This window comes from Carya illinoinensis, chromosome 13 (assembly GCF_018687715.1).
Source record: "Carya illinoinensis cultivar Pawnee chromosome 13, C.illinoinensisPawnee_v1, whole genome shotgun sequence".
NCBI lineage: Eukaryota > Viridiplantae > Streptophyta > Magnoliopsida > Fagales > Juglandaceae > Carya > Carya illinoinensis.
The window spans coordinates 20532783-20604871 of NC_056764.1; the positions used below are offsets into that span (position 1 = coordinate 20532783).

Genomic DNA, 72089 nt, shown 5'->3' on the forward strand with positions numbered 1-72089 from the left:
AGTGTGTTCAGTCCCCTTTGTTCTCCATTATGATGAATGGGACTTTCAAGGGTTTCTTCCAACCGGCTCAGGGTCTAAAACAAGGTGATCCGCTATCTCCATATTTATTTATTATTATGGCGGAGGTGTTGTCAAGATTACTTCGCAAGAATTTTGAAGAGTGTCGAATTGGATGTTTTTCTCATCCTGTGGGTGGGCCTCTTCTCACACATTTACTATATGCGGATGATCTTTTAGTTTTTGTGAATGGTGGCAAGCCCATAAATTCAGCAAAGTTGTTAGACCAAATACTAGTGTTTATAGCAAAACCAGAAACCAAGTTTCCTTTAAAATCTCTAATCACTTCTCTAATCTCTAATCACATCTTTCCCCTGCTTCACTCTTCCCAGTTCTGCAATGATCTGTTTTGATTTTTCCATCCCAACCAACCAATCGAAAACTTTCACCTTCCATCCACTTTCAGTCTTGCAATCTGATAATAATAAGGTTGGTGAGTCTCTAGCTTCATGGTGATCAATAAGAGGGCTATCCGAAGACCACTTGTCATGCCAAAAAGATAAATTTCCTTCTCTGACCTTCCACTGAGAAAATTTTTGCACTACCGGTGAATTATGAAATAACATTTTCCAGAATTTTGAAACTTTTGAAGGGTCCACAATAGAAATATGTTTCTGGCCTACATATTTAGCAAGAAAAAACTTCGACCAAATTGAATTACCATGTAATAAGTTCCAAACCAATTTCGTATGATGTGAAACCTCAACCTCATGCAAATTACATAGTCCAACGCCCCCTTCAGTAACTAGCCTACAGAGTTCCTCCCAAGCCCACCATTTTTTTTTCGGCTTCCCATCTCTTACTCCCCAAAAGAAAGTACTCAAATTCGCTTCAATTTATCCATCACCACCTTAGGAGTGTGTAAAATTGAGAGGCAGGGAATAAGAATGCTTTGCAAAACATGCTTTAAAAGTAAAAGGCGAGCACCACTGGACAAAAGTCTAGCCTTCTATCCCTCTATTCAATCTCGAACTCTGTTTATTATTCCTTCAAAATGTGCCACAAGGAGTCTTCTCGAGACTATTGGAATACTCAAATAATTGAACAGAAATTCCCCTTCACTAAAACCAGTTAAGTGTAGAATCATTCGACGCTTAGCTGTGGACACATGTTTTGGCCATATCAATCTTCATCACAACATTTCCGCCCCAAGATGGTTTGTTTAAACCATGGAATACTCTGACCTTGAATAAATGCTCCTTGTTCCAGCGGAATAAGTTTGGATAATATCGAAGATAACCGAGTAACCAGAATTTTGGAACATATCTTATAAAATGCCGAACATAAACTTATCGGTTTGAACTCATCAAAACTATTGGGATTGGGAATTTTCAGAATTAAGACCAAGAATGAGGCCGAATAAAATCTTGGAAGCATAGCACCACTGAAAAATTCTACCACCGCCTGAACAACCTGCTTGTAAATAATATGCTAACATGATCGATAAAACCCCGAACAAAACCCATTGGGCCCTGGACTACTATCGACCAGAATTGAGAAAATAGTCTCCTTAACTTCCTATTGAGATGGCACTCTACATAATTCAGCATTATCAACCTCAGTAACCAACTTATCAACCAGGCCTTCCAAATTTGGCATATCACCAATCGGCCGAGCCTCCAGAAAATTTTGAAAATAAGCCAAAGCACCATTATGTACTTGTTTAGGAGTATTAAGAGTAGTACCATCACCAAGTTTCATCTCTTCCACTTGCCTATGATTACGTCGACTGACTGCTCGGAAGAAACCAGAATTAGCTTCACCTTTATGTAACCAGTGTTGTTTGGCCTGTTGAGATAATCTCTGTTCGTCTCTACCCAACCATACCTTAAGCTCTAGCTGTGAAGCAATGAGATCCATCTCCTCCCCTTGAGTATAAGAGCGCTGTAAATCATCTTCAATTTCCTAAATACACAATTCTAGATGTGCAATGTTCAGATCTATCCTCCCAAACACATGTTTATTCTAGACCCTAAGAGCAGCAGCTTTTAAGGATTTAAGCTTAAAAGCCAATCTGGACATAGCTGAGCCCGGCACTTCTCCTGCCCAAGCCTTGGAAACACATTCAAGAAAAGATTCATGTCAAGTCCACATTTGCTGAAATTTAAAAGATGGAAAACCGTAAGGCACCACCTTCCTGGCCAACGTAATATGCATGGGCGCATGATTAGACGAAGTTCTAGCCAAGTATTTTAGATGAGCTTCAGGATACTCATCACAAACCGAAGTATTAAAGAAGCAGCGATCTAGAAAAGCCCAACTTTGAGTAAAATTAATATGTCCATTGCACCACGACATCGATGACTCACTAAACTGCATCTCCAGTAAACCACATATATCAATAGAATTGTTAAAGTCATCAATTGCCACTGAGTTTCTAGGCCTTCCACCACGTCTTTCACTATCGTTTCTAATGATATTGAAATCACCAACAACAATCCATGGCACATTATGCGTATTAGTCATTTCTAGATCATTCCATAAACGTCGACGGCCTTGATAATAACATTTAGCATAAACCAGTGTCACGTAAATAGGTTTCAAGTTATCCAACATTCTCACAGTAATAAACTGATCCCCCATGGCCTGCACTACCAAATTAGTATCTTCTATCCACATGAGCCACAACTTTCCTCCCACAACCTCATTTGAAGCACAACCGTCAAAGTTAAACCGATCTCTCCATACTTGAATTCGACTATGAGAAATCATAGGCTCAACAAGCATTAAAACTTTATGCTTCAATTTCACAAGTAATTTCTTCAGTCTACTTCTCGACGTACCCAAGCCTCTTGGATTCCAAAATAAGTAGGAACTCATCATAGATCAAGTCTAGAGGGTTTGCTTTTAACCCATGAAGAGCCCCTAATTTTAACAACCTTTCTTTCTCTCATATCTGTCTCTACTTGTGCATTAGAATCTAAGAGACAATCCTTTCCTCTGGCCAAATGCTGTAAGGGTCTATCCATTTCCGACTCTGAACAAACCTGAATTTCCCCTTCTTCTCTCTCAGTGATATTTGGCACAACTACATTATCATCATTTGTCTCCATATGAATCCCATCGTGACCACCCACAACAATCAAACCATGTTCCTCCACGTTATCATCCACAATCAAACCATCATGACCATCCACACCAAGAAAGGCCTCAGAAATCGATGCAGGTTCCTGCAACTCACTAGTATTCTCCATCACATTTGGTACGTCATGCAATTCGGATCCACCCTCTTTCAACGGTTTTTCATTTTGTATGCCCAGATCCTCTTGGGGAGAAGCCGGCATTGGCACACTGACCCCATCCATAATTTCCACTTCCTCTCATAAAATACTCAATTTATCAACCAGATTGTTTGCGATTTCTGGGGTATCTACTAGTTTGTGTGTTTCTCCCACTTGAAAAGCCACTGGTCCACTTGCTTCTTCTTCTTGAAACACCACAATTCTTTGCTCCATAACCGTCTCCTTCGCCGCTAATTTTTTTTTCTTTTTCTAATCTCTATATACCCATTTCTAATCCACCTTTCAACCGTCAATTTTAGGGTTTTGATCACGCACCTTTTTCTGAGCATTCGTCTTACATGTCTTGTCATTATGTCCTTGCATATTACACTTCATGCAGTATGCGGGTAACGTCTCATAGATCACTTCGTACAAGAAACTATGAGGCTGTCGAGGGATACCAATCCAGAATGCCTTCAAAGGGTCCTTAGAAACGTCAATCCCAATACATACTCGTGCCCCCTCTGTAGGTGTAGCACATTTGGTAGGGTTATCTCATTTCAGATATCGCCCGAGTAGAGCTGGAATACTGCGCCAGAATGAGTCGTGATAAAAGTTCGGGGGAGGGCCTGGGAAAGAAATCCAGACAAGTACATTAACAAGTTCTTTATCCTCCTGAAATTCTATAGTCCACTTGAAAACAAGGTAAGCCACACCGTCAATATCTGTCACCTTCCTCGTCAAAGCTTTAACAAAATCCTCCTCAGACGACATCCTTATGAAAGCATTGCGAGGTCTTAACATCGATGAAACAATAGGTTGGTTAATGAGACCCCATCTAGAATGAATAAATGCTCTGATTGAATCTAAGGAAGGCCTTTGGCATAGAAATTTAAGAACAATAGAGAACCAAAATGGAAATGCCGATTTATCAATTTCATCCTTAGTGAATAAAATGCACACCTCCCCATCCGCTGTTTTAGGAGCCTGAAAAGGAACCAAGATCTCAGGAATAGGTTGAGGGGAATCCTGAACCAATTCTGCAAACGATCGTAACCGAGGAGGAACCATCACCAAGGGGCCCTCAACAACAATCATTAAGAAAGAAAGAAAACCCTAGCAGAGGAAAGAAAAATGCTTGTAGGAAGGAGTATTTTTTTCAACATTTTTAACTTGGAACCACTTATTGAGAAGATTCGGAGGAAACTAGCTGGCTAGAAATTGCATTTACCATCTCAAGGTGGTAGGCTTATGCTCTTGGAACATTTTTTTATCATGTATGGCTACACACCTTTTGGTGGTTTTAAATGTGCCTATGAAGGTTTTCAAAAAACTCAACTCTTTGATTTCTACATTTTTTGGGGGAGAATTGAATGGGAAATCGAGGATGGAATGGTGTGCTTGGGATCGAATATGCAAACCTTACAAGGAAGGGGGACTTGGCATGAGAAACTTCCATGAACTGCAGAGGTCCCTTTAGATGAAATTTGAATGGGGATTGTTAACACTTGATAATATATGGACCAAGTTTGGATACGGAGGATTTCATCAATTATGGTGAAACAATGGCCTATTTTTGCTAGAGATGAGGTATCCTTCGGGCTCTTGATGTTACATATATAGATCGTTCAAGGCCTATTTCGAAATTGGTCTATTGGAGGAAATTGGCTGAAGGGTGGTTTAAATTAAATTTCATAGGTGCATTCTCTAGTTATTTTGGTCATGGTACAAATAATGAGGCTGAATTAAGGGTGTTAATAGCCAATATGACTTTGTGTAAAGAGTTGGGTTTTAATCAGATAATTATTGAAAGCAACTCCAAGTTGACTGTTACTTGGTTTACTAGTTGACAGTGCACGGCATGGTATTTATGGGATTATTGGGATGACTTACTGATTTTGGTAAGAAACGTGCATTTCAACATTAATCATCAGTTTCACGAGGGGAATAATGTGGCAAATTTCCTCACTCGAAGGGGCGAGGAAGGCTATAATAGCACTTTTTCTGACTTTATTTCTCTGCCACGTAAGTTGAAGGGAATGCTCAAGTTGGATAAGGCGGGATTGCCGCATGTTAGATTGTAATGTTCGTTTATTTGAATTTTTTTTTTCTGGTTGTGTTATTGCTTTGATTTTTAGGTGTAAAAGATATTACTCGGCCATAAGTGAGACCATTTTTTAATAAAGTGCCAGAGGTGCGGCCCTCCTTTTGGCCGAAAAAAAAGGGTATATTTGAAAAGTTATAGCAGAAAGAGGGTGGGGAGTCGCCCTCCCTCGAGAGGGTGGGATGAACCAGCCATCACACAGGATAGGAGACCTGCATGGAGATAATCCCCTACCTCCCTTCATAGCCAAATAGGATAGAAGACCTACATGGAGAGTATCCCCCACCTACCTTCAAAGCCACCCAACAACCATTCATTCTTTTTTGTTTTTATTTTTATGAGGAAATAAAAATAAATTTTAGTGGTTTTCTTTGTTATAATTCCAAAATTGAAAAACTTGGATCGTAAGCACTCACTGTTCAAAATAAGTTGGTGAGGTGGCTAATTTCATGCCAAAACAACTGAATTGTCGACATTGTGCACCCTAAACAACCAAATTTTTGCAATTTACAACTTCAAACATTAAGCTCAATGAAGAATACGACAAATGACACAATCTTAAAGGTCTTATTTTTGTTTTTATCATTTTGATTTTTTTATTACTAAGGTTTACTTTTATTTGTTTTATTTGATTTATATTGGCTACATATGTTTGTTTATTACGAACTTTCAACAGTTGTATATATTTTTTTCATAAAAAGTGTTCAGTATATTGTTTTGAAGTCACATCTTTTGATAGGCATTTATTTGGATACATCCCTTCATAAAAATCTATATACAAAGAGAGAGAAGTTTAATAGTTAGTCTATATTTGTTTCAAACATAAAATCATTGGTCATGGTCCTTGATTGGTATGTTTTAGCTTTTTTTTTTTTTTTTACTGAAACTTTTCTACAGTTTTATTTATTTATTTATATATATATATATATATATATTTATGACAGCAATGGTGTGGATTAGAACTTTCTTTTGAGAATGTTGTGATGGAATCAAACAAGCTAGAAGACTTTTGCTTTTATTTTTCTACATAATTTTTCTTTCATTCGATGGAACGGGATATTGTGCTTTTTAATTGTTTGTAGTGATAACTTAGAGTACTTAGAGCGTCAAGTTTCAGACTTGATCAATTCTTCTCGGAACTTTCTTTTGTTTTTTGTTTTTTACTTTTTGCTTTGTGAATTTGATTAGGATGGAAGAAAATTCTAAACTTTTTGCCCTTTCTTTCTTTTCTTGGATGCAAGATTCTGTGGAAGAACCCATGAATTTAAAAGCTCAAACTCAAATGCAAAGCAGATCGATTTGCAAACAAAACCTAGATACAACCCTTTTCTCCAATTTGTGGAAGAACCAATGCACGAAGAAAAGCCCTAACCTAAATGCAAAGCAGATCGATTTTGCACATCTCTATTCAAATCCTTTAAAAGATTTCGAATAAACCCTAATGCAGCCCATTTCGCCCATGTGTGGAAGAACCCACGAAGAAAAGCTCTAACACAGATGCAAAAGGAATAGATGCTCCAACATAAAATGAAATTTCTAATTTACAAGAGCTACGTCTGTGTATTTCTTTTTGTGTTTTCCCTTTTCGTGTTATTGTTCCTCAAATCAGCTAAAATAGTGTGATACGCTATATTTATGTGTATTTTAATTAAATAATTATTTCATTTTATACGATTTTAGTTATATTATTTTATTATTTCTAACTCTGAAATTTAAATTCAATGTGCTTTATTGTCATTAATCATTGTTTATCCTTTAAATTTCTCTTTATTTTAAATTATTTTATTGTTGGATTTTATTATTTTAGTTTACTTAGTCACTGCGTTTAAACTATTGATGTAAATTGCCATTTTGAAATTCTTTTCGTTGGATTAGTTTTAAGACCTGAGATGAAAAGACTGGATCTCTTTTCTTTCTCTTCCTTTTTCTTTTTCCTTTTCTTCTCTTCTTCTCCTTTTTCCCCTGCCTCCCACATGACCCCCCTCTCGCTTTGCTCTTATCCTCTGTGCATTCCCCCTCCCCAAGCCCAGCGCCGCCATGCACCTTGGTTGTCGCTGCCCCTCTTATGCTAACGACTGCCACCCCACTAGAACCCGCCTCTATCTCTCAGCCAGTATCTCTCTTCGCAGCACACTAGAATCCACGAGTTCTCCTCCATGTGCTACCGTGGCAAACTTGCTTTTTGTGTGGAGAACTAATTTTGGGTGCATACGTATCACGACCACAAGCCGAGATGGGACATTATCTCGATGGAGCTCCTCTGGAAACTCGAGAGCGTAATATGTTACAAGCTCAAATTATAGACTTATCTAATTTAATTTTTTAAATATTGAAAAACTATTAAAAAGACTAATTTATTCAAATAAACCATACATTAAAATAAATTCACAAGAAAAATGAAATTATTTCTTTAAAATTATATTGAATTATAAAAACATAATTTAATATATCTAAAAATAACAAAAAAGAAGAAGAAGACATTATTACTAAGGTTTACTTTGGTTTATTTTATTTGATTTCTATTGGCTTCATATGTTTGTTTATTTACATCTCTGAAAAGTTGTATATATTTTTTTCCATAAAATTGTTCGTTATATTGTATTGAAGTCACATCTTTTGATAGGCATTTTTTTGGAAAAAATCCCTTAATTAAAATTTGTGTATTATAAAGAGAGAAAAGATGTGACTAGCTTTGTGTGGTTTTTATTCCCGATACGAAAAGCAGGTATTCTGCAGGCCTACAAAAAGTACGTTAAGATACAGGCAATGAAAATCCCATAGACGGTGCTAAATGTTAAGGAAATTTTCTGTAATCACAGCCATGTCTTCTTGTAACTTGCAATCAGAAAGTAGAATGGATTGGAGTCCCCGGGTTGCCTTCGATGATTAAGTTAGAATATTTCTTGGAGAATCAACCAAAAAATATTAAACTAGAGCAAGTAGCTATTTTACCTATATTTTAGCATTATATTCTCCCCTTAAGGTTCAGCCTCTCCTTCTCCTCTGAGCCTGGAGTGTTCGTTTCCTGTACTGGGTGCCTTGTCATTGCATTTAATTCTAGTTCTCTCGCGAGTTTGTTGAGTCGTGATAGGTGGTGAGGTGTGGTCTCTCTCTAGGTGTTCGAGCAGGGACAAGATCTTAGGCCGGGCTGTGATCCTGTATGGGTTATTTAATGCGGTGTGGCTTCTCATGAATTTTTCAGGTAGGGGCCTATTTGTCAATGTGTTGTCTCACTTTTGCACGCCAATCTAGATCTCAGGTGCGTCTGTTTTTTTGCTATCAGCCCATTCCCATAGGGCTGTCCTGGCCTTCCTCTTTTTCGGGACAAGCCCCGACGCCCTACCTAATGACTTCTCAAGTCATAATTATGGGTTTCTGTTCTTTAATTTAAAGGTCACCACATGAGTGCACTCAGCCAGTTTGGGGCAAGAGCCCATTCGTCTTGAAGAAAGAACATTTAAGTGGTATATATTGAATAGATAAGTTGATGTGACAAGGGTAGACGAAAGTGGTTTGTCGTAAGGGGGAGATGCAACACAAGATAGGAGGGGGGATAAGTAACCGTGTGCAGATCAAGAACCAGTGAATATGGAAGGAAAAAGCTAGTGTGAAAGAAGAAACCAGTGAGAAGGAGCAAGTCATCTTGGTGGCGGATGGGGTTGCAGGTGGGGTTGAGAAGCAGGGAGAGAAAGAACACATGATGGAGCAAACCATGATTTTGATTACTGATGGAGTTGCAGATGGGGTAGCAAAGGAGGGGGAGAAAGAGCATGTGATAGAACAACAGATGGCCTTGGTTATGGATGGGGCTGTGGAATGTAGAGAGCTATCGCAAAGTTTAGAGGTGGTTGATGCCAATGAGTCCCTTTGGCTTGTGGTAGGGGACTTCAATATTATCTAGGAAGATAGTGAAAGAGTGGGTGGCCATCCAACGCTGCTAGCTTCTATGGCAAATTTTAATAATTGTATTGACCACTGTGATTTATTGGAGCTCCAGGTTATGGGATGCCGACTGTCCTGGTGGTGTAATGGCCATGAGGGGTAGACTCGAAGCTAGGCAAGGCTTGATAGGGCATTGATTAATACCCATTTCGTAAATAGGTTTCATTCAGCTTTCTTTGAATATCTTCAACGGAAGACATCAGATCATTGTCCTATGCTCATTCACTCCCAAAAACCAGTGGTAAGCTACGGCCATCATCCTTTTCGCTTTCAAAATATGTGGGTATCTCATGAAGATTTTTTGCGATGTGTGGAAGTTGTATGGAAGGAACCTACTACATCTGTAAGTCTTGTAAGGTTGGCAAAAACAATTGAAAAAAAATAAAGCTTGCGCTACGAGCTTGGATTAAACAAGTATTTGGGCATGTGGGGCAAACCATTAAAGAATTAGAAGAGAGATTGGAGGTCTTAGAGAGTCAGTTATAAGGGGGCTATGATAATGAGGTAGAATGTGATTTCTTGGTGACTAAACTTGAATTGGATTCATGGGAATGACGTGAAGAATCCAGACTCTCTCAGTTGGCAAAAAAGAGGTGGCTTTTAGAGGGCGACTAGAATGGAAAATACTTCCATGCAGTTGTTAACCAACGGAGAAAAAATAAAGTCATACAGAACCTGCGGCTAGAGAATGCAGTCATTTTGAACTTGCTAGAACAGGTCCATCAAGAAGCTTTAAATTATTTTCAAAACTCTCTTTCAAATGATTCTATTGCTGAACAGGTGGATCTCACATACCCATTTCTGATCTACCTTTCCACCGTCAATTTTAGGGTTCTGATCACACACCTTTTTTTGAGCATTCCTCTTACATGTCTTGTCATTATGTCCTTGCATATTACACTTCATGCAGTACGCGGGTAACGTCTCATAGATCACTTCCTGCAAGAAACTGTGAGGCTATCGAGGGATACCAATCTAGAATGCCATCAAAGGCTCCTTAGAAACGTCCATCCCAATACATACTCGTGCCCCCTCTGTAGGTGTAGCACATTTGGTAGGGTTATCCCGTTTCAGATATCGCTCGAGTGGAGCCGTAATACTGCGCAAGAATGAGTCGTGATAAAAGTTAGGGGGAGGGCCTGGGAAAGAAATCCAGACAGGCACATTAACAGGTTCTTTATCCTCCTGAAATTCTATAGTCTACTTGAAAACACAGTAAGCCACACCATCAATATCTGTCGCCTTCCTCGTCAAAGCTTTAACAAAATCCTCCTCAGACGACATCCTTATGAAAGCATTGCGAGGTCCTAACATCGATGAAACAATAGGTTGGTTAATGAGACCCCATCTAGAACGAATAAATGCTCTGATTGAATCTAAGGAAGGCCTTTGGCGTAGAAATTTAAGAACAATAGAGAACCAAAATGGAAACGCCGATTCATCAATTTCATCCTTAGTGAATAAAATGCACACCTCCCCATCCGTGGTTTTAGGAGCCTGAAAAGGAACCAAGACCTCAGGAATAGGTTAAGGGGAATCCAGAAATAATTCTGCAAACGATCGTAACCGAGGAGGAACCATCACCAAGGGGCCCTCAGCAACAATCATTAAGAAAGAAAGAAAACCCTAGCAGAGGAAAGAAAAATGCTTGTAGGAAGGAGTATTTTTTTCAACACTTTTAACTTGGAACCACTTATTGAGAAGATTTGGAGGAAAGTAGCTGGCTGGAAATTGCATTTACCATCTCAAGGGAGTAGGCTTACGCTCTTGGAACATGTTTTTATCATGTATGGCTACACACCTTTCGGTGGTTTTAAATGTGCCTTTGAAGGTTTTCAAAAAACTCAACTCTTTGATTTCTACATTTTTTTGGGGAGAATTGAATGGGAAACCGAGGATGGAATGGTGTGCTTGGGATTGAATATGCAAACCTTACAAGGAAGGGGGACTTGGCATGAGAAACTTCCATGAAGTGTAGAGGTCCCTTTAGATGAAATTTGCATGGAGATTGTTAATAGTTGATAATCTACGGACCAAGTTTGGATACGGAAGATTTCATCGATTATGGTGAAACAATGGCCTATTTTTGCTAGAGATGAGGTATCCTTCAGGCTCTTGATGTTACATATATAGACCGTTCAAGGCCCATTTGGAAATTGGTCTATAGGAGGAAACCAGCTGAAGGGTGGATTAAATTAAATTTCATAGGTGCCTTCTCTTGTTATTTTGGTCACGGTACAAATAATGAGGTTGAATTAAGGGTGTTAATTCAGCATTAATCATCAGCATTAATACCATGCCTTCTCTTGTTATTGAAAGCAACTCCAAGTTGACTGTTACTTGGTTTAGTTGTCGACAGTGCACGGCATGGTATTTATGGGATTATTGGGATGACTTATTGATTTTGGTAAGAAACGTGCATTTCACCATTAATCATCAGTTTCACGAGGGGAATAATGTGGCAAATTTCCTCACTCGAAGGGGCGAGGAAGGTTATAACAGCACTTTTTCTGACTTTATTTCTCTGCCACGTAAGTTGAAGGGAATGCTCAAGTTGGATAAGGCAGGATTGCCGCATGTTAGATTGTAATGTTCGTTTATTTGATTTTTTGTTTGGTTGTGTTATTGCTTTGATTTTTAGGTGTAAAAGATATTCCCCAACCATAAGTGAGGCCATTTTTTAATAAAGTGCCAGAGGTGCCGCCCTCCTTTTGGCCCAAAAAAAAGGGTATATTTGAAAAGTTCTAGCAGAAATAGGGTGGGGAGTCGCCCTCCCTCGAGAGGGTGGGATGAACCAGTCATCACACAGGATAGGAGACCTGCATGGAGATAATCCCCTACCTCCCTTCAAAGCCAAATAGGATACAAGACCTGCATGGAGAGTATCCCCCACCTCCCTTCAAAGCCACCCAACAACCATTCCTTTATTTTTTTTTCTTTTATGAGGAAATAAAAATAAATTTTAGTGGTTTTCTTTGTTATAATTCCAAAATTGAAAAACTTTGATCGTAAGCACTCACTGTTCAAAATAAGTTGGTGAGGTGGCTAATTTCATGCCAAAACAACTGAATTGTCGACATTGTGCACCCTAAACAACCAAATTTTTGCAATTTACAACTTCAAACATTAAGCTCAATGAAGAATACGACAAATGACACAATCTTAAAGGTCTTATATTCAATGAGTGTGCAATCTTATAGGTCTTTCATCATCTTCTCATTTTTGGATAAATGATGAAAGATTGTGGATTGCTGTCTTGCAAGTTTCTTTTTGTGTTTGCAGTAATTGCGTACTCTATGATCATTTTACCTTAAATGCAGAATAATATGACCACTATGGTTTATTGGGACGGTGACTGTCATGGTGTAATGGCCATGAGGGGCAGACTCAAAGCTAGGCAAGGCTTGATAGAGTACTGATTAATACCCATTTCGAAAATTGGTTTCATTCAGATTTCCTTGAATATCTTCAACGGAAGACATCGGATTATTGTCATATGCTCATTCACTCCCAAAAACCAGTGGTAAGCTACGACTCTCATCCTTTTCACTTTCAAAATATATGGGTATCTAGTTCAAATTTTTTACGATGTGTGGAAGAAGTATGGAAGGAACCAACTACATTTGTGACTCCTGTAAGGTGGGTGCAAAAATTGAAAAAAACAAAGCTTGCGCTATGAGCTTGGATTAAACAGGTATTAATTGGGCATGTGGGGCAAAGCATTAAAGAATTAGAAGAGAGATTGGAGGTCTTAAAGACTCGATTACAAGGGGGCTATGGTAATGAGGTAGAATGAGATTTTTTGGTGACTAAACTTGAACTAGATACAATGGAACGAAGTGAAGAATCCAGACTCTCTCAATTGGCAAAAAAGAGTTGACTTTTAGAGGGCAACCTGAATGGAAAATACATCCTTGCAGTTGTTAACCAACGGAGAAAAAATAATGTCATACAGAACATGCGGCTAGAGAATAGAGTCATTTTGAACTCGTCGGAATAGGTCCATTAGGAATCTTTAAATTATTTTCAGAACTATCTTTCAAATGATTCTATTGTTGAAAAGGTGGATCTCCCACCTTTTATACAGTGGTCTATATCTGAGGAAAATAATTTGGCTCTTGCTATAGCCCCGTCTAAGACTAAGATTTTGGCTGCATTGAAATCAATTCTGAAAGAGAGCTCACCTGGACCGGATGGTTTTGTCTCGAGTTTCTATTTAAGTTGCTGGGATTTGACCAAAGAGGATGTTGTTGAGGCAGCCAAGGAGTTATTTTTAGGTTCTACTATACCTAGATTTTACACGGTTTCTTATCTGGTGTTGATTTCGAAGGTAGAGGATCCTAAGATTTTTGACAAGTTTCATCCTATCAACCTTTGTTTAGTTGCGTATAAGATTTTTTTCTAAGGTTCTTGTGCAAAGGATAACACCTTATTTATCTCAGTTGATTTCTCAGGAAGAAGGAGTGTTTATTCCGGGTTGCAGCATCTTTGAAAACGTCACTTTGGCTTAGGAATTGGTTCACTCTCTAAATAAGAAAGCAAAGGGTGGCAACATTATGGTGAAGATTGATATGGCCAAAGCCTATGATCACATAAATTGGCAATTTTTATCGGATGTGTTAACATCTTTTGGCTTTTCTAATCAGGTTTGTAATCTTGTAAGGGAGTGTGTTCAGTCCCCTTGGTCCTCCATTATGATGAATGGGATTTTCAAGGGTTTCTTCCAACTGACTCGGGGTCTAAGATAAGGCGATCCCCTATCTCCATATTTATTTATTATTATGGAGGAGGTGTTGTCAAGATTACTTTGCAAGAATTTTGAAGAGGGTTGAGTTGGATGTTTTTCTCATCATGTGGGTGCACCTCTTGTCACACATTTACTGTATGTGAATGAGCTTTTAGTTTTTGTGAATGGTGGCAAGCGCACGGTTCATAGGCTTATAAAAACCTTAAAGGTATATGAAAAGTGGTCTAGGCTACTAATCAATAAGGAGAAATCAGCTTTCGTTTTCTCAAAGACCTTTACTAGTACGCGGTGTCGTAATCTCATGAAATCAACTGGTTTGGTGGAAGGAAAGTTCCCGGTCACCTACTTTGGGGTCCCTCTGGTTGAAGGACGTCTTACATCAAGAGACTTGGAACCACTTGTTGAGAAGATTTGAAAAAAAGTAGCTCGCTAGAAATTGCATTTACTATCTCAAGGTGGTAGGCGTATGCTCATGAAACATGTTTTATCATGTATGGCTACACACCATTTGGTGTTTCAAATGTGCCTATGAAGGTTTTCAAAAGACTCAACTCTTTGATTTCTACATTATTTTGGGGAGAATTGAATGGAAAACCGAGGATGAAATTGTTTGCTTGGGATCCAATATGCAAACCTTACAAGGAAGGGGGACTTGGCATGATAAACTTCCATGAAGTGCAGTGGTCCCATCACATGAAATTTGCATGGAGATTGTTAACAATTGAAAATTTATTGACCATGCTGAGGCTAGAAGTAATTCTTCCTGATTCTAGAAGTCCATTATTGTAACAGCCCGCTAGAAATTCAATTGTCGAATTTCTATTGGCTTTAAGAACCTCATGTAGACCTCATAAGTTTACATGAATCTATCAATCATATAGGTTTTAGTTTAACCACATAGTTAGTGTTATGACATACTATGGTACTAGAAGTGTGTTTTTAATTATTGGATATAGTTAGAAGTTTCAAAATGTGCTATGTTTAGTACCATTAGACTCGGTAGATTATTTAAGATTTTATGGTACAATAACTCATTTTCTTATTTTTGGACAAAACGCCTATTCGAAACTGTGAATTTATTTTTAGGGGCACTTCGGGACTGAATTTTAGTAAAGGATTTTCATTGTTGCTTCATATAAATATTTAGGATTTTTTGATACCAAGTTTATCATGCACTTTTTTGGAGTGAATAATGACATCGATAAGCGCATCAAGTGTAATAGTTTCAAAATCACAGTGTGGAATATCCAAAATAAGTTAGAAAAGTTTTAATTGGACATATGGAAAGATCTTAGCCACACATGATGAATAGTATTAGACACTTGGATCAAGAGAAATTAGATTTGGGCTTGATAGCAACCCAAACCCTCTTAAAACCCCAAATTGAGGCCCATTCAGTTTAGGCCCACGAAATTGGGCACCCTAGCACTGATTTTGGCCAAGTAATTTCATCTCCCACATGGCTAATCAGAATTCTTCAAGAGGGTCTAGAAGGTTTTAGAAGGGAAAATTCAAAGAGTCATCTCACTCTTCCAAGTCTACACTCCACCTTTAGAAAATAACTTGAGCTGATTTTTGTAATCTTGTTTTGACTCATTGTTGACTCTGGGCGCGGTGGGTACTTAAGGGATACAGACTCCAGCTTCGGATACTAGATGTTGATGTCGATATGAAATCTATGATGTTATTCAGAAAGTGTTTGTTGGTGCTGAAATTATAGATATTCTCCATATGCTTTATCCTAGATTGAACTTGCATGTGATGTTTTTATAAACGCCAACTCCCATTTGAAACACCTTGGTGCAAAGAGGACCTACAACGTAGGTGCTTGTTTAAAGTCACTTGAGAAACTTATTGCTAAAAATTTCATTTGATTTACTGTCCATGCTCATAACTCGGTTTCTTGTCTATTTTGGTTCTAAATTTCATATTGTTGTTGAGTACACCACATGTTGTGTGACGCCCCCAAATCCCACGCACAAACACGGGAGAAATAGAGACGTCCGGATGATGACATCACGGGTCATCACCCTATCGACGCTTGCCAAATGTGTGTATAAGCAACGAATGTGCACGAGAAATACACAGCGAAAAGCAAAGTCAATAACTAAGTACCAGAATTTTTTTTAGTTTAATACAAAACTGTTTAAAACATACATGATAAAATATTATAAAACACAAATATATTTTTATACCAACAACAAAACTTTAACTTTAACTTCAGCACCAGGCGGAGCCGCATCCTCGGGCTCGGCCTTCTCCTCTTCCTCGAACTCTGCACCAAAATCTACAGTACCAAAAATGGTGCCGCAGGTAAGTAAAATTCAAACACCACTATATAAAAACATATAAAACTCAAACAATATGCATGAAAGGATGCCACATCTCAAAACCCATAAAATCATATTTTTCCACGCACGCCAAAAATCTCATTCGGCCCAAAAGTCACATTTGGCCCATATCAAACTCAAACCATTAACCAATTAATCCGTATGCACCATGACCTCCCCTAGCCCCCGCTCCCGTCGTCGTCCAGCGACCCCTAGGGGACGTCACTCAGTATATTACGCTCCCGAGTGACCAGAGGAGCTCCACCGGGATAATAACCCATCCCGGCTTGGGCACGTGAGACACACGCACCCGAAAATTCACTTAAGCCAATAAAACAGGATTTTCTCAAATTAAATAAAACGCACGTGCATGCACCATGTAAATGCAATTTCAGTGCACAAAACAACCAACCAATCATAAATCAATAAATCAAGCAACTCCGTCCCCCATGCATCCGACTCCCGAACTCCATTGACTCAGTCCGGAATCAGCCAACCAACAGCAAATATTTATTGTATGAGAAAAATATATTTAAATCTAAAAGTAGAGTTTAGAAAATACTTAAAGCGTTATATGGTATTTTTAGAAAGCTCGTGGTGTTGCAAACGGCGGAAGAAAAGCAACGTAACAGTGAAATTTCACTGTGGCCGTGGTTTATAAAATACCCACTTTTGAACGGAGACAAACCAAAGCTCGGGATTGATAGAGAATGGTCTAAGGATGTTTATGAAGCTAAGGGAAGTGGAGTTTGGCTGTGGGTGGCGGTAAAAATGGTGGTTGAAAGGCTAAAATACCCAAATCGAAAACTAGCTCGTGGGAGCTGTTCCGGCGACGGTTAGAGGCCGGAAATGGGTGGGTTAGGACGGGAAGGAGTCAGTGATGAAGTGGTGAAGAGGTGGTGGCCAGAGGTGGAGCGACGGCGGCAGATCGGAGCAAAAACCATGTGGCTTAATGGTGGTTTTCCGGCTAAACGGCGGCTCCGTTGGCTGTGGACATTTGTGGGGTGGTTCACCGGAGGAAGGGGAAGAGATTGGTGCTGGTGGTGTGCCACACGGTGGCCGGCAGCGGTAAGTCTGGGCAGTTGGTGTGTTCGGCGTGAAGGAGAGGGGAGAGAGAGAGAGAGATGCACGAGGGAGGGGGAATCGCGTGGGAGAGAAAGGGGAAAAAGAAAGAAAAAGAAAAAGAAAAAGAAGGAAAAGGGAAAAAGAGAAAGAAGAAGAAAAAGAAAAGAGAAAAAGAAAAGATGAGGGAAAAGAAATGAGCTTCAGTCCTCACTCCAGAAACCAAAACAGATCTGCTGAAAATGACATTAAAAACCGTAAAATGACTAAATAAATAAAACACAACATCAAATAAATTAAACACCAATTAAAATGCAATAATTTAAAATAAATAAACTAAAATATTAATTAAATTAAAAACAACCCTTCAGTGAAAATACACGTAAAAGCGGGTCATCACATCCTCCCCCCTTAAAAACAAATTTCGTCCTCGAAATTTGCAAGATCAAACACCGACTTGAAACAAGCCACATAATATCACATAAACCACCTGTGACCAAGATTAAGATACGTACCTTCATTACTCAAACAAGTATGGGTACTGCTCTCTCATATCCGCTACTCGCTCCCAAGAGAAATCTTGAGCTAACGGATCTCCCCATGCCACCTTGACCAAAGGTATCGTCTTGGACCTCAACTGTTGCTCCTTCCAATCCATGATCTGCGACGGAACAACCTTATAAGTAAGGTCTGGTTGCAACTGAATACTCTCTAGATTGACAAAGCGTGGCTCATGTTATCCAAAGCTCTTTTTCAAGGACGATACATGGAAGACATCATAAATATCCCCAAAATATTCTAGCAAAGTAACTCTATAGGCGACGGACCCTACCTTCTCCAAAATCTGAAAAGTGCCGACATACCTCGGATCCAGTTCCTCTTCTTACCAAAACGCTTAACTCCTCTCATGGGAGAGACTTTGAGATAAACCCAATCACCTTCTTCAAAAGATAACTCTCTCCTCTTGGTATCAGCGTAGCTTTTCTGACGACTCTAAGCTGCCGTCATTTTATCCCTGATGATCTGAACTTGGCTTTGCATCTCTTGAATTATTTCGGGTCCAATTATCCTACTCTCCCTAACTTCATCCCAACACAGAGGCGATCTACATTTCCTCCTGTAGAGAGCTTCATAAGGAGCCATCTGAATGGTCGCATGAAAGCTATTATTATATGCAAACTCTATGAGCGGCAAATGGTTTTCCCAACTCCCTTGAAATTCCATGACACATGCTCGCAACATGTCTTTAAGGGTTTGAATGGTGAGCTCTGATTGGCCGTCTGTCTGTGGCTGATATGTAGTACTGAACTTCAACTTAATACCCAAAACTGCCTGCAAACTCTTCCAGAACTGAGACGTGAACCTTGGGTCTCAATTCGACACTATACTCTTCGGTATGCCGTGCAGCCGCACTATCTCTTTCACGTACAAGCGTGTCAACTTACCCAAGGAATCGGTGTTATTAACAGGCAAGAAATGAGCACTCTTCGTTAACCAGTCAACAATCACCCAAACAGAATTTTTCCCACTAGGCATCCTCGGCAAGCCCACTACAAAATCCATCTTGATGTCATCCCATTTCCACTCAGGAATAGGGAGGGGTTGGAGCATACCTACGGGTCTTTGATGCTCGGCCTTGACTTGACGGCAGGTATGACATTTCTCAACATACAAGGCAATATCCCTCTTCATTCCACCCCACCAATAACTTTTCTTCAAGTCCCGGTACATCTTCATACTGCCGGGATGAACTGAATAAGGGGCCGTATGAGCTTCTGCCATGATCCGCTCCTTGAATTCTGAATCTTTGGAGACCACTCGACGATCTCAGAACTGAAGAATTCCATCTTTATCCATACTATAGTGCAACGGCCCTCGAGATTTTTTAACTCTTTTCTTGATATCCAGCAGCTTTGGATCATTCCTTTGAAGAGTCTTCAATTCCTCAAAATCAGTTACCCGAATATCAAGAACTGAAGATAAAATCTCTTCTTACTGTGAACTTTCAATAAGGAGCCTTCTCATCCCACAAAGCAAAGAATCCAACTCTGACGGCTCGGCTTCATCTTCCAAGTGCGATTTTCGGCTCAAAGCATCAGCAACTATATTTGCCTTCCCCGGATGATACTTGATCTCGCATTGGTAGTCACTGATTAACTCCAGCCATCGCTTCTATCTCATGTTCAGATTCTTCTGGGAAAACAAGTGCTTCAAGCTCTTGTGATCGGTGTATACTTCACAAGCTTCCCCATACAAAAAGTGTAGCCAGATCTAGAGAGCAATAACAATCGCAGCCAATTCCAAATCGTGCGTCGAATAATTCTTCTCATGGTCCTTTAGCTGACGAGATGCATAAACAACAACCCGTCCTTCCTGCATAAGGACACAACCCAATCCAAATTTAGACGCATCGCTGAAGATTACAAATGGCTTATGCAGTTCTGGGAGCGCTAACACTGGTGCTGTCGTCAACCTGTTCTTTAATTCTTGGAAGCTTCTCTCACACTTATCTGACCAAACAAATTTTTCATTCTTCCGAATCAAAGCTGTGAGAGGTCCGGATAGGCGAGCAAAACCCTCCACAAATCTTCAGTAATATCCGGCAAGTCCCAAGAAACTCCGGATCTCACGCACTGTAGTCGGATGCTGCCATGACAAAATGGCTTCCACCTTAGTAGGATCAACAGCCACTCCATCTCGGGAAATCACATGCCCAAGAAATCTGACTTCCTCCAACTAGAATTCACACTTGCTGAGCTTGGCATATAACTGGTGTTCTCTCAATTTCCCAAGAACTAGAAGAAGATGATACACATGCTCTTCAACATCTCGGGAATAAATCAAAATATCATCAATGAATACTACCACAAAGGAATCCAGGTAAGGTCGAAATACCCAATTCATTAAATCCATAAAAGCAGCAGGGGCATTGGCTAATCTGAACGGCATCACCTTAAATTCATAATGCTCATATCTCGACCTGAAAGCATTTTTGGGCACATCCTTGTCTCTGATCCTCAACTGGTAGTATCCCGACCTCAAATCAATCTTCGAGAACACAGCTACTCCTTGAAGCTGATCAAATAAATCATCGATCCTTGGGAGAGGATATTTATTCTTGATGGTCACCTTATTTAATTCCCGATAATCAATGCACATACGGAGGGTTCCATCTTTCTTTTTAACAAACAGAACTGGCGCACCCCACGGTGAAGTACTAGGCTGAATGAACCCCTTATCTACCATCTCTTGCAACTGAGTCTTCAACTCTTTTAATTCAGCCGGTGCCATGTGGTAAGGAGCTTTATGTACAGGAGCCGCTCCAGGTTCCAAGTCTATAGCAAACTCCATTTCTCGAATGGGGGGTAGTCCAGGCAAGTCATCCACAAACACATCAGAGAATTCTTCCACAACTGGAATGTCTACCAAAGACTTCTTCTCAGACGGCGTGGACACCATCTGGACTAAGAATGCATCTGCTCCCCATGCAATCTCTTTTCTTGCTTGAATTGCCGATATAATTATCGGCTTTTCTTTTAACTTACTCCCCGCAAATTCCAGACAATCACCATCTGGAAGCTGAAAGCTAATTACCCGACTTCTGCAATTTATACTCACAGAATATCGATATAGCCAATCCATCCTGAGAATGATGTCAAAACCCAACAGCTTGAATACCACCAAATCAGCATCCAAGAACCTTCCATCAAAATTTAATGGGCATCCCAAAGCGACCTTGGAACACCACACCATTTCACCATTGGGTAGAGCCACTATCAATGACTTCAGCAAAGGTTCCGTGACCAAATTACACATCCGAGCAAACGTGGAAGATACAAATGACTGTGAAGCACCCGAATCAAACAAAGTGCAAGCATAAAACTCATATAAACGGACTCTCCTTGAACCAAACACATAACCCATGAAATCCAAATACACAAAGAAATCAAAGCACAACAAAAATCAAATCCAACATCAAATTAAATTAAATCCATACCTGTAATTACTCCAGCATCATGGGTCGCTGGCGCCTCATCATCCACATCTCCGGGTGTGACAGCATAAACCCGGGCTTGCACTGCTTGTCTTGGATTTATTCTTCCACCGCGTCTTCCTCCACGGCTTCCTTGAACTCTGACGGAGCACTCACGAGCAATATGTCCCACTTGGCCGCATCGGTAACACTAGGGTCCACCACTCAGCCGACACTCGCCCTCATGAACTCTATTACAAACTCCACAAATTGGCACCCGTCCTCCCTACGAACACCTAAGGACGCTTGTGGTCGAGTTTCGGTCCGCTGAATAAATTTCTGAGGCGAACCCGAGCTGCTTCCTTCACCAGAAAAACTCAGCCTCTTATGACCCGGAGGGGAGCCCATACTCAGATTATTCTCTCGCTCTATAAGGGTGGCCACATCCACTAAATCCTGAAAAGTGGATATCCGATGACTGACCACCATATGGCGTATATCAGGGCGTAGTCCCTCCTGGAAACGCTCAGCTCGCATTTCCTCTGTGGCGATGAGATGGGGAGCAAATCGCCCAAGTTCTATAAATTTTTGGGCGTACTGTTCCACTGTCGTGCTCCCTTGGACCAAATTTGAGAACTCTCTTACCTTTTGCTTCCTTACAGAAGTGGAAAAGAAGCGATCATTAAACTCTTTCTTGAAGCGCTGCCAGGTCACAGCGGCGAAAGATCCCAATTCTGATTCCAGCATTACCCTCTTGGTATCCCACCAATCAGAAGCGGTGCCTTGCAACAGATAGCTGGTGTAGAGTACTTGTTGCACCTCGGCGCAACCACACGCCTCAAAAGTTCTTTCCAATTCTTTGATCCACTTTCCAGCTTGAAGTGGATCCTCTTCTCTAGTGAAGTGTGGAGTTCTATGCGCCAGAAAGCTCTCATAGGTGCATCCGGCTTGCACCATGCTACTAGATCCTCCTGGGTATAGCCAAGGCCCTCCCTGATGTGGCCAAGGACCTCCTAGTTGTGGCCAAAGCCCTCCTTGCTGTGGACAAGGCCCTCCTTGTTGTGGCCAGGGACCCCCTTGTTGTGGCCAAGGTCCTCCTTGTTGTGGCCAATGCCCTGCCAGCTGTGGCCTAAAATTCTGCTGCACGAACTCCGTCATCTGCTGTATTGCTTGGGCTATGGAGTCATCCCTCGAAGTATCGTCCTGTGGCTCCTGAGTAGATTTCCTTGGTCTCACCATTTTTCCTGCCACAACACAACCTTGACCCCCTTTAAGAAAACAAATAAAACCAACACAAAACCAAAAACCAAAACCAACACCACATAACAAGAAACCAGCATGCAATAACATAACTAAATAAATAAAAACAAGCAAACAAGATCAAACAAATCAAACAAATCAAATAGCAACTTTACTTAACATAATTTTTAAAACACAACTTTAAAAACATTCTGGTACTACCTACGGGACATGTGGTTTTACCCAAAGCCAAACTGCTCTGATACCACCTGTGACGCCCCCAAATCCCCATGCACGAACACGGGGAAATCGAGACGTCCGGATGATGACATCACGGGTCATCACCCTATCGACGCGTGCCAAGTGTGTGTATAAGCAACGAATGTGCACGAGAAATGCGCAGCGAAAAGCAAAGTCAATAACTAAGTACCAGAATTTTTCTTAGTTTAATACAAAGCTATTTAAAACATACATGATAAAATATTACAAAACACAAATATATTTTTATACCAACAACAAAACTTTAACTTTAACTTTAGCACCCCGGCGAAGCCGCATCCTCGGGCTCGGCCTCCTCCTCTTCCTCGAACTCTGCACCAAAATCTACGGTACCAAAAATGGTGCCGCAGGTAAGTAAAATCCAAACACCACTAGATAAAAACATATAAAACTCAAACAATATCCATGAAAGGATGCCACATCTCAAAACCATAAAATCATATTTTTTCACACACGCCAAAAACCTCATTTGGCCCAAAAACATAACCTTTCCAAATATCACGCCAAAAGTCACGTTTGGCCCATATCAAACTCAAACCATTAACCAATTAATCCGTATGCACCATGACCTCCCCTAGGGGTCATCCGCACACCCTGGCTCCTGTGCCACACCGTAGGTAACGACCACGCGTGCGACATCTAAACGAGCGATGCCCAGTTCCGCGCCCCGCGCGTTCATAGCCAAGCATCCTCTAGCCTTCGCCAGCGAAGGGCTACGGAGTCGGTGCGTAGACCGATGCCCAGTTCCGGCGCGTTCGTAGCCAAGCATCCCCTAGCCCCCGCTCCCATCGTCGCCCAGCGACAACTCAGGGGATGTCACTCAGTACGCTCCCGAGTGACCAGAGGAGCTCCACCGGGATAATAACCCATCCCAGCTTGGGCTCGTGAGACACACACACCCGAAAATCCACTTACGCCAATAAGCAGGATTTTCTCAAATTAAATAAAACGCACGTGCATGCACCATGTAAATGCAATTGCAATGCACAAAACAACCAACCAATCATAAATCAATAAATCAAGCAACTCCGTCCTCCATCCATCCGACCCCTGAACTCCTCGGACTCAGTCCAGAATCAGCCAACCAACAGAAAATGTTTATTGTATGAGAAAAATATATTTAAATCTAAAAGTAGGGTTTAGAAAATACTTACAGCGCTATATGGTATTTTTAGAAAGCTTGCGGCGTTGCAAACGGCAGAAGAAAAGTAACGTAACAGTGAAATTTCACTGTGGCCGTGGGTTGTAAAATACCCACTTTTGAAAGAGGACAAACGAAAGCTCGGGATTGATAAGGAATGGTCTAAAGATGTTTATGAAGCTAAGAGAAGTGGAGTTTGGCCGTGGGTGGTGGCGAAAATGGTGGTTGAAGGGCTGAAATACCCAAATCGGAAACTAGCTCGTGGGAACCGTTCCGGCGACGGTTAGAGGCCGGAAATGGGTGGGTTAGGACGGCAAGGAGTTGGTGATGAAGTGGTGAAGAGGTGGTGGCCGGAGGCGGAGCGACGGCGGCAGATCAGAGCAAAAACCGTGTGGCTTAATGGTGGTTTTCCGACTAAATGGCGGCTCTGTTGGCGGTGAAAATTTGTGAGGTGGTTCACTGGAGGGAGGGGAAGAGATTGGTGGTGGTGGTGTGCGGCACGGTGGCCGGTGGTAGTAGGTCTGGGCAGTTGGTGTGTTCGGCGTGAAGGAGAGGAGAGAGAGAGAGAGAGAGACACGTGGGAGGGGGAATCGCGCTGGAGAGAAAGGGGTAAAAGAAAGAAAAAGAAAAAGCAAAAGAAGGAAAAGGGAAAAAGAGAAAGAAAAAGAAAAAGAAAAGATGAGGGAAAAGAAATGAGGTCCAGTCCTCACTCCGGAAACCAAAACAGATCCGCCGAAAACGACACAAAAAATCGTAAAACGACTAAATAAATTAAACACAACATCAAATAAATTAAACACCAATTAAAATGCAATAATTTAAAATAAATAAACCAATATATTAATTAAATTAAAAACAACCCTTCAGTGAAAATACACGTAAAAACGGGTCATCACATGTTGGTCCCATTAAGGAAACCCCACCTCCATTTTGAACTGAACTAACATTCAGCCCTGTCCCATGGTTTTAAGAATGTTGCATTCAGCTTAGACTCCTTTTTCTTGACTCTATTAATTCCAATAGTTTTCTTGTTGTAAATAAAGAAGAACCAGCAGGATTGCTGCATGTTAGATTGTAACGTTTGTTTATTTGGTTTTTTGGGTTTTTTGTTTGGTTGTGTTGTTGCTTTGATTTTCAGGTGTAAAAGGTATTCCTCCGCCATAAGTGAGGCTGTTTTTTAATAAAGTGCTGGAGGTGCTGCCCTCCTTTTGGCCAGAAAAAAGAGAGGCTATATTTGAAAAGGCCTAGCAGAAACAGGTTGGGGAGTCACCCTCCCTCGAGAGGGCGGGAGGAACCAGCCATCACATAGGATAGGAGACCTGCATGGAGAGCATCCCCTAACTCCCTTCAAAGCCACCTAGCAACCATTTCTTCTGTTTTATTTTTTATTTTTATGAGGATAAAAAATTAAATTTTAGTGGTTTTCATTGTTAAAATTCCAAAATTGGAAAACTTGGGTCTTAAGCACCCACTTTTCAAAATAAGTCGGTGAGGTGGCTAATTTCACACCAAAACAACTGAATTCTCGACATTGTGCACCCTAAACAACCAAGTTTTTGCAATTTGCAACTTCAACCATTAAGCTCAATGAAAATTACGACAAGTGACATAATCTTAAAGGTCTTATATTCAATGAGTGTGCAATCTTAAAGGTCTTTCATCATCTTCTTAGTTTTGGATAAATGATGAATGACTGTGGATTGGTGTCTTGCAAGTTTCTTTTTGTGTTTGCACAAACTGTGTACTCTATGATCATTTCTCCTTAGATGCAGAATAATATGAGGGTTATATGTTAGTCTGACATTTTTCAAATTTAGTCTTTAGGTGTAACTAATTGGATATCTCGAGTTTGGAGAATAAAAATGGGAATGGATTTCAAGGACCATTGATTGGCTTTTTTATGTATGTTATTATGGGAATTTTTTACTGGGTTTATGGCTTGTGACAAGAATAAAATATAAGGCAAGCATAATCGTTCCTCTTCCATTAAACATTGGGATTCCATTGTACTCTTTACGTTGTTCTTATGTTGAATATGCATCCTTTGATGGGCCACTTATTGTGGCAAACCAACATGCCCACAGTGTAAACATCCCTTTGAGTTTATAGGAGGAGACCTTGAAAATGAATCTAAGTTTTCCATTTGGAGAACCTCATGCTCTTAATTGGCCATTTCACTCTTGAAAATTGTCAAGTAGGTAAAAATAATTTAAATATGATTTTTTTGGGTGAGGGGGCCAAAGCTTAATTTTCTTGTATATTTTCTATTGGACTATTATGAATTACTAGTTCATGTAGAAAGCATCTATTTGCATGCCCTTTTTTTATAGCCCCAACATACAACTCAAGTGCGTCTCCCACAATGATTAGAAAAAAGAAATGATTGGTGTTTTAAATTTTTATTACTATAACAGGTCCCACAATAATTGGCATAAGGCTTGTAAGTAACAAATAATTAGTGAAGCATATTAAATGACAACATCAACGATTACATGTTTCAAGGCCTACTTCTTAGAGCCAATTGGTTTAAACTTTTGATTTTGGACAACCTGGAAGACATTTATGATGATGCTGAAGATTATTATCCATATGAAGATGAAGAAGACGACCTAGATGAAGTTTACTTTAGCAGTTCAGCAAATCATCAGGAATCAAAGGTGGGGGGAGATAATGGTTATGTCAAGTCAGGATGCCAAGAAGCAAGGCTAGTCTATCAACCAAATTTCCAGGACACTGGTGCTGGTTCATCCTCAGAACCTTTGGAGGCTGCAAAAAGTGCAACTGGGCGACGGGCAAAACGGGAACTCAAATATGAAGCTGCTGATAAACCTACTGCAAGAAAGCACCAGCAACATCTGCTAAGGTTGGGTCGAACATGAGTCCTTTCTTGCAAGTGCCTAAGTTGGGCCTTAAACACAGGTACTTAGGTACTTAAGTTTATGTAGTTCTTATAGCAGTGGGTTCTAAAATCAAGTTTGCGACCCAACTTAGGTACTTACAGAAATGGCCTTAAGTCCGGCCCAAACTCACCGAATGTTGCTACCGCTTTCTTTAGCATATTTATCAGCTGCTTCGTGTTTGAGTGCCCATTTTGCCCCTTGGCCGGTTGCACTTTTCACACGCTCCTAAGGTTCTTGGGATGAACCTGCACCAGAGTCCTAAAAATTTGGTTGACAGATTAGCTTCGCTTCTAGGCGTCCTGACTTGACATAACCATGATCACCCCACTTTCGATTCCCAATAGAAGACTTGCTAAACTATTGAAGTAAACTTCATCTAGATCGTCTTCTTCCTCTTCCTATGGATAATAATCTTCAGCATCATCATAAAAGTCTGCTTGGTCCTCCAAAATCAAAGGTTTAAACCAATTGGCTCTAAGAAGTAGCAGACACTCTCTCCTCAAACATGTAATCGTTGATGCTGTCATTCAAGATGCTTCACTAATTATTTGTTGCTTACAAGCTTTATGCCAATTATTGTGGGACCCATTATAGTAATAAAAAAGTTAAAACACCTATTTTCTTATCATTGTGTGAGACTCACTTCAGTTGTGTGTTGGGGCTGTAAAAAAAGGACATGCAAATAGATGTTTTCAACATGAATTAGTAATTCTTAACAGTCTAATAGAAAATACACCAGAAAATCAAGCTTCCCCCTCAGCCTAAAAAAATCGTGTTTAAATCATTTTTACATACTAAACAATAAGAAAATATATCAGAAAATTAAGCAGCCAAAACTCCGATGAGTGAACGATTAACATTCATGATTGCCGTTATAATTTAGGAGCCTCTAATTGTTCAACTGAGATGGTATCAGCACTTATGAGACTTGACGTAGAACTCAAACCAATCAAGATCTATGAGGTGAGGCATAATAGGCACCAATACTATATTTAGATTAAACACAGGCCACATACCATTGTAGGAACTATCTGACATCTCATACATGAAGGCTAACAACTATGACCATAATTTCAAAGGCATGCAAAATATTAGCTTCAGGCATGAGACAATTTCCAAAATAATAAAAGTAGCCAGATAAATAGATTGACGAGACAAAACGATCGCAATCTTTAAGATTCGTCTCTTAGAGCATTATCTTATTTAAGCATATTGTACATATTCCATCACGATACATCACTAGAATTACCATAAAAGACAAAACTAGCGTATACAAAATGTACTAAATATTTCTTTGCAGTCATACTCTCTTCCACCATTAGAATGTACTAAATATTTTTAGGAGAAACTAAAAAACTCAATTATTTTCGGTCCCAATAAGTTTCTAAAAGCTCAGTCCAAGAAAATATTTAAAAATTGCTACAAAGGTAAATAAATATTAGATGCACTGAAACCATATTTAAAAAAAAAATCCATTCGGACTGCACTAGCTTCTTCTATTTTCTTTTGAGACCTTCGTCTACGTTCTTGTCGAGACGTGCAGTTTTCTTTCCACACATTTTTTTAATTTCTTGACCATTTTAAAAACATTCACCAAATACTTTAAAAAAATAAAATAAAAAATACAATCTGGTGCCTAACAGAACAAAAAATAAATGACATTTTACCAAGAAAGAACCTTGTGCAGAAAACATAAAATAGACCAGATCTGGTACTAATTTCTGAGAACGGGGATTGTCAAGCCACGGATCGAGGAACAAAGATAAAAGAATTTTACAGTACCTGAGGATCATGATCTTGGACGATGGAAAATGTCTCTGAAAAATAAAAATCCCAAATAAGAAGACAGAAATGGCAAGAAAAGGCCCGTTTATCCCTTTTATTTCTGTTTCGGATTCCAAAGAAGGTTGGAAGAGGTTGTGGGATATTTGAGGAGAGAAGAAGAGGTGAAGTCCAAAAGTAGAGGACGTGAGAACTAAGAAGAAATATCTTTCATGCATCGTCTCAAGTATTTTCGTCTGCACCATGTTAATGGTGAGAAGAAATTCATAAAAACCAGCCTGTTCTTGGAGGTTGCATGCATGGCTGCTAATTTTGCAGTGCCAGAAGGCCGCTAACAACTCCAGGCACCAGACCATTAGCTAGCTAGCTAGCTCCTGGCTTGACTCGAAATGAAGGATACATTCCTGCATCTCGCCTGCTGTTGCAATGCCATCATCTCTAAAAGCTCTCTCTCTCTCTCTCTCTCTCTCTCTCTCTCTCTCTCTCTCTCTCTCTCTCCATATATATATGCATCGATCTCTTTTGAGAAAACTTCGCCGGTAACATCACATTAAAACAATGTTGTTTGAAAAGGCCAATAAACATATACATAAGTACCAGAGACTCAAAGGTGTGGAGGGTGTGATATAGGATCAAGAGTCGCGCGATGCATGCAGGCATATATAATCCAAAGTATGTGAGTGAGGAAATTCAAAGAGCAGTAGAGCTCTGTTTTAAGAGCTGTGACCCCCAAAGGAGAGCATATATCAAGCAGTGAATTATCAATTATCGTGGGTGATCGCGAAGCAGTACTTGGATATCAACCAAAAAAATGACATTTTACCAAGAACGAACCTTGCGAAGAAAACATAGAATAGACGATATCTAGTACTAATTTCTGAAAACGGGTAGTGTCAAGGCACAGATCGAGGAACAAAGATAAAAGAATTGAAGTGTACCTGAGGATCATGATCTTGGACGACGGAAAAAGAGAGAGAGAACCTTTTATTTCTGTTTCGGATTCCAAAGAAGGTTGGAAGAGGTTGTGGGGTGGGGCTGGGTGCAGAGGGGAGAAGAAGAGGTGAGGTCCAAAAGCAGAGGACGTGAATGCTATTTATCAGCCCCTAATATGAGATTGAGGTGTGCAAATAGACTTCTATTTAGAATAGAAGTAGTGAAGAAAGAAGGATAAGTCTTGAATTAAAAGGTATTAGATAATGAAAACGAAAAGATAAAAAGATAAGCATTCAAGCGTACGAAACGCAAAGGGTAAAAGAGAAATCCCAGATCATTGGAAAATCTCGTTGCTTGTAGAGCTGCATATGTTTCAACAAGGAGATAGGCAGGATCCAGATGGCTATTTATTATCGTGGTTGCTGGAACCCTTCTCTCCCAGTCACGGATAACAACTCATAGTCTCACCTTGCACAGACTCTTGTAGATATCAGCATCCCAATTTTATCTTGAAAATATCCTATGGAGGAGCTTCCCATATGCTTATAATAGCAGTTGTGCTTGCAGCCTTATCTTTTTCTTGCTAAAAATAAATTCATTCCTCTTTTCACATATACTCCATACAACAACTGCAAATTCAGCCACTTCCTCGTTGTTCAAAAAATTGAGTAAGCTCGTGACGATCTAATTGAAATTCTGTTTTATCAGCCTGGCTTTATGAAGCTCTATTGAGCAGTGGCTTTACGAAATTCTGTTTGACGGTTTGTTCGTGTTTGTGGCAGGGCACAAACACGAACAAACCCAAATAATAATGAATCACTTTCACAATCCCAAATAAGGTGAAAGTTTTTGCTTGGAGATTGTAAAGAGGGGCCAACAACTAAACACAATCTAAAGAAGAGGAAGGTGTTGCCTGAGGATAAACTATTAGCTATGTAAAGGTGTGAGAGAAGATACTGCTCATGCCTTATATTATTGTCTCATGCTGCAAGAAAGATGGGAAAAGGTTTTCCTACATTTCAATTAACTGACTCTCATCAAGAGTTTGTGGGGATGGCCATTTAGGTAAATGGAAAATGTAGCATAGTGGAAATTGAGCTTTTCTTTCTAATTGCATGGAGTTTCTGGTATAGAATAAATAAGATGGTTTATGAGGATAAGAACTTGTTACCTAATCAAGTGATTGGTCATGCCCTTGCTGTGCAGAAGAATTATAAAGAAGTCAAAGGAAAGCCACTGAAGATGAACAGAGTTGTTGTCGATGGAGCCTCCACCACAAGGGTTATGAAACTAAATGTGGATGGTGCTATGTTCGCTGATCAACAGAGTGCAGGTGTAGGGATTATTCTTTGTGATGACCAAGGGGCAGTGATTATGGTAGTAAGCAGGAAGTAGCATGAGGTGAATCATCCAATAAAGATTGAATTGCTAGCAATGCTAAGTGTTCACTTGGGAATTAAGGATCTTATTTTAGAAAGTGATTCACTTTTTAATGGTGCAAGATCTTCAACGTACAGAAGATTCTATGCTTCTGCTAGGTAATATAATCAAAGATGCTCGAGAATTGATATAGAGGTTTAGTAGCTGCAAAGTTCAACATGTTGGGAGATTGGGAAATGAAGTCGTACATAGGCTTGGAAAGTTTGCTTGGAATGTTACCAATATTATAAGTACTATATGGCGGGGATCATTCCCTGATGTTATTTCTCATGTCCTTTGGTAATAAAGAAAAGGAAAAGAAAATGGTGTGGCCAATCCGTTGTAATACATATATTATTATAACCAAAGGGTGACTGCCGCCAAGGTTACGGAACCAATGGGAAACATGCATGGCCTAAGGCTATGCCACATTGGGCAACCCAAACAATGTTTTGGTAAGTGAGCAATCAACCTTGTTAATTTGTTTTTCTTTTAATTATAACATGATGTCTTTAGTCCCACAATACCCATAGTATAAACATTAAAAAAGTCGGAATGAATACAAAAATATAAAGCTAAAACTATACTTTGCAAAAAAAAGGTAAAAATAAATAAAGTACTAAACTTATGTTTTGGGATAAAATGTGTGTGGAATGAACAAAATTTCCGAACAAAATTTCATCCTAAAAGATGGTTATTTGGGACGATGTGCATGTTCTCTCCCAAAAGTAGCACAAACATAGTATATCGTTCGAACTGATCTAACAAATTTGGCTGCCATTTCTATTTTCTTTTCTTCATTCAAGTGAATATGTTACAAGCTTGAATTGTAGACTTACATAATTTAATTTTTTAAATGTAGAAAAACAATTAAAAAGACTAATTTATTGAGATAAACCATACATTAAAATAATTTCACAAGAAAGATGAAATTACTTCTTTAAAATTATATTCAATTATAAAAACATAATTTAATATATATCCAAAAATAACGAAAAAAGGAAGACATTCATTATTTTTGTTTTTATCATTTTGATTTTTTTATTTGATTTATATTGGCTACATATGTTTGTTTATTACAAACTTTCAACAGTTGTATATATTTTTTTCATAAAAAGTGTTCGTTATATTGTTTTGAAGTCACATCTTTTGATTGACATTTATTTCGAAACATCTCTTAATAAAAATCTGTGTACAAAGAGAGAGAAGTTTAATAGTTAGTCTATATTTGTTTCAAACATAAAATCATTGGTCATGGTCCTTGATTGGTATGTTTTAGCTTTTTTTTTTTTTTTTTTTTACTGAAACTTCTCTACAATTTTATTTATATATATATATATATATTTTTAGGACAACAATGGTGTGGATTAGAACTTTGTTTTGAGAATGTTGCATTTACGTGCATGGTGATCGAATCAAACAAGCTGGAAGAGTTTTGCTTTTATTTTTCTACATAATTTTTCTTCCATTCGAGGGCACGGGATATTGTGCTTTTTAATTGTTTGTAGTGATAACTTAGAGTACTTAGAGCGTCAAGTTTCAGAGTTGATCAATTCTTCTCAGAACTTTCTTTTGTTTTTTGTTTTTTACTTTTTGCTTTGTGAGTTTGATTAGGATGGAAGAAAATTCTAAACTTTTTGCCTTTTCTTTCTTTTCTTGGATGCAAGATTCGGTGGAAGAACCCATGAATTTAAAAGCTCAAACTCAAATGCAAAGCATATCGATTTGCAGACAAAACTCAGATACAACCCTTTTCTCCAATTTGTGGAAGAACCAATGCACGAAGAAAAGCCCTAACTTAAACGCAAAGCAAATCGATTTGCACAACTCTATTCAAATCCTTTAAAAGATTTCGAATAAACCCTAATGCAGCCCATTTCGCCCATGTGTGGAAGAACCCACGAAGAAAAGCTCTAACACAGATGCAAAACGAATAGATGCTCCAACGTAAAATGAAATTTCTAATTTACAAGAGCTACGTCTGTGTATTTCTTTTTGTGTTTTCCCTTTTCGTGTTATTGATCCTCAAATCAGCAAAAATAGTGTGATACGCTATATTTATGTGTATTTTAATTAAATAATTATTTCATTTTATATGATTTTAGTTATATGATTTAATTATTTCTAACTGTAAAATTTAAATTCAATGTGCTTTATTGTTATTAATCATTGTTTATTCTTTAAATTTCTCTTTATTTTAAATTATTTTATTGTTGTATTTTATTATTTTATTTACTTAGTCACTACGTTCAAACTATTGCTGTAAATTGCCATTTTGAAATTCTTTTCGTTGGATTATTTTTAAGACCTGAGTTGAATAGACGGGATCTATTTTCTTTCTCTTCCTTTTTCTTTTTCCCTTTTCCTTTCCTCTTTCTCCTTTTCTTCTCTTCTTCTCCTTTTTCCCCTACCTCCCGCACGACCCCCCTCCCTTTGCTCTTGTCCTTCGTGCATTCCCCTTCCCCGAGCCCAGCGCCGCCATGTACCTTGGTCGTCACCGCCCCTCTTATGCTAATGACTGCCACCCCACTAGAACCCACCTCTATCTCTCAGCCAGTATCTCTCTTCGCAACACACTAGAATCCACGAGTTCTCCTCCATGTGCTACTGTGGCAAACTTGGTTTTTGTGTGGAGAACTAATTTTGGGTGCATACATATCACGACCACAAGCCGAGATGGGACATTATCTCGATGGAGCTCCTCTGGAAACTCGGGAGCGTAATATATTGGGTGACGTCCCCTAGGTTGTTGCTGGGCGATAACGGAATCAAACTGGATGGTAAGGGTCTCATGTTGACTCTATGGCCCCTCTATTGACAGGGGCTAGAGGATGCTTGGCCACGAATGCACTAGGCACAGAACTGGGCATCATTTGTTACGAAGTCATGCACATGGTCGTTACCCGTGGTGGGACGAAGGGAGCCAGGCTATGCGGATAGTCCCTAAGGGAGATCATGGTGCATACAAGATTACTAGCAGTTTAAACTCGGGCCGTTTTTTGGAAAAATGGCAGTTTATTTTAATCGAATGATTTTTGGCCAAATGGAAATTTTGGAGTATGTTGGAAAAATATTTATTTTCAAAAAAAAAAATGATGTTTTGGGTTTGATGTATATTTGAGCATATGCACGCATATATGTTAGTTGCATTAATGTATTTTTATCTTGTGAGTTGTTTGGTTGGTTACTTACCTCATTCACAATCTCACGTGGTATTCGAACCCTACTATTCTGTTTTATCGAATCGTAAATGTTGATGCAGACGAGGACATTGAGCCCGTGGGATCAACTCCACCAGAGGAGTGACCTAGGTCATTTTCCATGTTTTGGGATTGATTTCCCACTTTTGTTATGTATTTTGGATTTGTATTATATTTTATCAGATTACTGTATTTGGATTTCCCACTTTTTTATTTTGGAAAATTTGTATTTAAAATTCTATTACTTAGTTGACTAACTTTTAATTATCCTCTGCGACCCTTATTGTACACTTTTTGCATGTACGCACACTTGGCATTGGTCGTTGGGGCATCACACGAAACATTACAAAAAGTTGCTGGTTGTCCCTCTATTCCGCATGACGGTTGTCCCTGGCAGAACTCTTTCGTAAGTTGGCAACCACCCTTATTTGTTTTTCTTTTAATTATGACATTATGTTTTTAGTCCACAATACCCATTGTATAAATATTAAAAAAAGCCATAATGAATTGAAAAATATAAAGCTAAAACCCTACTTTGCAAAAAAAAAACAAAAAAATTAATAAAATATTAAACTTAAGAAAAGAAAAAAATATAAATTCCCTTGAGAAATGAGAAAAAAATAAAAAGACATCAATAAATTTATGTTTTACGATGAAATGTGTGTGGAATGAAAAAAATTTTCAAACAAAATTTCATCCTAAAATTTGCTTATTTGGGACGATGTCTACATTTTGTCCAAAAAGTAGAACAAACATAGTATATGATTCGAACTGATCTAACAAATTTGGCTGCCATTTATTTATTTTTTTGACATTCAAACGAATATGTTACAAGCTCAAACTATGGACTTATCAAATTTAATTTTTTAAATATTGAAAAACAATTAAAAAGACTAATTTATTGAGATAAACCATACATTAAAATAAATTCACAAGAAAAATGAAATTATTTCTTTAAAATTATATTGAATTATAAAAACATAATTTAATATATCTAAAAATAACAAAAAAAAAAAAAAAGACATTATTACTAAGGTTTACTTTGGTTTATTTTATTTGATTTCTATTGGCTTCATATGTTTGTTTATTTACATCTCTGAAAAGTTGTATATATTTTTTTCCATAAAATTGTTCGTTATATTGTTTTGAAGTCACATCTTTTGATAGGCATTTTTTCGGGAAAAATCCCTTAATTAAAATCTGTGTATACGAAAGTGGTTTGTCGTAAGGGGGAGACGCAACACAAGATAGGAGGGGGGATAAGTAACCGTGTGCAGATCAAGAACCAGTGAGTATGGAAGGAAAAAACTAGTGTGAAAGAAGAAACCAGTGAGAAGGAGCAAGTCAGCTTGGTGGCGGATCGGGTGGCAGGTGGGTTTGAGAAGCAGGGAGAGAAAGAACACACGATGGAGCAAACCATGGCTTTGGTTACGGATGGAGTTGCAGATGGGGTAGCAAAGGAGGGGAAGAAAGAGCATGTGATAGAACAACAGATGGCCTTGGTTGTGGATGGGGCTGTGGAATGTAGAGAGCTATGGCAAAGTTTAGAGGTGGTTGATGCCAATGAGTCCCTTTGGCTTGTGGTAGGGGACTTCAATATTATCTGGGAAGATAGTGAAAGAGTGGGTGGCCATCCAACGCTGCTAGCTTCTATGGCAAATTTTAATAATTGTATTGACCACTGTGATTTATTGGAGCTTCAGGTTATGGGATGCCGACCGTCGTGGTGGTGTAATGGCCATGAGGGGTAGACTCGAAGCTAGGCAAGGCTTGATAGAGCATTGATTAATACCCATTTCGCAAATAGGTTTCATTCAGTTTTCTTTGAATATCTTCAACGGAAGACATCAGATCATTGTCCTATGCTCATTCACTCCCAAAAACCAGTAGTAAGCTACGACCATCATCCTTTTCGCTTTCAAAATATGTGGGTATCTCATGAAGATTTTTTGCGATGTGTGGAAGAAGTATGGAAGGAACCTACTACCTCTGTGAGTCTTGTAAGGTTGGCAAAAAAATTGAAAAAAATAAAGCTTGCGCTACGAGCTTGGATTAAATAGGTATTTGGGCATGTGGGGCAGACCATTAAATAATTAGAAGAGAGATTGGAGGTCTTAGAGAGTCAGTTATAAGGGGGCTATGATAATGAGGTAGAATGTGATTTCTTGGTGACTAAACTTGAACTGGATTCATGGGAATGACGTGAAGAATCCAGACTCTCTCAGTTGGCAAAAAGGAGGTGGCTTTTAGAGGGCGTCTAGAATGGAAAAAAAATAAAGTCATACAGAACATGCGGCTAGAGAATGGAGTCATTTTGAACTTGCCAGAACAGGTCCATCAAGAAGCTTTAAATTATTTTCAAAACTCTCTTTCAAATAATTCTATTGTAGAAGATGTGGATCTCACACCTCATATATAGTGCTCTATATCTGAGGAAAATAATTTGGCTCTTGCTATAGCCCTGTCTGAGACTGAGATTTTGGCTGCTTTGAAATCAATTCTGAAATAGAGCTCACCTGGACTGGATGAGTTTGGCTCGGGTTTCTATTTAAGTTGATGTGATTTGATCAAAGAGGATGTTGTTGAGGCAGCCAAGGAGTTCTTTTCAAGTTCTGCTTTACCTAGATTTTACACGGCATCATATCTGGTGTTGATTTCGAAGGTAGAGGATCCTAAGAGTTTTGACAATTTCTGACCTATTAGCCTTTGTTCAGTTGTGTATAATATTTCTTCTAAGGTTCTCGTGCAAATGATGACACCTTATTTATCTCAGTTGATTTCTCATGAATAAGGAGAGTTTATTCAAGGCCGCAACATCTTTGAAAACATCACTTTGGCTTAGGAATTGGTTCACTCTCTGAATAAGAAAACAAAGGGTGGCAACATTATGGTGAACATTGATACGGCCAAAGCCTATAATTGCGTAAATTGGCAATTTTTATTGAATGTGTTAACATCTATTGGCTTTTCTCATCAGGTTTGTAATCTTGTAAGGGAGTGTGTTCAGTCCCCTTTGTTCTCCATTATGATGAATGGGACTTTCAAGGGTTTCTTCCAACTGGCTCAGGGTCTACAATAAGGTGATCCGCTATCTCCATATTTATTTATTATTATGGCAGAGGTGTTGTCAAGATTACTTCGCAAGAATTTTGAAGAGTGTCGAATTGGATGTTTTTCTCATCCTGTGGGTGGGCCTCTTCTCACACATTTACTGTATGCGGATGATCTTTTAGTTTTTGTGAATGGTGGCAAGCCCATAAATTCAGCAAAGTTGTTGGACCAAATACTAGTGTTTATAGCAAAACCAGAAACCAAGTTTCCTTTAAAATCTCTAGTCACTTCTCTAATCTCTAATCACATCTTTCCCTTGCTTCACTCTTCCCAATTATGCAATGATCTGTTTTGATTTTTCCATCCCAACCAGCCAATCAAAAGCTTCCACCTTCCATCCACTTTCAGTCTTGCAATCTGCTAATAATAAGGTTGGTGAGTCTCTAGCTTCATGGTGATCAATAAGAGGGCTATCCGAAGACCACTTGTCATGCCAAAAAGATAAATTTCCTTCTCTGACCTTCCACTGAGAAAATTTTTGCACTACCGGCGAATTATGCAATAACATTTTCCAGCATTTTGAAACTTTTGAAGGGTCCACAATAGAAATATGTTTCTGGCCTACATATTTAGCAAGAAAAAACTTCGACGAAATCGAATTACCATGTAATAAGTTCCAAACCAATTTCGTATGATGTGAAACCTGAACCTCATGCAAATTACATAGTCCAACGCCCCATTCAGTAACTGGCCTACAGAGTTCCTCCCAAGCCCACCATTTTTTTTCGGCTTCCCATCTCTAACTCCCCAAAAGAAAGTACTCAAATTCGCTTCAATTTATCCATCACCACCTTAGGAGTGTGTAAAATTGAGAGGCAGTGAATAAGAATGCTTTGCAAAACATGCTTTAAAAGTAATAGGCGAGCACCACTGGACAAAAGTCTAGCCTTCTACCCCTCTATTCAATCTCGAACTCTGTTTATTATTCCTTCAAAATGTGCCACAAGGAGTCTTCCCGAGACTATCGGAATACTCAAATAATTGAAGGGAAATTCGCCTTCACTAAAACCAGTTAAGTGTAGAATCATTCGACGCTCAACTGTGGACACATGTTTTGAGAAATATATAGAAGATTTCCTCTCATTCACCATTTGACCCAACCATTCTCCATATTGCTTGAGAACCTTGGAGATAGACTTCATAGATGCCTTTCCACCAACTGCAAAAATCACTATATCATCCGCATAAAGCAGATGGGAAGTAATAGGAGCTCCCCTCGGATGATAAAAAGGTATAATCTTCCCCAATTCTATTTGTTGTTTTAACATCCTTTTTAACATCCTAGAAAGGATCTCCTCGACTAGAATAAATAAATATGGGGATAATGGATCACCCTGTGTTAATCCTCGGCCACCCTTGAAAAAACCTTGAGGAATTCCATTCATTACCACTGAGTACCAAGGAGTAGTGATGCCTTGAATAATCCCACAAACCGACTTAGAGAAACCAAAGGAATACAACATATGTAGAAGAAAATCCCAATCAATGCTATCATATGCTTTGGCCATATCAATCTTCATCACAACATTCCCCCCCCCCCCCCCCCCCCTCAAGATGATTTGTTTAAACAATGGAACATCTCTTGGGTCAAACTAATATTTTCAAGAATACTCAGACCTTAAATAAATGCTCCATGTTCCGGCGAAATAAGTTTGGATAATATCGAAGATAACTGAGTAACCAGAATTTTGGAACATATCTTACAAAACACCGAACATAAACTTATCGGTTTGAACTCATCAAAACTATTGGGATTGAGAATTTTCGGAATTAAGACCAAGAATGAGGCCGAATAAAATCTTGGAAGCATAGCACCACTTAAAAGTTCTGCCACCGCCTGAACAACCTCCTTGTAGATAATATGCCAACATGATCGATAAAACCCCGAACAAAACCCATTGGGCCCCGGACTACTATCCACCAGAATTGAGAAAATAGTCTCCTTAACTTCCTATTGAGATGGCTCTCTACATAATTCAACATTATCAACCTCAGTAACCAACTTATCAACCAGGCCTTCCAAATTTGGCATATCACCAATCGACCGAGCCTCCAGAAAATTTTGAAAATAAGCCAAAGCACCATTATGTACTTGTTTAGGAGTATTAAGAGTAGTACCATCAGCAAGTTTCATCTCTTCCACTTACCTATGATTACGTCAACTGACTGCTCGGAAGAAACCAGAATTAGCTTCATCTTTATGTAACCAGTGTTGTTTGGCTTGTTGAGATAATCTTTGTTCCTCTCTACCCAACCATACCTTAAGCTCCAGCTGTGAAGCAGTGAGATCCATCTCCTCCCTTTGAGTATAAGAGCGCTGTAAATTATCTTCAATTTCCTAAATACACAATTCTAGATGTGCAATGTTCAGATCTGTCCTCCCAAACACATGTTTATTCTAGACCCTAAGAGCAGTAGCTTTTAAGGATTTAAGCTTAAAAGCCAATATGGACAAAGCTGAGCCCAGCACTTCTCCTGCCCAAGCCTTGGAAACACATTCAAGAAAAGATTCATGTCAAGTCCACATTTGCTGAAATTTAAAAGATGGAAAACCGTAAGGCACCACCTTCCTGGCCAACGTAATATGCATGGGCGCATGATTAGACGACGTTCTAGCCAAGTATTTTAGATGAGCTTCAGGATACTCATCAAAACCCGAAGTATTAAAGAAGCAACGATCTAGAAAAGCCCAACTTTGAGTAAAATTAATATGTCCATTGCACCACGACATCGATGACCCACTAAACTGCATCTCCAGTAACTCACATATAACAAAAGAATTGTTAAAGTCATCAATTGCCACTGAGTTTCTAGGCGTTCCACCACATCTTTCACTATCGTTTCTAATGATATTGAAATCACCAACAACAATCCATGGCACATTATGCATATTAGTCATTTCTAGATCATTCCATAAACGTCGACGGCCTTGATAATAACATTTATCATAAGCCAGTGTCATGTAAATAGGTTTCAAGTTATCCAACATTCTCACAGTAATAAACTGATCCCCCATGGCCTGCACTACCAAATTAGTATCTTCTATCCACATCAGCCACAACTTTACTCCCACAACCTCATTTGAAGCACAACCGTCAAAGTTAAACCGATCTCTCCATACTTGAATTCGACTATGATAAATCATAGGCTCAGCAAGCATTAAAACTTTAGGCTTCAATTTCACAAGTAATTTCTTCAGTCTACTTCTTGACGTACCCAAGCCTCTTACATTCCAAAATAAGTAGGAAGTCATCGTAGATCAAGTCTAGAGGGTTTGCCTATAACCCGTGAAGAGCCCCTAATTTTAACAACCTTTCTTTCTCTCATATTTGTCTCTACTTGTGCACTAGAATCTGAGAGACAATCCTTTCCTCTAGCCAAATGCTGTAAGGGTCTATCCATTTCTAACTCTGAACAAACCTAAATTTCCCCTTCTTCTCTCCTAGTGATATTTGGCACAACTACATTATCATCATTTGTCTCCATATGAATCCCATTGTGACCACCCACAACAATCAAACCATGTTCCTCCACGTTATCATCCACAATCAAACCATCATGACCATCCACACCAAGAAAGGCCTCAGAAATCGATGCAGGTTCCTGCAACTCACTAGCATTCTCCATCACATTTGGTACGTCATGCAATTCGGATCCACCCTCTTTCAACGGTTTTTCATTCTGTATGCCCAGATCCTCGTGGCGAGAAGCCGGCATTGGCACACTAACCCCATCCATAATTTCCACTTCCTCTCGTAAAATACTCAATTTATCAACCAGATTGTTTGCAATTTCTGGGGTATCTACTGGTTTGTGTGTTTCTCCCTCTTGAAAAGTCACTTGTCCACTTGCTTCTTCTTCTTGAAACACCACAATTCTTTGCTCAATAACCGTCTCCTTCGCCGCAAGTTTTTTTTTTTTTTCCTAATCTCTACATACCCATTTCTGATCCACCTTTCCACCATCAATTTTAGGGTTCTGATCACCCACCTTTTTCTAAGCATTCCTCTTACATGTCTTGTCATCATGTCCTTGCATACTGCACTTCGTGCAGTATGCGGGTAACATCTCATAGATCACTTCCTGCAAGAAACTGTGAGACTGTCGAGGGATACCAATCCAGAATGCCGTCAAAGGCTCCTTAGAAACGTCCATCCCAATACATACTCGTGCCCCCTCTGTAGGTGTAGCACATTTGGTAGGGTTATCCCATTTCAGATATTGCCCAAGTGGAGCTGTAATACTGCGCAAGAATGAGTCATGATAAAAGTTCGGGGGAGGGCCTGGGAAAGAAATCCAGACAAGTACATTAACAGGTTCTTTGTCCTCCTGAAATTCTATAGTCCACTTGAAAACACGGTAAGCCACACCATCAATATCTGTCGCCTTCCTCGTTAAAGCTTTAACAAAATCCTCCTCATAAGACATCCTTATGAAAGCATTGCGAGGTCTTAACATTGATGAAACAATAGGTTGGTTAATGAGACCCCATCTAGAATGAATAAATGCTCTGATTGAATCTAAGGAAGGCCTTTGGCGTAGAAATTTAAGAACAATAGACAACCAAAACGGAAATGCCGATTTATCAATTTCATCCTTAGTGAATAAAATGCACACCTCCCCATCTGCCGTTTTAGGAGCCTGAAAAGGAACCAAGACCTCAGGAATAGGTTGAGGGGAATCCTGAACCAATTCTGCAAACGATCGTAACCGAGGAGGAACCATCACCAAGGGGCCCTTAGCAACAATCATTAAGAAAGAAAGAAAACCCTAGCAGAGGAAAGAAAAATGCTTGTAGGAAGGAGTATTTTTTTCAACATTTTTAACTTGGAGCCACTTATTGAGAAGAGTCGGAGGAAAGTAGCTTGCTGGAAATTGCATTTACCATATCAAGGTGGCAGGCTTACGCTCTTGGAACACGTTTTTATCATGTATGGCTACACACCTTTTGGTGGTTTTAAATGTGCCTATGAAGGTTTTCAAAAAACTCAACTCTTTGATTTCTACATTTTTTTGGGGAGAATTCAATGGGAAACCGAGGATGGAATGGTGTGCTTGGGATCGAATATGCAAACCTTACAAGGAAGGGGGACTTGGCATGAGAAACTTCCATGAAGTGCAAAGGTCCCTTTAGATGAAATTTGCATGGAGATTGTTAACAGTTGATAATCTATGGACCAAGTTTGGATACGGAAGATTTCATCAATTATGGTGAAACAATGGCCTATTTTTGCTAGAGATGAGGTATCCTTCGGGCTCTTGATGTTCCATATATAGATCGTTCAAGGCCTATTTCGAAATTGGTCTATTGGATGAAATCGGCTGAAGGGTGGATTAAATTAAATTTCATAGGTGCCTTCTCTTGTTATTTTGGTCACGGTACAATAATGAGGCTGAATTAAGGGTGTTAATAGCCAATATAACTTTGTGTAAAGAGTTGGGTTTTAATCAGATAATTATTGAAAGCAACTCCAAGTTGACTATTACTTGGTTTAGTAGTCGACAGTGCATGGCATGGTATTTATGGGATTATTGGGATGACTTATTGATTTTGGTAAGAAACGTGTATTTCAACATTAATCATCAGTTTCACGGGGAATAATGTGGCGAATTTCCTCACTCGAAGGGGCAAGGAAGGCTATAATAGCACTTTTTCTGACTTTATTTCTCTGCCACGTAGGTTGAAGGGAATGTTCAAGTTGGATAAGGCGGGATTGCCACATGTTAGATTGTATTGTTCGTTTATTTGAATTTTTTTTTTTTTGGTTGTGTTATTGCTTTGATTTTTAGGTGTAAAAGATATTCCCCAGCCATAAGTGAGACCATTTTTTAATAAAGTGCCAGAGGTGCCGCCCTCCTTTTGGCCGAAAAAAAGGGTATATTTGAAAAGTTCTAGCAGAAATAGGGTGGGGAGTCACCCTCCCTCGAGAGGGTGGGATGAACCAGCCATCACATAGGATAGGAGACCTGCATGGAGATAATCCCTACCTCCCTTCAAAGCCAAATAGGATAGAAGACCTACATGGAGAGTATCCCCCACCTCCCTTCAAAGCCACCAACAACCATTCCTTCTTTTTTGTTTTTATTTTTATGAGGAAATAAAAATAAATTTTAGTGGTTTTCTTTGTTATAATTCCAAAATTGAAAAACTTGGATCGTAAGCATTCACTGTTCAAAATAAGTTGGTAAGGTCGCTAATTTCATGCCAAAACAACTGAATTGTCGACATTGTGCACCCTAAACAACCAAATTTTTGCAATTTACAACTTCAAACATTAAGCTCAGTGAAGAATACGACAAATGACACAATCTTAAAGGTCTTATATTCAATGAGTGTGCAATCTTATAGGTCTTTCATCATCTTCTCTTTTTTGGGTAAATGACGAAGACTGTGGATTGGTGTCTTGCAAGTTTCTCTTTGTGTTTGCAGTAACTGCGTACTCTATGATCATTTCACCTTGGATGCAGAATAATACGACCACTATGGTTTATTGGGACAGTGACTGTCATGGTGTAATGGCCAAGAGGGGCAGACTCGAAGCTAGGCAAGGCTTGATAGAGTACTGATTAATACCCATTTCGTAAATTGGTTTCATTCAGATTTCTTTGAATATCTTCAACGGAAGACATCGGATTATTGTCATAAGCTACAACTCTCATCCTTTTCACTTTCAAAATATATGGGTATCTAATTCAAATTTTTTACGATGTGTGGAAGAAGTATGGAAGGAACCAACTACATTTGTGACTCCTGTAAGGTGGGTGGAAAAATTGAAAAAAATGAAGCTTGCGCTATGAGCTTGGATTAAACAGGTATTTGGGCATGTGGGGCAAAGCATTAAAGAATTAGAAGAGAGATTGGAGGTCTTAGAGACTTCATTACAAGGGGGCTATGATAATGAGGTAGAATGAGATTTTTTTGTGGCTAAACTTGAACTAGATACAATGGAACGAAGTGAAGAATCCAGACTCTCTCAATTGGCAAAAAAGAGTTGGCTTTTATAGGGCAACCAGAATGGAAAATACATCCTTGCAATTGTTAACCAATGGAGAAAAAATAATGTCATACAGAATATGCGGCTAGAGAATAGAGTCGTTTTGAACTCGTCAGAACAGGTCCATCAGGAATCTTTAAATTATTTTTAGAACTATCTTTCAAATGATTCTATTGTTGAAAATGTGGATCTCGCACCTTTTATACAGTGGTCTATATCTGAGGAAAATAATTTGGCTCTTGCTATAGCCCTGTCTAAGACTAAGATTTTGGCTACTTTGAAATCAATTCTGAAAGAGAGCTCACCTGGACCGGATGGTTTTGTCTCGAGTTTCTATTTAAGTTGCTGGGATTTGACCAAAGAGGATGTTGTTGAGGCAGCCAAGGAGTTATTTTCAGGTTCTACTATACCTAGATTTTACACGGTTTCTTATTTGGTGTTGATTTTGAAGGTAGAGGATCATAAGATTTTTGACAAGTTTCGTCCTATCAGCCTTTGTTTAGTTGCGTATAAGATTTTTTTCTAAGGTTCTCGTGCAAAGGATAACACCTTATTTATCTCAGTTGACTTCTCAGGAAGAAGGAGCATTTATTCCGGGTTGCAGCATCTTTGAAAACATCACTTTGGCTTAGGAATTGGTTCACTCTCTAAATAAGAAAGCAAAGGGTGGCAACATTATGGTGAAGATTGATATGGCCAAAGCCTATGATCACATAAATTGGCAATTTTTATCGAATGTGTTAACATCTTTTGGCTTTTCTAATCAGGTTTGTAATCTTGTAAGGGAGTGTGTTCAGTCCCCTTGGTCCTCCATTATGATGAATGGGACTTTCAAGGGTTTCTTCCAACTGACTCGAGGTCTAAGATAAGGTGATCCCCTATCTCCATATTTATTTATTATTATGGAGGAGGTGTTGTCAAGATTACTTTGGAAGAATTTTGAAGAGGGTTGATTTGGATGTTTTTCTCATCCTGTGGGTGCACCTCTTGTCACACATTTACTGTATGCGAATGATCTTTTAGTTTTTGTGAATGGTGCCAAGTGCTCAGTTCATAGGCTTATAAAAACCTTAAAGGTATATGAAAAGTGGTCTGGGCTATCAATCAATAAGGAAAAATCGGCTTTATTTTTCCTAAAGACCTTTACTACTATGCGGTGTCGTAATCTCATGAGATCAACTGGTTTGGTGGAAGGAAAGTTCCCAGTCACCTACTTTGGGGTCCCTCTAGTTGAAGGACGTCTTACATCAAGAGACTTGGAACCACTTGTTGAGAAGATTTGAAAAAAAGTAGCTTGCTAGAAATTGCATTTACTGTCTCAAGGTGGCAGGCTTATGCTCATGAAACATGTTTTATCATGTATGGCTACACACCATTTGGTTGTTTCAAATGTGCCTATGAAGGTTTTCAAAAGACTCAACTCTTTGATTTCTACATTTTTTTGGGAAGAATTAAATGGAAAACCAAGGATGAAATTGTTTGCTTGGGATCCAATATGAAAACCTTACAAGGAAGGGGGACTTGGCATGATAAACTTCCATGAAGTGCAGAGGTCCCATCACATGAAATTTGCATGGAGATTGTTAACAATTGAAAATTTATGGACCATGCTGAGGCTACAAGTAATTCTTCCTAATTCTAGAAGTCCATTATTATCATAGCCCGCTAGAAATTCAATTATGAAATTTCTATTGGTTTTTAGAACCTCGTGAAGACCTCATAAGTTTACATGAATCTATCAATCGTATAGGTTTTAATCTAACCACATAGTTAGTGTTATCACATACTATGGTACTAGAAGTGTGTTTTTAATTATTGGAGATAGTTTTTTTTTTTTTTGATAACAACTCTCATTCATTCATAAAATAGAGTCATCTAGAGAATTACAAGCTAGCCTCATGCCAAACAATTTGGGAGATACACTCGGGAATTGATTCCCACCAAACTGTTAAATCCTCTACAAATCTTGCTAGTTTTGCTAGACCATCAGCTGCTGCATTGTGCACTCTGCCGGCATGTTGGAATGTCACCTTTGGTAGCTGTTTAGAGAGGCTGAGTATGGAATAGATCAGGTTACCATGGGGAGACATGGACTCCCCTTCTGCTGTTAAGGCTCTTACACTGAGCATTGAGTCTGTTTCCACAATCAACTCACCAATGCCCAACGGGATACACAGCTGTAGCCCCCTCAGGATGGCAAGAAGCTCCACTTCCATAGGGTCAGAGAACTCAGGTTCTTTTTTACACGCAGCCAGAATTACCTTTCCTTTTTCATCTCTTAAGATAACTCCCACACCTGAGGTACAGCATCCCTGAAACATAGCCCCATCCGTGTTGATTTTTAGAGCTCCTATAGGGGGGGGTTTCCACCTCATATCCCTTACCATGTTCTGTTTAGTGCTGGCTTGAGCTTCTCGAGACTCCTTAAATAAAGACATGGCATGATCCACAGACTGTTGTGGGTGCTGAACCTGCTCTTCAAAGTAAAAAAGGTTCCTTCTATACCAAAAGGACCAGGCCATAAGAAAAAACTTCTCAAGATCTCTTGGCTGCCCTTCCTTTGTCACTCTCATGGCTATCTCCATAAACCCCTGCTAGTTTCCTCCCCGAAATAAAAAACCAAACAAAGACTTCCATAAGGGTAAAATGGATGGACAATATATCAGAGCATGACTTGTGTCTTCCCTTCCCTCATGGCAGAACTTGCAGGTATCTTCAGAAACAACCTTCCTGACCCTCAGGTTTTGCAAGGTGGGCAGTCCATGCTTGCATGCTCTCCAAGAGAAGACTCTAACCCTGTGTGGTATTGGCATTGACCATAACTGCTTCCAGAATCCCCGCAGTGCCTGATAGTTTGAGCAACCCCCTTCTACCCTATGGTTCTTTATAGACCAGAACAGCCTATAAGCACTCCTCACTGTGTATTCTCCTCGGTTTTCATAGTGCCATATGAGCTTATCCTCTCTAGGTGAAGGTCCTAGGGGAATCCTCAGAACATCAGAAGCTTCTCTTGGAGGGAGAGTTCTCCTAACTATCTCAGTATCCCACCAACCTGTCTCCCCATCAATCAATTGTGCAACACGTTGACAACTGCTTCTACTTTCTTGATATAGGCCTAAAGGGGTTTGATTCTGTCCTGGTAGCCAGATATCAGTCCAGATATTTATGGACTCCCCATCCCCTACTCGCCACCTGCACCCCTTCACCATTAGTCTTGTAGATTCCCATATCCCTCTCCATGCATATGATGGGGCATTTCCCAACTGTGCGTACTGGATGCATGAATTGGGGAAGTACTTGGACTTGTAGATTCTATGGAGGAGAGAAGACTTTTCATTCATTATCCTCCATGCTTGCTTTGCTAATAGGGCCATATTGAAACTATGCAGGTCCTTAAACCCCATTCCCCCATCTTGCTTAGGAGCACACATTTTTGTCCAGCTCACCCACCTGATTTTGTTTTCCTCCCTCCTTTGGCCCCACCAGAACTTTGCCATCATATTCTCTAGCTCTTTACACAAACTTTCAGGTAACTTGAAGCAACTCATAGAGTATGAAGGGATTGATAGTGCTACTGCTTTAATTAGTACTTCCTTCCCCCCTTGTGAGAGTAGCCTCTCCTTCCATCCTTGAAGCTTCTTCCAAACCCTGCTCTTGATATTTGCAAAGGCCCTTTTCTTTGATCTTCCTACCACTGATGGGAGGCCAAGGTACTTTTCATACTTCTGAGCCTGCTGTATCCCCTAAGATGCCATAATTTCCTGCTGCAGTTGGGGGTTAACATTGGTGCTGAAAACCATTGCTGTCTTCTCTTTATTGACTTTCTGACCCGATGCCAGTTCATACTCCTTTAAAAGTTGGTGGATATGCGCATTAGTTTGCAAAGTGGCCCTGCAAAAAAATAAACTATCATCTGCAAAGAGGAGGTTGTTGATCCTTGGGCTGCCTCTACAGATTTTTACTCCTTCCACCCCCTTGTTCTCCTCTGCTTGTCTTAGCATAGCTATCAACCCTTCAATGCACAGAAGAAAGAGATAAGGGGAGAGAGGATCCCCTTGCCTCAGACCTCTCGAGGGCTTGATAGGGCCCTTTGGACTACCATTCACAATAATAGAGTATGTAACAGTCTGCACACAGCACATTACAAGCTTTCTCCACCTTTCATTGAACCCCATCTTGCCCATTATATTATCTAGGAATCCCCACTTCACCCTATCGTACGCTTTGCTCATATCCAATTTGAGTGACATATACCCTTTCTTCCCTTTCCTCTTCTGTCTTAAGTAATGGACCAATTCATAAGCAACTAGCACATTCTCTGTAATTAGTCTCCCGGGTACAAAGGCTGATTGAGACAAGGATATAACCTGAGGCAGGACTTGTTTTAGCCTATTGGAGAGGACTTTGGATATAAGCTTGTAGGCAACATTGCACAGACTGATTGGTCTGTATTCTGCTACTGTTTCTGGTTTATCCTTCTTAGGAATTAAAGCAATGTGTGTGTGGTTAAGTTCAGCTGGGAAGACCCCTTCATTTAGTACTTTCAGCACAGCCTCAGTGACATCCTTTCCTACCACAGTCCAGTACTTTTGGTAAAATAAAGGGGGCATGCCATCAGGTCCAGGGGCTTTGGATGGTTCCATCTGGTTTAAAGCCTGAAACACTTCTTCTGCTGCATACTGCTGCATCAGAACCTCATTCATTCCTTCAGTTACACAAGCCTGCAGATTATCTAGGAATCCCACTTGTTCTTGATGGCCTGAAGAGGTGAAAATGGTTTGAAAGTAATCCATTATGATTTGATCCCTTTCTTCTCCCTCCTGCCAGGTATTATTGCTATCTCTTACCCCTTTAATATAATTTCTTTTCTGTCTTTGAGAAGCTTTTCTATGAAAAAACCTTGTGTTCTTGTCCCCCTCCTTTAACCATAATGCCTTCGATCTCTGCCTCCACATGATTTCATCTCTTTCCAACCAAGTTTGCAACTCAGCCTTTGCTTGCTTGTGCTCTTCTGTTCTTAGGCATCTTGGATCAGTTTGGTACAACAGGTTCATCTTGTCTCGGGCCTTAGCAATATGTCTCTTCACGTGACCAAAGCTGCTCTTATTCCACTACTGGAGCCTCTCCCCACAGCCCTTTATCTTCTTCATAAGTGAAGAGATGTCCTTGTCCCCTCCCTCTAGGTTCCAAGTAGAAGACACCACCTGCTTGCAACCTTCTGTCTCAGTCCACATGGCCTCAAACCTGAATCCAGGCCCTCTACTACTCAGATTGGGATCGACTTGGGGTTTCAATATAACAGCAAGGTGGTCCGAGTAGGCAATTGGCAGATGAACAACATGCCACATAGCAAATTTGGAGCTCCACTCTTGATTAGCACAAAATCTATCTAGCCTTTCTGACACACTGTGTTCTTCCTGTCTCCCATTCCACCATGTGAATTGAGGTCCACAGAACCCCAGATCCAATAACCTGCACTCAACCAGCATGTCACTAAAATCCTCCATCTGCCACTCAGGTCTGCTTCTTCCTCCCCTCTTCTCCCCCATATGCAAAATTTCATTAAAATCCCCCATTACAAGCCAAGCACAACCTGCTGGTACCATTAGGGACTTTATCAATGACCATGTATCATGTCTTCTTGCAGCTTCTGGGTGACCATACACTCCAGTCAAGTACCAGACAGCTTCCCCTTCCCCTTGCAATTTAATTTCAGCATGTATATGAGACTTTGAATATTGGGTAATCTTAAGATCAATACTGTTTTTCCATAAGAGAGCAATACCTCCCCCTCCTCTGTCATTACTCACTGCTAAACAGTTTGGAAAGCCTAAGATATACTTAATTTTCTCCATTCTAGTGACACTCAATCTTGTCTCTTGTAGAAACAGGATTGTGGGATCTTCCCTTCGAGTCAAGTCTCGAAGTACTCGAACTCCCAGTGGGTTCCCAAGCCCACGTGAGTTCCAACTGATGAATCTCAGTGATCTTGGTGGGGCTGTAAACCAGCCTCCACCATGTTTGTGTGTTCATTGCTTTCAGGCCCCTCATTCTCAATCTTTATTTTTTTTGTTCTTACCATGGTTTGTAGAGGATGCTGCAATTCTTTTACTTCTCTTTAAAATTGGACTTTTGGCTCTCTTTTTGCTGTATGATACCCCTGATGGGCTTCCTCCCAATCCTGGTGAAAAGTTCTCAGTTTTCAGATTTCTTTCTCGTCTTCTCCATGTAGGATCCTTCTTTGGTTGATTCAGTGCTTTTAGTTGGTCAGACAGGAAACTCTCAATGGAATGAATCTGTGTAACTAAGTCAGTTGAGATCTCCGTACCAGTTATCCCATGTTGTACTGCCTCTTTAGCTGTCAGTGGAGTGTGTGCTATTCCTGTAGGCCTTGTCTGCTCATCGAGCCCCCTTTCTAGTTTTTCATGGGGTACATTTGGAGGGTTTAGTGGAGGGACTCCTTTTCCCGCCAGCTTTTGTGTACCAACTTGTCTAGGGAAGTTTCCTTGCCTAGTCAACCTCTCTGCTCCCTGAATGTCACTTCTGTCTACTATCTTGCAGTCCAGCCTGTCTGAAGCTAAGTTTCTCTCCTGACACCCATCCGTGATAGCTGGACTACCACCCTGGAGGTCTTCCCTACCCTCTGTTTCTCTTCTCCATGACTGATCATGCACTTGACCTTCTGGGTCCGCAGCTTCCCCATACTTTTTCAATTGCAAGTCACTATCTTTGGTGGCCGGCGCCCTCAGCCAGGCTCCATACTGTTGGCTTCCTCCCCTGCTGGTGGCACTCAAACAAGCTAGATGGTTATGCTTGATGGTACCACACTTGAAGCATATAGACGGCAGCCTCTCATATTTGAATGGCACCCAACACTTCTTTCCCTCCACATTGAGAAAAGTACCCCTTAATAGGGCTTTTGTAATATCAACCTCAACCCTTATACGTAAATACTTCCCCCAGCTAATGCCTCTGTCGTCTGCATGGACTTTTAGCACCTTTCCCACGTAACTACCGAGTAGTAATCCTGTTTCTTGTGTCATACAACTAAGAGGCACATCATAGACCTGCAGCCAGAACTCCTCTTTGTTGAAAACTATCTCGTTAATGGATTTGGAACCATCATATGTTTGTAAACACAGAAGCCACCGATCGAAAGCCCACGGTCTTCCTTCTATCACCCTTTTCAAATCCTGATCACTGTCGAACTCGACAAGAAACTTGTTTGGACCCACCTCCGAGAACTGAATCCAGCTCGTGCATCTCCAGATTTTAGCCATAGTGCTCTTGAAAGCCTCCTTGTTAATAATCTTCTCGGCCATTATTATTACCATAAGACATGAAAGGGCTTGTTCACGCCCTGTTGGCATGTTATGGGGAGCTAGAGACACCCCCTCCTTTTCCCTTTCTGTCAGACTTAGCTTTTCCCACTGCCTTGATAATTCTTCTTCCATTGAAACTCTCTTTCGAGCTAGCAGAGACCAGCCAAAAGGAGAACGTACTCTATTTCAGAGAAAGACTCTCAACCAGTGAGACTACTTTTTTATCCGAATTATTTCTAATTATTGGAGATAGTTAGAAGTGTTAGAATGTGCTATGTTTAGTACCATTAGACTCGGTGGATTATTTAAGATTTTATGATACAATAACTCATTTTCTTATTTTTGGACGAAACACTTATTCGAAACTGTGAATTTATTTTTAGGGGCACTTGGGGCAGAATTTTAGTAAAGGATTTTCATTCTAGCTGCATATAAATATTTAGGATTTTTTAATACCAAGTTTATCATGCACTTTTTTGGAGTGAATAATGACATCGATAAGCGAATCAAGTGCAATAGTTTCAAAATCACAGTGTGGAATATCCAAACTAAGTTAGAGAAGTTTTAATTGGACATATGGAAATATCTTAGCCACACATGATGAATAGTATTAGACACTTGGATAAAGAGAAATTAGATTTGGGCTTGATAGAAACCCAAACCCTCATAAAACCCTAAATTGAGGCCCATTCGGTTTAGGCCCACGAAATTGGGCACCTTAGCACTAATTTTGGCCAAGTAATTTCATCTCCCACATGGCTAATCAGAATTCTTCAAGAGGGTCTACAAGGTTTTAGAAGGGAAAATTCAAAGAGCCATCTCACTCTTACAAGTCTACACTCCACCTTTAGAAAATAACTTGAGCTGATTTTTGTAATCTTGTTTTGACTCATTGTTGACTCTGGGCACGGTGGGTACTTAAGGGATACAGACTCCAGCTTCGGATACTAAATGTTGATGTTGATATGAAATCTGTGATGTTATTCAGAAAGTGTTTGTTGGTGTTGAAATTACAGATATTCTCTATATGCTCTATCCTAGACTGAACTTGCATGTGATGTTTTTATAAACGCAACTCCCATTTGAAACACCTTGGTGCAAAGAGGACCTACAGCCTAGGTGCTTGTTTAAAGTCACTTCACAAACTTAGTTCTAAAAATTTCATTTGATTTACTGTCCACGCTCATAACTAGGTTTCTTGTCTATTTTGGTTCTAAATTTCATATTGTTGTTGAGTACACCACATGTTGGTCCCATTAAGCAAACCCCACCTCCATTTTGAACTAAACTCCATTTTGAACTAAACTAACATTCAGCCTTGTCCCATGGTTTTAAGAATGTTGCATCCAGCTTAGACTCATTTTTCTTGACTCTATTAATTCCAATAGTTTTCTTGTTGTAAATAAAGAAGAACCAGCGGGATTGTGGCATGTTAGATTGTAATGTTTGTTTATTTGGTTTTTTGGGTTTTTTGTTTGGTTGTGTTGTTGCTTTGATTTTCAGGTGTAAAAGGTATTCCTCCGCCATAAGTGAGGCTGTTTTTTAATAAAGTGCCGGAGGTGCCGCCCTCCTTTTGGCAAAAAAAAAGAGAGGCTATATTTGAAAAGGCCTAGCAGAAATAGGTTGGGGCGTCACCCTCCCTCGAGAGGGTGGGAGGAACCAACCATCACAAAGGATAGGAGACCTACATGGAGAGGATCCCCTACCTCCCTTCAAAGCCACCCAGCAACCATTTCTTCTGTTTTATTTTTTATTTTTATGAGGATAAAAAATTAAATTTTAGTGGTTTTCGTTGTTAAAATTCCAAAATTGGAAAACTTGGGTGTTAAGCACCCACTTTTCAAAATAATTTGGTGAGGTGGCTAATTTCACACCAAAACAACTGAATTGTCGACATTGTGCACCCTAAACAACCAAGTTTTTGCAATTTGCAACTTCAACCATTAAGCTCAATGAAAATTACGACAAGTGACATAATCTTAAAGGTCTTATATTCAATGAGTGTGCAATCTTAAAGGTCTTTCATTATCTTCTCAGTTTTGGATAAAGGATGAAAGACTATGGATTGGTGTCTTGCAAGTTTCTTTTTGTGTTGGCACAAACTGTGTACTCTATGATCATTTCTCCTTAGTTGCAGAATAATATGAGGGTTATATGTTAGTCTGACATTTTTCAAATTTAGTCTTTAGGCGTAACTAATTGGATATCTCGAGTTTGGAGAATAAAAATGGGAATGGATTTCAAGGACCATTGATTGGCATTTTTATGTATGTTATTATGGGAATTTTTTACTTGGTTTATGGCTTGTGACAAGAATAAAATATAAGGCAAGCATAATCGTTCCTCTTCCATTAAACATTGGGATTCCATTTTACTCTTTACGTTGTTCTTATGTTGAATATGCATCCTTTGATGGGCCACTTATTGTGGCAAACCAACATGCCCACAGTGTAAACATCCATTTGAGTTTATAGGACGAGACCTTGAAAATGAATCTAAGTTTCCCATTTGGAGAACCTCATGCTTTTAATTGGCCATTTCACCCTTGAAAATTTTTGAGTAGGTAAAAATAATTTAAATATGATTTTTTTGGGCGAGGGGACCAAAGCTTAATTTTCTTGTATATTTTCTATTGGACTATTATGAATTACTAGTTCATGTAGAAAGCATCTATTTGCATGCCCTTTTTTTACAGCCCCAACACACAACTCAAGTGCGTCTCCCACAATGATTAGAAAAAAGAAATGATTGGTGTTTTAAATTTTTATTACTATAACAGGTCCCACAATAATTGGCATAAGGCTTGTAAGTAACAAATAATTAGTGAAGCATATTAAATGACAACATCAACGATTACATGTTTGAAGAGAGTGTTTGCCTACTTCTTAGAGCCAATTGGTTTAAACTTTTGATTTTGGACGACCAGGAAGACATTTATGATGATGCTGAAGATTATTATCCATATGAAGATGAAGAAGACGACCTAGATGAAGTTTACTTTAGCAGTTCAGCAAATCATCGGGAATCAAAGGTGGGGGAGAGATAATGGTTATGTCAGGTCAGGACACCAAAAAGCAATGCTAGTCTATCAACCAAATTTCCATGACACTGGTGCTGGTTCATCCTGAGAACCTTTGGAGGCTGCAAATAGTGCAACTGGACGACGGGCAAAAAGGGAACTCAAATATGAAATTGCTGATAAACCTACTGCAAGAAAGCACCAGCAACATCTGCTAAGGTTGGGTCGAACGTGAGTCCTTCCTTGCAAGTGCCTAAGTTGGGCCTTAAACATAGGTACTTAGGTACTTAAGTTTATGTAGTTGTTATGGCAGTGGGTTCTACAATCAAGTTTGAGACCCAACTTAGGTACTTACAGAAATGGCCTTAAGTCCGGCCCAAACTCACCGAATGTTGCTACCGCTTTCTTTAGCATATTTATCAGCTGCTTCGTGTTTGAGTGCCCATTTTGCCCCTTGGCCGGTTGCACTTTTCACACACTCCTAAGGTTCTTGGGATGAACCTGCACCAGAGTCCTGAAAATTTGGTTGATAGACTAGCTTCGCTTCTAGGCGTCCTGACTTGACATAACCATGATCACCCCACTTTCGATTCCCAATACAAGACTTGCTAAACTATTGAAGTAAAACTTCATCTAGATTGTCTTCTTCCTCTTCCTATGGATAATAATCTTCAGCATCATCATAAGAGTCTGCTTGGTCCTCCAAAATCAAAGGTTTAAACCAATTGGCTCTAAGAAGTAGCAGACACTCTCCTCAAACATGTAATCGTTGATGCTGTCATTCAAGATGCTTCACTAATTATTTGTTGCTTACAAGCTTTATGCCAATTATTGTGGGACCCATTATCGTAATAAAAAACTTAAAACACCTATCATTTTCTTACCATTGTGTGAGACTCACTTCAGTTGTGTGTTGGGGCTGTAAAAAAAGGGCATGCAAATAGATGTTTTCAACATGAATTAGTAATTCATAACAGTCCAATAAAAAATACACCAGAAAATCAAGCTTCCCTCTCGGCCTAAAAAAATCGTGTTTAAATCATTTTTACATACTAAACAATAAAACAATATATCATAAATTAAGCAGCCAAAACTCCTATGAGTGAACGATTAACATTCATGATTGCCGTTATAATTTAAGAGCCTCTAATTGTTCAATTGAGATATTATCAGCACTTATGAGACTTGACGTAGAACTCAAACCAATCAAGATCTATGAGCTGAGGCATAATAGGCACCAATACTATATTTAGATTAAACACAGGCCACATACCATTGTAGGAACTATCTGACATCTCATACATGAAGGCTAACAACTATGACCATAATTTCAAAGGCATGCAAAATATTAGCATCAGGCATGAGACAATTTCCAATATAATAAAAGTAGCCAGATAAATAAATTGACGAGACAAACTAGTAAGCACGATCGCAATCTTTAAGAGTCGTCTTTTGAAGCATTACCTTATTTAAACATATATATTGCACATATTCCATCACGATACCCACACCCCTTTCCCTAAATCTCTTCTTTAATCTGTAGTTTACTCCATAATTTTTAAACCCAAATAAATATGTGCAAGAATCACTAGAATTACCATAAAAGACAAAACTAGCGTAAACGAAATGTACTAAATATTTCTTTGCATTCATACTCTCTTCCACCATTAGAATGTGCATTTAAACCATTGCGTAGTTACTCAAGACGAAACTTAAAAACTCAATTATTTTCGGTCCCAAGAAGTTTCTAAAAGCTCAGTCCAAGAAAATATTTAAAAATTGCTACAGAGGTAAATAAATATTAGATGCACTGAAACCATTTTTTTTTTTTTAAAAAAAGAAAACTTTCTAGCTGTTCGGATCCCGAGAAAATGCAAGAAAGATATACATATATATAAAAATCCAGGCGAAACCCAATAAGTTTTGGTTTTTAAAATAAAAAAAGAAACAAAAAAATCCATTCGGACTGCACTAGCTTCTTCTATTTTCTTTTGAGACCTTCGTCTACGTTCTTGTCGAGACGTGCAGTTTTCTTTCCACACATTTTTTCAATTTCTTAACCATTTTAAAAACATTCACCAAATACTTTATAAAAAAAAAAAAATACAATCCGGAATCCGGATCCTTTCATCTTTTCTTTTCTGGGCAAACGAACGGTGCCTAACAGAACAAAAAATAAATGACATTTTACCAAGAAAGAACCTTGCGCAGAAAACATAAAATAGACCAGATCTGGTACTAATTTCTGAAAACGGGTAGTGTCAAGGCACAGATCGAGGAACAAAGATAAAAGAATTGAAGTGTACCTGAGGATCATGATCTAGGACGAAGGAAAGAGAGAGAGAGAACCTTTTATTTCTGTTTCGGATTCCAAAGAAGGTTGGAAGAGGTTGTGGGGTGGGGCTGGGTGCAGAGGAGAGAAGAAGAGGTGAGGTCCAAAAGCAGAGGACGTGAATGCTATTTATAAGCCCCTAATATGAGATTGAGGTGTGCAAATAGACTTCTATTTAGAATAGAAGTAGTGAAGAAAGAAGGATAAGTCTTGAATTAAAAGGTATTAGATAATGAAAACGAAAAGATAAAAAGATAAGCATTCAAGCGTACGAAACGCAAAGGGTAAAAGAGAAATCCCAGATCATTGGAAAATCTCGTTGCTTGTAGAGCTGCATATGTTTCAACAAGGAGATAGGCAGGATCCAGATGGCTATTTATTATCGTGGTTGCTGGAACCCTTCTCTCCCAGTCACGGATAACAACTCATAGTCTCACCTTGCACAGACTCTTGTAGATATCACCCTTCTCTTCGGGTGAGAAAGCCACCTACATGGTGCCCAAATAAAAGACAAGTGCTACCTAGTAACTGAAACACGAACATTCGAAATAACAGAAAACATGAGTAACGGAAATAACATGCATTCCGAAAATTATATTCAATTATAAATACATAATTTAATATATATCCAAAAATAACGAGAAAAGGAAGACATTCATTATTTTTGTTTTTATCATTTTGATTTTTTTATTACTAAGGTTTACTTTTGTTTGTTTTATTTGATTTATATTGGCTACATCTGTTTGTTTATTACAAACTTTCAACAGTTGTATATATTTTTTTCATAAAAAGTGTTCGTTATATTGTTTTGAAGTGACATTTTTTTGGAAACATCCCTTAATAAAAATCTGTGTACAAAGAGAGAGAAGTTTAATAGTTAGTACTCTATATTTGTTTCAAACATAAAATCATTGGTCATGGTCCTTGATTGGTATGTTTTAGCTTTTTTTTTTTTTTGTTTTTTTTTTACTGAAACTTTTTTACAGTTTTATTTATTTATATATATATTTTTTTTTACGACAGCAATGGTGTGGATTAGAACTTTGTTTTGAGAATGTTGCATTTAGGTGCATGGTGATCGAATCAAACAAGTTGGAAGAATTTTGCTTTTATTTTTCTACATAATTTTTCTTTCATTCGAGGGCACAGGATATTGTGCTTTTTAATTGTTTGTAGTGATAACTTAGAGTACTTAGAGCGTCAAGTTTCAGACTTGATCAATTCTTCTCAGAACTTTCTTTTGTTTTTTGTTTTTTACTTTTTGCTTTGTGAGTTTGATTAGGATGGAAGAAAATTCTAAACTTTTTGCCTTTTCTTTCTTTTCTTGGATGCAAGATTCTATGGAAGAACCCATGAATTTAAAAGCTCAAACTCAAATGTAAAGCAGATCGATTTGCAGACAAAACCCCGATACAACCCTTTTCTCCAATTTGTGGAAGAACCAAGGCACGAAGAAAAGCCCAAACTTAAACGCAAAGCAGATCGATTTGCACATCTCTATTCAAATCCTTTAAAAGATTTCGAATTAAACCTAATCTAGCCCATTTCGCCCATGTGTGGAAGAACCATGAAGAAAAGCTCTAACACAGATGCAAAACGAATAGATGCTCCAACGTAAAATGAAATTTCTAATTTACAAGAGTTACGTCTGTGTATTTCTTTTTGTGTTTTCCCTTTTCGTGTTATTGTTCCTCAAATCAGCTAAAATAGTGTGATACACTATATTTATGTGTATTTTAATTAAATAATTATTTCATTTTATATGATTTTAGTTATATTATTTTATTATTTCTAACTGTGAAATTTAAATTCAATGTGCTTTATTGTTATTAATCATTGTTTATTCTTTAAATTTCTCTTTATTTTAAATTATTTTATTGTTGGATTTTATTATTTTATTTTACTTAGTCATTGCGTTTAAACTATTGCTGTAAATTGCCATTTTGAAATTCTTTTCGTTGGATTAGTTTTAAGACCTAAGATGACAAAACCGGATCTCTTTTCTTTCTTTTCCTTTTTCTTTTTTCCTTTTCCTTTCCTCTTTCTCCTTTTCTTCTCTTCTTCTCCTTTTCCCCCTGCCTCCCACACAACCCCCCTCTCCCTTTGCTCTTGTCCTTCGTGCATTCCCCCTCCCCGAGCCCAGTGCCGCCATGCACCTTGGTCGTCACCGCCCCTCTTACGCTAACGACTGCCACCCCACTAGAACCCACCTCTATCTCTTAGCCAGTATCTCTCTTCGCAGCACACTAGAATCCACGAGTTCTCCTCCATGTGCTACCGTGGCAAACTTGCTTTTCGTGTGGAGAACTAATTTTGGGTGCATACGTATCACGACCACAAGCCGAGATGGGACACTATCTCGATGGAGCTCCTCTGGAAACTCGGGAGCGTAATATATTGAGTGACGTCCCCTGGGTTGTTGCTAGGCGATAACGGAATCAGACGGGATGGTAAGGGTCTCGTGTCGACTCTGTAGCCCCTCTATTGGCAAGGGCTAGAGGATGCTTGGCCACGAATCACTAGGCACGGAACTGGGCATCATTTGTTACGAAGTCATACATACAGTCATTACCCGTGGTGGGACAAAGGGAGCCAAGCATGCATATATGTTAGTTGCATTAATGTATTTTTATCTTGTGGGTTGTTTGGTTGGTTACTTACCTAATTCACAATCTCACGTGGTATTCAAACCCTACTATTCTGTTTTATCGAATTGTAAATATTGATGCAGACGAGGACATTGAGCCCGTGGGATCAGCTCCACCAAAGGAGTGACCTAGGTCATTTTCCATGTTTTGGGATTGATTTCCCACTTTTGTTATGTATTTTGGATTTGTATTATATTTTATCAGATTACTGTATAACTTTTGAAGGCATTTTTATTTTGGAAAATTTGTATTTAAAATTCTATTACTTAGTTGACTAACTTTTAATTATCCTTTGCGACTCTTATTGTACACTTCTTGCATGTACGCACACTTGGCATTGGTCGTTGGGCCATCACACGAAGCATTGCAAAAAGTTGCCGGTTGCCCTCAGTTCCGCATGACGGTTGTCCCTGGCAGAACTCTTTGGTAAGTTGGCAACCGCCCTTATTTGTTTTTCTTTTAATTATGACATTATGTTTTTAGTCCACAATACCCATTGTATAAATATTAAAAAATCCAGAATGAATTGAAAAATATAAAGCTAAAACTCTACTTTGCAAAAATAAAAAATAAAAAAATAATAAAGTATTGAACTTAAGAAAAGAAAAAAATATAAATTCCCTTGAGAAATGAGAAAAAAATAAAAAGACATCAATAAATTTATGTTTTACGATGAAATGTGTGTGGAATGAAAAAAATTATCAAACAAAATTTCATCCTAAAATTTGCTTATTTGGGACGATGTCTAAATTTTGTCCAAAAAGTATAACAAACATAGTATATGATTCGAACTGATCTAACAAATTTGGCTGCCATTTATTTATTTTTTTGACATTCAAACGAATATGTTACAAGCTCAAACTATGGACTTATCTAATTTAATTTTTTAAATATTGAAAAACAATTAAAAAGACTAATTTATTGAGATAAACCATACATTAAAATAAATTCACAAGAAAAATGAAATTATTTCTTTAAAATTATATTGAATTATAAAAACATAATTTAATATATCTAAAAAAAAAGACATTATTACTATGGTTTACTTTGGTTTATTTTATTTGATTTCTATTGGCTTCATATGTTTGTTTATTTACATCTCCGAAAAGTTGTATATATTTTTTTCCATAAAATTGTTCGTTATATTGTTTTGAAGTCACATCTTTTGATAGGCATTTTTTTGGAAAAAATCCCATAGACGGTGCTAAATGTTAAGGAAATTTTCTGTAATGACAGCCATGTCTTCTTGTAACTTGCAATCAGAAAGTAGAATGGATTGGAGTCCCCGGGTTGCCTTCGATGATTAAGTTAGAATATTTCTTGGAAAATCAACCAAAAAATATTGAACTAGAGCAAGTAGCTATTTTACCTACATTTTAGCATAATAGTCTACCCTTAAGGTTGAGCCTCTCCTTCTCCTCTGAGCCTGGAGTGTTCGTTTCCTGTACTGGGTGCCATGTCATTGCATTTAATTCTAGTTCTCTCGCGAGTTTGTTGAATCGAGATAGGTGGTGAGGTGTGGTCTCTCTCTAGGTGTTCTATCAGGGACAAGATCTTAGGCCGGGCTGTGATCCTGTATGGGTTATTTAATGCGGTGCAGCTTCCCATGAATTTTTCAGGTAGGGGCCTGTTTGTTAATGTGTTGTCTCACTTTTGCACGCCGATCTAGATCTCAGGTGCGTCTGTTTTTATGCTATCAGCCCATTCCCATAGGGCTCTCCTGGCCTTCCTCTTTTTTGGGACAAGCCCCAACGCCCTACCTAATGACTTCTCAAGTCATAATTACGGGTTTCTGTTCTTTAATTTAAAGGTCACCACATGAGTGCACTCAACCAATTTGGGGCAAGAGCCCATTCGTCTTGAAGAAAGAACATTTAAGTGGTATATATTGAATAGATAAGTTGATGTGACAAGGGTATATGAAAGTGGTTTGTCGTAAGGGATGCAACACAAGATAGGAGGGGGGATAAGTAACCATGTGCAGCTCAAGAACCAGTGAGTATGGAAGGAAAAAACTAGTGTGAAAGAAGAAACCAGTGAGAAGGAGCAAGTCACCTTGGTGGCGGATGGGGTAGCAAGTGGGTTGAGAAGCAGGGAGAGAAAGAACACATGATGGAGCAAACCATGGCTTTGGTTACGGATGGAGTTGCAGATGGGGTAGCAAAGGAGGGGGAGAAAGAGCTTGTGATAGAATAACAGATGGCCTTGGTTGTGGATGGGGCTGTGGAATGTAGAGAGCTATGGCAAAGTTTAGAGGTGGTTGATGCCAATGAGTCCCTTTGGCTTGTGGTAGGGGACTTCAATATTATCTGGGAAGATAGTGAAAGAGTGGGTGGCCATCCAACGCTGCTAACTTCTATGGCAAATTTTAATAATTGTATTGACCACTATGATTTATTGGAGCTTCAGGTTATGGGATGCCGACTGTCGTGGTGGTGTAATGGCCATGAGGGGTAGACTCGAAGTTAGGCAAGGCTTGATAGAGCATTGATTAATACCCATTTCGCAAATAGGTTTCATTCAGCTTTCTTTGAATATCTTCAACGGAAGATATCAGATCATTGTCCTATGCTCATTCACTCCCAAAAACCAGTGGTAAGCTACGGCCATCATCCTTTTCGCTTTCAAAATATGTGGGTATCTCATGAAGATTTTTTGCGATATGTGGAAGAAGTATGGAAGGAACCTACTACATCTATGAGTCTTGTAAGGTTGGCAAAAAAATTGAAAAAAATAAAGCTTGCGCTACAAGCTTGGATTAAACAGGTATTTGGGCACGTGGGGCAAACCATTAACGAATTAGAAGAGAGATTGGAGCTTTAAGAGAGTCAGTTATAAGGGGGCTATGATAATGAGGTAGAATGTGATTTCTTGGTGACTAAACTTGAACTGGATTCATGGGAATGACGTGAAGAATCCAGACTCTCTCAGTTGGCAAAAAAGAGGTGGCTTTTAGAGGGCGACTAGAATGGAAAATACTTCCATGCAGTTGTTAACCAACAGAGAAAAAATAAAGTCATACAAAACATGCGGCTAGAGAATGGAGTCATTTTGAACTTGCCAGAACAGGTCCATCAAGAAGCTTTAAATTATTTTCAAAACTCTCTTTCAAATGATTTTATTGCTGAACAGGTGGATCTCACACCTCTTATCTAGTACCCTATATCTAAGGAAAATAATTTGGCTCTTGCTATAGCCCTGTCTGAGACTGTGATTTTGGCTGCTTTGAAATCAATTCTGAAATTGAGCTCAGCTGGACTGGATGATTTTGGCTCGGGTTTCTATTTAAGTTGATGTGATTTGATCAAACAGGATGTTGTTGAGGCAGCCAAGGAGTTCTTTTCAAGTTCTGCTTTACCTAGATTTTACACGGCATCATATCTGGTGTTGATTTCGATGGTAGAGGATCCTAGGAGTTTTGACAATTTCTGACCTATCAGCCTTTGTTCAGTTGTGTATAATATTTCTTCTAAGGTTCTCGTGCAAATGATGACACCTTATTTATCTCAATTGATTTCTCATGAATAAGGAGAGTTTATTCCAGGCCACAACATCTTTGAAAACATCACGTTGGCTTAGGAATTGGTTCACTCTCTGAATAAGAAAACAAAGGGTGGCAACATTATGGTGAACATTGATATGGCCAAAGCCTATAATTGTGTAAATTGGCAATTTTTATTGAATGTGTTAACATCTATTGGCTTTTCTCATCAGGTTTATAATCTTGTAAGGGAGTGTGTTCAGTCCCCTTGGTTCTCCATTATAATGAATGGGACTTTCAAGGATTTCTTGCAACCGGCTCAGGGTCTAAGACAAGGTGATCCGCTATCTCCATATTTATTTATTATTATGGCGGAGGTGTTGTCAAGATTACTTCGTAAGAATTTTGAAGAGTGTCGAATTGGATGTTTTTCTCATCCTGTGGGTGGGCCTCTTCTCACACATTTACTATATGCGGATGATCTTTTAGTTTTTGTGAATGGTGGCAGGCCCATAAATTCAGCAAAGTTGTTGGACCAAATAATAGTGTTTATAGCAAAACCAGAAACCAAGTTTCCTGTAAAATCTCTAATCACTTCTCTAATCTCTAATCACATCTTTCCCCTGCTTCACTCTTCCCAGTTCTGCAATGATCTGTTTTGATTTTTCCATCCCAACCAACCGATCGAAAACTTCCACCTTCCATCCACTTTCAGTCTTGCAATCTGCTAATAATAACGTTGGTGAGTCTCTAGCTTCATGGTGATCAATAAGAGGGCTATCTGAAGACCACTTGTCATGCCAAAAAGATAAATTTCCTTCTCTGACCTTCCACTGAGAAAATTTTTGCACTACCGGGGAATTATGCAATAACATTTTCCATAATTTTGAAACTTTTGAAGGGTCCACAATAGAAATATGTTTCTGGCCTACATATTTAGCAAGAAAAAACTTCGACCAAATCGAATTACCATATAATAAGTTCCAAACCAATTTCGTATGATGTGAAACCTGAACCTCATGCAAATTACATAGTCCAACACCCACTTCAGTAACTGGCCTACAGAGTTCCTCCCAAGCCCACCATTTTTTTTTCGGCTTCCCATCTCTAACTCCCCAAAAGAAAGTACTCAAATTCGCTTCAATTTATCCATCACCACCTTAGGAGTGTGTAAAATTGAGAGCCAGTGAATAAGAATGCTTTGCAAAACATGCTTTAAAAGTAAAAGGCAAGCACCACTGGACAAAAGTCTAGCCTTCTAGCCCTCTATTCAATCTCGAACTCTGTTTATTATTCCTTCAAAATGTGCCACAAGGAATCTTCCCGAGACTATTGGAATACTCACATAATTGAACGGAAATTCCCCTTCACTAAAACCAGTTAAGTGTAGAATCATTCCACGCTTAGCTCTGGACACATGTTTTGAGAAATATATAGAAGATTTCCTCTCATTCACCATTTGACCCGACCATTCTCCATATTGCTTGAGAACCTTGGAGATAGACTTCATAGATGCCTTTCCACCAATTGCGAAAATCACTATATCATCCGCATAAAGTAGATGGGAAGTAATAGGAGCTCCCCTCGGATGATAAAAAGGTATAATCTTCCCCAATTGTCTTTGTTGTTTTAACATCCTTTTTAGCATCCTAGAAAGGATCTCCTCGACTAGAATAAATAAATATGGGGATAACGGATCACCCTGTCTTAATCCTCGGCCACCCTTGAAAAAACCTTTAGGAATTCCATTCATTACCACTGAGTACCAAGGAGTAGTGATGCCTTGAATAATCCCACAAACCAACTTAGAGAAACCAAAGGAATACAACTTATTTAGAAGAAAATCCCAATCAATGCTATCATATGCTTTGGCCATATCAATCTTCATCACAACATTTCCCCCCCAAGTTGGTTTGTTTAAACCATGGAACATCTCTTGGGGCAAACTAATATTTTCAAAAATACTCCGACCTTGAATAAATGCTCCTTGTTCCGGCGAAATAAGTTTGAATAATATCGAAGATAACTGAGTAACCAGAATTTTGGAACATATCTTATAAAACACCGAACATAAACTTATCAGTTTGAACTCATCAAAACTATTGGGATTGGGAATTTTCGGAATTAAGACCAAGAATGAGGCCGAATAAAATCTTGGAAGCATAACACCACCAAAAAATTCTGCCACCGCCTGAACAACCTCCTTGTAAATAATATGCCAACATGATCGATAAAACTCCGAACAAAACCCATTGAGAAAATAGTCTCCTTAACTTCCTATTGAGATGGCACTCTACATAATTCAGCATTATCAACCTCAGAAACCAACTTATCAACCAGGCCTTTGAAATTTGGCATATCACCAATCGGCCGAGCCTCCAGAAAATTTTGAAAATAAGCCAAAGCACCATTATGTACTTGTTTAGGAGTATTAAGAGTAGTACCATCAGCAAGTTTCATCTCTTCCACTTGCCTATGATTACGTCGACTAACTGCTCGGAAGAAACCAGAATTAGCTTCACCTAATCTCTACATACCCATTTCTGATCCACCTTTCCATCGTCAATTTTAGGATTCTGATCACGCACCTTTTTCTGAGCATTCCTCTTACATGTCTTGTCATTTTGTCCTTGCATATTACACTTCATGCAGTATGCGAGTAACGTCTCATAGATCACTTCCTGCAAGAAACAGTGGGGCTGTCGAGGGATACCAATCCAGAATGCCGTCAAAGGCTCCTTAGAAACGTCCATCCCAATACATACTCGTGCCCCCTCTGTAGGTGTAGCACATTTGGTAGGGTTATCCCGTTTCAGATATCGCCCGAGTGGAGCTGTAATACTGCGCAAGAATGAGTCACGATAAAAGTTCGGGGGAGCGCTTGGGAGAAATCCAGACAGGTACATTAACAGGTTTTTTATCCTCCCGAAATTCTATAGTCCACTTGAAAACACGGTAAGCCACACCATCAATATCTGTCGCCTTCCACATCAAAGCTTTAACAAAATCCTCCTCAGACGACATCCTTATGAAAGCAGTGTGAGGTCTTAACATCGATGCAACAATAGGTTGGTTAATGAGACCCCATCTAGAACGAATACATGCTCTGATTGAATCTAAGGAAGGCCTTTGGCGTATAAATTTAAGAACAATAGAGAACCAAAATTGAAACGCCGATTTATCAATTTCATCCTTAGTGAATAAAATGCACACCTCCCCATCCGCCGTTTTAGGAGCCTGAAAAGGAACCGAGACCTCAGGAATAGGTTGAGGGGAATCCTGAACCAATTCTGCAAATGATCGTAACCGAGGAGGAACCATCACCAAGGGGCCCTCAGCAAAAATCATTAAGAAAGAAAGAAAACCCTAGCAGAGGAAAGAAAAATGCTTGTAGGAAGGAGTATTTTTTTCGACATTTTTAACTTGGAACCACTTATTGAGAAGATTCGGAGGAAAGTAGCTGGCTGGAAATTGCATTTACCATCTCAAGGTGGTAGGTTACGCTCTTGGAACATGTTTTTATCATGTATGGCTACACACCTTTTGGTGGTTTTAAATGTGCCTATGAAGGTTTTCAAAAAACTCAACTCTTTGATTTCTACATTTTTTTGGGGAGAATTGAATGGGAAACCGAGGATGGAATGGTGTGCTTGGGATCAAATATGCAAACCTTACAAGGAAGGGGGACTTGGCATGAGAAACTTCCATGAAGTGCAGAGGTCCCTTTAGATGAAATTTGCATGGAGATTGTGAACAGTTGATAATCAATGGACCAAGTTTGGATACGGAAGATTTCATCAATTATGGTGAAACAATGGCCTATTTTTGCTAGAGATGAGGTATCCTTCGGGCTCTTGATGTTACATATATAGATCGTTCAAGGCCTGTTTCGAAATTGGTCTGTTGGAGGAAATCGGCTGAAGGGTGGATTAAATTAAATTTCATAGGTGCCTTCTCTTGTTATTTTGGTCACGGTACAAATAATGAGGCTGAATTATGGTGAAGATTCATATGGCCAAAGCCTATGATCACATAAATTGGCAATTTTTATCGGATGTGTTAACATCTTTTGGCTTTTCTAATCAGGTTTGTAATCTTGTAAGGGAGTGTGTTCAGTCCCCTTGGTCCTCCATTATGATGAATGGGACTTGCAAGGGTTTCTTCCAACTGACTCAGGGTCTAAGATAAGGTGATCCCTTATCTCCATATTTATTTATTATTATGGAGGAGGTGTTGTCAAGATTACTTTGCATGAATTTTGAAGAGGGTTGATTTGGATGTTTTTCTCATCCTGTGTGTGCACCTCTTGTCACACATTTACTGTATGCGAATGATCTTTTAGTTTTTGTGAATGGTGGCAAGCGCTCGGTTCATAGGCTTATAAAAACCTTAAAGGTATATGAAAAGTGGTGTGGGCTATTATTCAATAAGGAAAAATCGGCTTTCTTTTTCTCAAAGACCTTTACTACTACGCGGTGTCGTAATCTCATGAGATCAACTTGTTTGGTGGAAGGAAAGTTCCCGGTCACCTACTTTGGGGTCCCTCTAGTTGAAGGATGTCTTACATCAAGAGACTTGGAACCACTTGTTGAGAAGATTTGAAAAAAAGTAGCCCGCTAGAAATTGCATTTACTATCTCAAGGTGGTAGGCTTACGCTCATGAAACATGTTTTATCATGTATGGCTACACACCATTTGGTTGTTTCAAATGTGCCTATGAAGGTCTTCAAAAGACTCAACTCTTTGATTTCTACATTTTTTTGGAGAGAATTGAGTGGAAAATCGAGGATGAAATTGTTTGCTTGGGATCCAATATGCAAACCTTACAAGGAAGGGGGACTTGGCATGATAAACTTCCATGAAGTGCAGAGGTCCCATCACATGAAATTTGCATGGAGATTGTTAGCAGTTGAAAAGTTATGGACCATGCTGAGGCTAGAAGTAATTCTTCTTGATTCTAGAAGTCCATTATTGTAACAGCCCGTTAGAAATTCAATTGTGAAATTTCTATTGGTTTTAAGAACCTCATGAAGACCTCATAAATTTACATGAATCTATCAATCGTATAGGTTTTAGTTTAACCACATAGTTAGTGTTATGACATACTATGGTATTAGAAGTGTGTTTTTAATTATTGGAGATAGTTAGAAGTGTCAGAATGTGCTATGTTTAGTACCATTAGACTCGGTGCATTATTTAGGATTTTATGGTACAATAACTCATTTTCTTATTTTTGGACGAAACGCCTATTCGAAACTGTGAATTTATTTTTAAGGGCACTTCGGGACTGAATTTTAGTAAAGGATTTTCATTGTAGCTTCATATAAATATTTAGGATTTTTTTATACCAAGTTTATCATGCACTTTTTTGGAGTGAATAATGACATCGATAAGCGCACCAAGTGCAATAGTTTCAAAATCACAGTTTGGAATATCCAAACTAAGTTAGAGAAGTTTTAATTGGACATATGAAAAGATCTTAGCCACACATGATGAATAGTATTAGACACTTGGATCAACAGAAATTAGATTTGGGCTTGATAGCGACCCAAACCCTCTTAAAACCCCAAATTGAGGCCCATTCGGTTTAGGCCCACGAAATTGGGCACCCTAGCACCGATTTTGGCTAAGTAATTTCATCCCTCACATGGCTAATCAGAATTCTTCAAGAGGGTCTAGAAGGTTTTAGAAGGGAAAATTCAAAGAGCCATCTCACTTTTCCAGGTCTACACTCCACCTTTAGAAAATAACTTGAGCTGATTTTTGTAATCTCGTTTTGACTCATTGTTGACTCTGGGCATGGTGGGTACTTAAGGGATACAGACTCCAGCTTCGGATACTAAATGTTGATGTTGATATGAAATCTGTGATGTTATTCAGAAAGTGTTTGTTGGTGCTGAAATTATAGATATTCTCCATATGCTCTATCCTAGACTGAACTTGCATGTGATGTTTTTATAAACGCCAACTCCCATTTGAAATACCTTGGTGCAAAGAGGACCTACAGTGTAGGTGCTTGTTTAAAGTCACTTGAGAAACTTAGTTCTAAAAATTTCATTTGATTTACTGTCCATTCTCATAACTCGGTTTCTTGTCTATTTTGGTTCTAAATTTCATATTGTTGTTGAATACACCACATGTTGGTCCCATTAAGCAAACCCCACCCCCATTTTGAACTGAACTAACATTCAGCCCTGTCCCATGGTTTTAAGAATGTTGCATTAAGCTTAGACTCCTTTTTCTTGACTCTATTAATTCCAATAGTTTTCTTGTTGTAAATTAAGAAGAACCAGCGGGATTGTTGCTTGTTAGATTCTAACATTTGTTTATTTGGTTTTTTGGGTTTTTTGTTTGGTTGTGTTGTTGCTTTGATTTTCAGGTGTAAAAGGTATTCCTCCGCCATAAGTGAGGCTATTTTTTAATAGTGCCGGAGGTGCCGCCCTCCTTTTGGCCAAAAAAGAGAGAGGCTATATTTGAAAAGGCCTAGCAGAAACAGGTTGGGGAGTCACCCTCCCTCAAGAGGGTGGGGAGGAACCAGCCATCATATAGGATAGGAGACCTGCATGGAGAGGATCCCCTACCTTCCTTCAAAGCCACCCAGCAACCATTTCTTATATTTTATTTTCTATTTTTTTGAGGATAAAAAATTAAATTTTAGTGGTTTTCATTGTTAAAATTCCAAAATTGGAAACCTTACGTCTTAAGCACCCACTTCTCAAAATAAGTTGGTGAGGTGGCTAATTTCACACCAAAACAACTGAATTGTCGACATTGTGCACCCTAAACAACCAAGTTTTTGCAATTTGCAACTTCAACCATTAAGCTCAATGAAAATTACGACAAGTGACATAATCTTAAAGGTCTTATATTCAATGAGTGTGCAATCTTAAAGGTCTTTCATCATCTTCTCAGTTTTGGATAAATGAAGAAAGACTGTGGATTGGTGTCTTGCAAGTTTCTTTTTGTGTTTGCACAAACTGTGTACTCCATGATCATTTCTCCTTAGATGCAGAATAATATGAGGGTTATATGTTAGTATGACATTTTTCGAATTTAGTCTTTAGGTGTAACTAATTGGATATCTCGAGTTTGGAGAATAAAAATGGGAATGGATTTCAAGGACCATTGATTGGCTTTTTTATGTATGTTATTAGGGGAATTTTTTACTTGGTTTATGGCTTGTGACAAGAATAAAATATAAGACAAGCATAATCGTTCCTCTTCCATTAAACATTGGGATTCCATTGTACTCTTTACGTTGTTCTTATGTTGAATATGCATCCTTTGATGGGCCACTTATTGTGGCAAACCAACATGCCCACAGTGTAAACATCCATTTGAGTTTATAGGATGAGACCTTGAAAATGAATCTAAGTTTTCCATTTGGAGAACCTCATGCTCTTAATTGGCCATTTCACCCTTGAAAATTGTTGAGTAGGTAAAAATAATTTAAATATGATTTTTTTGGGCGAGGGGGCCAAAGCTTAATTTTCTTGTATATTTTCTATTGGACTATTATGAATTACTAGTTCATGTAGAAAGCATCTATTTGCATGCCCTTTTTTTACAGCCCCAACACACAACTCAAGTGCATCTCCCACAATGATTAGAAAAAAGAAATGATTGGTGTTTTAAATTTTTATTACTATAACAGGTCCCACAATAATTGGCATAAGGCTTGTAAGTAACAAATAATTAGTGAAGCATATTAAATGACAACATCAACGATTACATGTTTCAAGAGAGTGTTTGCCTACTTCTTAGAGCCAATTGGTTTAAACTTTTGATTTTGGACGACATGGAAGACATTTATGATGATGCTAAAGATTATTATCCACATGAAGATGAAGAAGACGACCTAGATGAAGTTTACTTTAGCAGTTTAGCAAATCATCGGGAATCAAAGGTGGGGGGAGATAATGGTTATGTCAGGTCAGGACGCCAAGAAGCAAGGCTAGTCTATCAACCAAATTTCCATGACACTGGTGCTGGTTCATCCTGAGAACCTTTGGAGGCTGCAAAAAGTGCAACTGGGCGACGGGCAAAAAGGGAACTCAAATATGAAGCTGCTGATAAACCTACTGCAAGAAAGCACCAGCAACATCTGCTAAGGTTGGGTCGAACGTGAGTCCTTTCTTGCAAGTGCCTAAGTTGGGCCTTAAACATAGGTACTTAGGTACTTAAGTTTATGTAGTTGTTATGGCAGTGGGTTCTACAATCAAGTTTGAGACCCAACTTAGGTACTTACAGAAATGGCCTTAACTCTGGCCCAAACTCACCGAATGTTGCTACCGCTTTCTTTAGCATATTTATCAGTTGCTTCATGTTTGAGTGCCCATTTTGCCCCTTGGCCGGTTGCACTTTCCACACGCTCCTAAGGTTCTTGGGATGAACCTGCACTAGAGTCCTGAAAATTTGGTTGATAGACTAGCTTCGCTTCTAGGCGTCCTGACTTGACATAACCATGATCACCCCACTTTCGATTCCCAATACAAGACTTGCTAAACTATTGAAGTAAACTTCATCTAGATCGTCTTCTTCCTCTTCCTATGGATAATAATCTTCAGCATCATCATAAAAGTCTGCTTGGTCCGCCAAAATCAAAGGTTTAGACCAATTGGCTCTAAGAAGTAGCAGACACTCTCCTCAAACATGTAATCGTTGATGCTGTCATTCAAGATGCTTCACTAATTATTTGTTGCTTACAAGCTTTATGCCAATTATTGTGGGACCCATTATAGTAATAAAAAAGTTAAAACACCTATCATTTTCTTATCATTGTGTGAGACTCACTTCAGTTGTGTGTTGGGGCTGTAAAAAAAGGGTATGCAAATAGATGTTTTCAACATGAA

General features: G+C 39.0%; 4 protein-coding genes and 1 pseudogene across 4 annotated transcripts; 2 read left to right on the plus strand and 3 right to left on the minus strand.

The window, feature by feature from the left end:
- Window positions 1–9082: 9082 nt before the first annotated feature.
- On the plus strand, window positions 9083–26974 carry LOC122291028. The gene is made up of 3 exons (XM_043098678.1): window positions 9083–9243; window positions 9380–9439; window positions 26560–26974. Exons 1-3 carry the CDS (start codon window positions 9083–9085, stop codon window positions 26972–26974), a joined length of 636 nt encoding a protein of 211 aa, XP_042954612.1.
- A 14462-nt stretch (window positions 26975–41436) lies between these two features.
- On the minus strand, window positions 41437–42192 carry LOC122291029. The gene has a single exon (XM_043098679.1). It carries the CDS (start codon window positions 42190–42192, stop codon window positions 41437–41439), a length of 756 nt encoding a protein of 251 aa, XP_042954613.1.
- A 4126-nt stretch (window positions 42193–46318) lies between these two features.
- LOC122291030 lies at window positions 46319–47020 on the minus strand. The gene has a single exon (XM_043098680.1). It carries the CDS (start codon window positions 47018–47020, stop codon window positions 46319–46321), a length of 702 nt encoding a protein of 233 aa, XP_042954614.1.
- A 2526-nt stretch (window positions 47021–49546) lies between these two features.
- Window positions 49547–51889, minus strand: LOC122291031. Its single transcript, XM_043098681.1, has 2 exons — window positions 50515–51889; window positions 49547–50433 (listed from the first exon to the last, which is right to left on the minus strand). The coding sequence occupies exons 1-2, from the start codon at window positions 51887–51889 to the stop codon at window positions 49547–49549; spliced, it is 2262 nt and encodes a 753-aa protein (XP_042954615.1).
- Window positions 51890–54161: 2272 nt separating this feature from the next.
- LOC122291032 lies at window positions 54162–55011 on the plus strand (annotated as a pseudogene).
- The last annotated feature ends 17078 nt before the right edge of the window (window positions 55012–72089 follow it).

Bases quoted from the DNA above. Each gene is read 5' to 3' on its own strand.
- LOC122291028 (XM_043098678.1), top strand. From the start codon at position 9,083: ATGGAGCAAACCATGATTTTGATTACTGATGGAGTTGCAGATGGGGTA. The intron at 9,244-9,379 runs GTCCCTTTGGCT...TTGGAGCTCCAG, and splicing joins GAGGTGGTTGATGCCAATGA to GTTATGGGATGCCGACTGTC. The intron at 9,440-26,559 runs GCAAGGCTTGAT...TAATTAGTGAAG, and splicing joins AGGGGTAGACTCGAAGCTAG to CATATTAAATGACAACATCA.
- LOC122291029 (XM_043098679.1), bottom strand. From the start codon at position 42,192: ATGATTGTTGCTAAGGGCCCCTTGGTGATGGTTCCTCCTCGGTTACGA.
- LOC122291030 (XM_043098680.1), bottom strand. From the start codon at position 47,020: ATGGAGATAGCCATGAGAGTGACAAAGGAAGGGCAGCCAAGAGATCTT.
- LOC122291031 (XM_043098681.1), bottom strand. From the start codon at position 51,889: ATGGAAGAAGAATTATCAAGGCAGTGGGAAAAGCTAAGTCTGACAGAA. The intron at 50,434-50,514 runs GTAAGAACAAAA...GCTGGTTTACAG, and splicing joins AGCATCCTCTACAAACCATG to CCCCACCAAGATCACTGAGA.